At 38.4% G+C, this 72,089-nt stretch overlaps 1 protein-coding gene and 1 pseudogene across 2 annotated transcripts; one reads left to right on the forward strand and one right to left on the reverse strand.

Annotated features, from left to right (window-relative positions):
- Nucleotides 1-12,279: 12,279 nt before the first annotated feature.
- LOC308414211 (SAP domain-containing ribonucleoprotein-like) lies at nt 12,280-12,901 on the reverse strand (annotated as a pseudogene). Its single transcript has one exon. The product of its transcript is annotated as an SAP domain-containing ribonucleoprotein-like (transcript).
- Nucleotides 12,902-16,288: 3,387 nt separating this feature from the next.
- Nucleotides 16,289-50,015, forward strand: EMC2 (ER membrane protein complex subunit 2). The gene is made up of 11 exons (XM_080909353.1): nt 16,289-16,350; nt 23,880-23,993; nt 26,398-26,462; nt 26,804-26,889; nt 28,589-28,646; nt 36,665-36,750; nt 36,879-36,938; nt 39,912-39,993; nt 41,057-41,167; nt 43,368-43,472; nt 49,515-50,015. The coding sequence occupies exons 1-11, from the start codon at nt 16,311-16,313 to the stop codon at nt 49,599-49,601; spliced, it is 894 nt and encodes a 297-aa protein (XP_080765479.1). The 5' UTR covers nt 16,289-16,310; the 3' UTR covers nt 49,602-50,015.
- The last annotated feature ends 22,074 nt before the right edge of the window (nt 50,016-72,089 follow it).

The raw sequence follows: 72,089 nt of genomic DNA on the forward strand, positions 1-72,089 counted from the left end.
TTACAAACTTGATTATACATGTCATTCATGTCGAGACAGAGTTAAACATATTTTCAAATTGGGATAAAGTAACATCTACCCCATTATGTAATAAAGACACAAATAACTCTGTGAGATCATAGTATTGAGAGATTTGAAATTCACATTATGTCCAATTTTTCTCCTTATACAAAGATATTCCTAGATTTACTACTTTATTTGAAGTTACACGCTCAGTTGGGAAAAATACACACAGAATGGTTTTATAACAGAAAGTAACATGATTTCTTTTTAACAGTATTGTGAAATGAGTATACAAAGAATAGTAAGGCATGTTTTCGCCCCATAAAAATAGCAAAGGAGTTACAACAGCAAGTAGAGTAGAAAGAAGGAGAGAGTATAGATCTGCAATTATAGGACCACTCATGTTGGATTTATTACAACAGGCACTACATGCGGGCCGGATTTACAAGGGAGTTTCCTGTACCATCAAGTGCCTAGCTTAGCTCACATCACTGATTTAATCTTTTCCATCTCCTAATTTTAATGACTCTGCTTTCCCAAAGACTGTTGTAATTTATCCCACAGTTTCTTTTTAAAATGCAGAATTTAAAATAGAAACACTGCTGCTGAATTTTATTGTCTTTTCCATTTGTTAAAACACACACACACACACACACACACACACACACACACCCATAGACATAACAGCACTGCCTGTTCTTATTCTAATGAAAATGTTTTTATATATTCACTATTTGATACTGCAGCCATTTTTATGTTCATGAATAATGCGTTACCACTTTCTCTGTTCCAGTGTAAAATTTGTGAAATTCAATTTTGTTGCATTTATGAGACAAGATGTATATTCAAATCAAATTTGTCACAGACTTGTGCCATGAGATACTTAAAGTGTAATTTTATTTTTCTTCTTAGCTCAGCCTGGAGCAACCCTTCTCCAAACATGGTTTTAAAATAAACAAAGATACAGTAGCTCTTACTCTCTAACATGCTCACGGCATGTTAAGAGATTTGCTTAGAAAAGAGAGAAAAAATTTAAATAAGTCACAGCTGGAAACAATGTGCCAACAACTCAGAGTCTTTTTTTCCCCCTGAAGATACAGAAAATCAGAGTAAGAATCAAGTCTATTTATTTGGAAGAGTTATCCAGAAAATATTGCTCTATAATAGGTGAATGCTGTTTCCTATTGTCCCAATTTATCTATGAAATATCCTTTAGAAACTCTACCAGTATTACTGCAAGTGGGCTGTGAGGTCATCCGAGATGGAGGTTGACACTGTGTTCTGGTAAACTTAGATATACTCCTTTTCCAGGAATTGACTAGCGAATCCTTTTAATTCCCCTGGTGTCACAAAGAACAATTTTAGGACAACGTGAGGGTAAATAGTGGCTATTACTTAAGAAGAAAGTTGACAAAATTTTCACTTTTCCCCTACACCCTATTCCTTATAAATGTACCAGTGTAAAAAGCTCCAAAACTAGTAAGATAAAATAAAATGAAATAAATGTTTTGTACTCAACAACTGGCATCTAACATTTAAAACATGGCTGTTGAGGTCAGTGTGATTGTGTGTGCCTGTGCCCTCAGCATCTCACTAAAGGTAGGAGGAGGGCGACTCCAAGGCTAGCCTGGGCTACACAATTAGACTTTGTCTCAGAAAACATCTACAAGTACAAATAAAAAGAATGCTGCCATGAAGAATGAAAAATTGTATGCTTGCTACTTATAATTCTTGTCCCAATTAACCAGTGTCACCATGGCTAGGTTACATTTCAGGAAACTAGGGCTCGGCAAAAACATTGCTCTGTTTGTTAAGTTTGCGTGGCTAGAATGTGTGAACTAAGATTAAAATGCGCAAGCTCTGTAGAAGAGGCTGACAAGATACTCCTAGTATCCAGAATCTGTGGAAGCCATACGCATCCGGCATGCTGTGTAGAGTTGGGGGTGTGTTCGTATAAACCAGTTCATGAGTGTAGGTCTGCAACTGAGCTCACCAAATATATCACTTTAGAACCTGTCAACGTGCTTAAGACCAACTCTTTAACTAAAAGCTTCAAGAACAAAATGCAAGTCAAGTGCCGCTCATGATCTTGACTGAGTTCCTTGCATGCTCTCTCGGGATTGGATCCAACTTATCGTTCAAATTTCAAAATATTGTCATTACTAGAAAAGTAGAGAAATGGACGCCCTCACTATCTAAGCTTCTCTTCCTTGCTGGACAGATGGCCTAGTCTATTATTTTAAGGCTCAAAGTAAACATTTCAAAAAATATACAGAACAAAAGGAAACTCTAAGATTTTCAGTGCAAACTGATTCCCACTGACATGGTAACAATATGAATTAAGCGGTAGCATGGAAAGTCCATTAAAGTTGGTCCTTATTTCATTATTTTATTAAAAAGGAATTTTAAGTGAAAATCACATTGCGTAAACATGTCTAAAACTTGAGCACTTTTGTTTTTTTCAGGAGAGAAGGTGGTAGAGTATTATGGGGTTGACAAAATGGACTTACGGACTTGGAAGGTGGGTACATTTTCTGGAAACATTCTGCCGAGAATTTGGCCTTTTACCTAAATAAATCTATGAAGTTGACTAAGTATTGCTCTTTATGAGCCAAACGGCCTGTGATTTATGAGCTGAAAGATGAGACTTTATGCTTAATGTGGCTATTGGCCTTGAAGCTAATTCTAGGCCAAAGTGTGATCAGTAAAAGAAAAAGAGGAGCAGTAAAGGAAGTGGTTTGTGGCTGGTGGCCAGGGTGGACAGCTCACAATTATAGGTCTTAGAGAGTGATTTAGTCACTTGGAAGTAGAACGTTACTACCAACCCACTTATGAGAGGGATTACCCCCAGGATGAAAATTACATCTGCAACAGAGTAGCACATAATTATTAGCATATGCATAAACTAATATTTAGTATTTACTGAAATAAGTACTTTTTATAAGCATTTTTTTGGTCAAGTTTTGAATCTATGGTTTTGTGCCAAGTAGAGTCAGGTTTCTCCAGGGGCCACTGGGTCATGGTACTAGTATTGAGGGACTTGTGCAAACTGAGTATTTGCAATGGGTATTTTTGAATTCATATTTTACATAAGGACTGTTACATTTACAGATGTACGCATGCCTCTGAATAGAATATGCGCAATGGGAAAATTAAACAAAAATTGTTAGAAAAAGTGGAATCTTAAGTATGGTTACAAATCTCAAAGAGAAGAAACAGTTCTAATTTATGAGCCACACGGGAGGAATTTCTGGGTGTATTCTTTCTGGATGTACTTTCTCCTCTCTCTCACAACTGTGGCACAGAGGAGTAATCACCAATATGAACTCTACTGTGAAGGGGCTGAAATGACCTCACTGAAAACGATTCCCAGAGACTCTTCTTTGCTTTCTGAAGTAATTGGAGATGAAATCTAGGGCTAGTGCCTTTAAATCTATACACATTGCAAATGACAGAAAACACAAAATGTTAAAAGTGCCCAAAATATTACATAGTTCAGCCAGAAAAAGGAGTTGAGCTTTTGTGTTTTAAAGGACCCTATTGGATTACATACAATTCTTTAGAAATGTATTAAAGACAATGTTTTGTATAACCTCCAACAATTCTATGCCCACCTGACTTTTGGTAAATAGAGCTCTAAGTTTCCTTCCCAATATTTTGTGTTAGAGTAAAAAATTGAAATGAAGATTAAAGAGTAATTGTTCTTTTAGATACAAAATGGATTATGATTTTAATTAAGTATCAATGGTTATGATCCACTAATCAAATTTTATATAATGATTTATAAAATCCATGATAAATCTGTAGATGGCTGTTTAAGTAGGAGCAGTTTACTTTGATTGATAATTGTCCTGGCAAATATATTGTGCTATGTTACATGAGGCACTTTAATTCACTATAACTAAGAACAAATCAATACATTAATTCTACATAAATAATTTGGAGAGAAGATGAGCATTACAAAATCAATTAACACAGAATGGTACTCTGCACTATTAAATAACGGACACTGAATATATATGCATAAAGACTATTAAATTCAAGAAATTGTTTTAGTCTTCCATAATATCTACAGAGAGCAAATTGATTAAATAAACCACAAAATTGGTGCACTCTAAAACTTTTTCGATCCAGTTTTATAAATAATCAATAGTTTATCTCGTTTCAAAGAACATGAGCTCCTTTAGAGTTATCTTTGTCTTATCCCGGGTTGGATCTGATTCATTATCTCATTATCATTATAACACTTAAAAAATAGTTACAACTATAAATACAGCTTTCCCTGAAATGAATAATGTAGATTCTAATCACTTGCTGGTTTCCATTGTGTTGAGATAATTAAATGAGCTAGTGCCTCACAGCAGACATGACACATTGATTCATAATGCGGATGGTATGATAAACCAGTGTTCAGATGTTTATGTATCTTATTCATATTTATCACAATTAGGTGCCAATGTCCAGTCAGATAAAATAAAAATTCTTCATTTAAATCAACACAAACACATTTTCAAGTAACGAGAAAGTAGGAAGCAAATTTTTGAGAATATTATATATAGGTAGAACTGTTGAAGATGAAAAAAAAAAAGAATTGTTGAAGATAAGACATGTCTATACTTTAAGGGTTACACTCTAATATAAAAAACAGTGAATTTATGATAGTTTAGTTATGTTTATGGAATATTGAGGAATAAAGAATTATTGTTACTGACGTGACAGAGTTTTCCTGATCATGCCTAAGTAGAGCAAATTTTAATAGAAATGTAAAATGTTAGATTATAAACACTTTTATTTCTCCAAGAAATATTACTTGTAATAAAATTTCCCTTGATATTGTACTTTCTGTGCTTACTATTAATTATTTTATGCATAATAACAGGTTGTATTTTTATATTTTCATATATACATAGCAGTATATTTGTTCATAGTCATTCCAGAACTACTTTCCCTGTGTCTCCTACTGTTGTCTTTCTAGGCATAATGTACTTTTCTATTTCCATGTCATATATCTATGATGATATGTATCTATACATGCTTATGTAGAGATATAAATCTGTATTCTAAATACTATAGAAAACTTTTAACATCTGTTTTTCCATTCTTTATCTTGTTGTTCCTGCTCTGCCTTTCATGTTAAACATATCCACCCTTGATATATATAGTCCGTCTACTTTCCTCTCTGTCTCTCTGTCTCTCTGTCTCTCTGTCTCTCTGTCTCTCTGTCTCTCTCTCTCTCTCTCTCTCTCTCTCTCTCTCTCTCTCTCTCTCTCACACACACACACACACACACACACACCATCACGGGAGTGCACACATGCATGTACATACTCTATTTCTCAGATATTTCAGTTCGTATCTGTCATCCAGCAAAACATCTCTATAATCTCGATATGAATGATCCAACTTTGTTACTCTTAGGAGTGAGAATTTGGGCATATCATTTTATTTAGGGCCGCAGACAAGGGAAATACATAAATGCTCATTGGAATATTTTGAAGTATGAGCCATGACCTCACTGGAGTGGAAAATACAGAAAGTAAATAAGAAGAGAAAAATGTTTAACAGTATGTGTATTATCATGATAGCTATTAAGTCATCAACAAGAAACCATTTTCCCCCATAGGGTGGTCAAAAAAGACATCTACATAGGTAGATGCACTTAAAAATATATCTATTGACAAAAGATAGTTAGGACCCTAGAAAGGGCCATCTTAGGAAAAGATTTTAAAATGCCAGGTTCAAAGCACATGGGGACATGACATATTTAAGGAATTAGAAACAGGTAAGAATATCTGGGTTCTATCTCCAATAGATAAAACAGAAAGTAAGAAAGATATATGTGTATCACATTAAACAAAGCCCCTTATACCCACCCGAATCCTTTGGAGCATATTTTCAGTGTTACAACAAACTATTTGTTAAGGGCTTCAAGCAAAGAACATCTGAGGTCTGATGTATATAACATATCTTTCTTTAAACACCCGAATGGAACAAAGCTAGTTATGAGATGGCAGTTAGTCAGGCATGAGATGGTGATGGCTTAGACTGAGGAAGAAGCATTTAAGAAGTCAACTGGGAAGTGTTTTGGATGAGAAATGTAGAACTTGCTGGCAGAGTAGATGTGGGGGAGGTATTAAAAGAGGAATTCAGCATACTTCCTCTTTCTGGCTATCATTAAGCTTCTGCAAGCAAAGGAGTGGTTTAGGCAACTGTGAATTGGGTCTTCAATGTGCATAAGGGAGCTGGCATCAAGAATCCTGGGTTCTGATTGGGATACATATGGTGATTACATGTTAGCTAACATTCTAAGTGAGTATGAGAAGTGAGCACAGCAAGGTACTGGAAGGTTTATGAATTTAGGAGACAAGCGAACATATCTTGTAGCAGTATTCTTAGTAACTACAGAAGTCGTAGAGAGTTTCTGGAAAGGTACTGGTTCTCAGTCCATGTGGGAAAGCCATTGGGAGCAGAGGATGCCCAACTCAGTGTCAGGACACAAGTATTCATAAGTAACAAGTGAAGTAGACACTTTTCCCCTTGGACCCCCTTTGTGCTTGTGTTGCTCTGAGAAGGTGCTACTCACACCAGAGAAGGGTCTTTCCCATAAACATACTCATATTTTTCCAGAGCCCTGTCTCTCATTTGATTCCACATCCCACCAATGTTACAATCATTAAACCCCCAAAGTGTTTTTCTTTAGCTTACATAATATTAGCTTTTTACATATGAACATCTTTGATGTTTAAAGTCATCCAGCTATTAAATGGCGATGCTTTGAATAAGATGTAAGTGTTCTTTTTAAAAATAAATTTCTTCAACAAAATGCGAAAGGGGGTAAGAGAAAGATTTTTCCTGGTTAGAAGAGCTGGGAGGAATTGGGGGAGAGATGCATGTGATCAAAACACACTTCACACTCGTACAAACATCTCAAAGAAATAACCAAAGAAATATCATATCTACCCCCCTTTCCTCCCATATCCCCCTCCAAGTCCCCTTTTATTCACTTATATGAACCTTCTCATTTCATAGTTTTTGTTTCCAGATTTTATTTTTATCTTATGTGTATGGGTTTTTCTGTATGCACATGTCTGCACACTGATCATGGGTAGTGACAAAGAGGACAGTTGATCCTCTGGAACTGTAGTCACACGGAGTTATGAGAGTCCATGTGAGACCTGAAGACACAGCTCTTCCACCCCAGAGAAGCTCCAATATACAACAAAGACACATGCACCACAATGTTCATAGAAGCTCTATTTATAATAGCCAGAAGCTGGAAAGAACCCAGATGTCCTTCAGTAGATGAATGGATACAAAAATTGTGGTACATTTACACTCAGCCTTCAGAAACAATGACTTAACCAAATTCTTAAGAAAATGGATGCATCTAGAGAATATCATCCTGAGTGAGATAACCCAGACACAAAAGAACAGACATAATATGCAGTCACTGATAATTGGATACTAACCCCAGAAAGCTCTGAACACCCCAGAAACAAGTCACAGACTATATGAAGTTCAAGAAAAAAAAAAAAAAAAAAAAAAAAACAGAAAAGAAAAAAAGCCATTATGCTCAATCCTTACACACCAAGAAAACTTTGTCTAATTCCAGGTTACATCTTATTTTACATGTACTTTATGCTCATTGTAACTAGTAAGACCTTAATGCACACTATCAAAACTTTGGAAAAAAAATAGTCAAGCACTGACAAAAATGTATTCGTATACTTTAACGCAAAAATGCTTAAAATTTGTTCATTTATCTTTGTTTTTTAACATAAAGTTGTTCAAAAAAAAAAAAAAAGAGAGTCCATATGTGCTGGACAGAACCTAGGTACTCTGGGCAAGTGTTCATGCTCTTAACCCTTAAACCACCTCTCCAAGCCCCCTTCTAAGTGTTCAAGTTCTCCCTGTTGTATTATCTCCCATCCCTTACTTCTCTTCAGAGTGAATATTGGTTTGTCACAAATAATGTTCATGATGTTCAAATACCTTGAATGAACGCTGGGGTTGTCATAGGGCTATTTCTGAATCAACCAAAGTGATCATATGATTTTGGTACTTGAGTCCTTTTATACAGTCAATTATATTTGTTGATTTATGTATGTGAACCTTGCCTGGTTCACTGGAATGAAGCCAACTTCACCAAATAGAATGATATTTGGATAGATACTTGAATATAGTTTGCAAGTACTTTGTTGAGAATTTTTTTATGTCAACGTTTACCAGTGAGACTAGTCTATAATTCTATTTTCCTTTGGACTTTTATTTGGCTTCTCTGTCAGGATAGTGGTTTTAAATAAAGAGTTTGGAAATTTTTTTTTCTATTTTACAGAATAATTTTAGTAGTATTAGTGTTACTTTAAGATCTTCCTTTAAGATCTAACGTAATTGTAATTTGAATCTATTTGGCTCTGAATTTTAAGTTGGAAACCTTTTGATTACTGTTTTTCATTGGTTGTTCAGTTGTGTTTATGTTATTCACTTTATATTGGTTTAATTTTGGTAGTATATGAAATTCATCCATATATTTTAGATTTTTCAATTTGGTAAAAAATATTTTTAATGTAAATCCACGTGATTCTTGGAATTTTTTTAGTATCTTTTATAATTTTTCTTAATTCCTTCAGATTTTATCTTTATTTTTATTAATTTAGATCTTCTCTCTTTTGCGCTCATATTGGGTACAATTTTGTGAATTTTGTTTATCTTTTAAAAACCCAACTGTTTCATTGACTCCTTTAATTACATTATTAATTCTTATTTTATTAAATTTTATCTTGATCTTCATTATTTCTCTTCAACTACAACTTTGCTGATTGGGTTGTTGTCTCTTTTTTTGGATTTTATAAATTAATTATTTTGTTTATTTTATCCCATCTGTTACCCCTTTCTTATCCCCCCCAGCAAAGCTCTTTCCCCCATCTTCCCCCTTGTCTCTAAGAGTGTGCTCCCATTTTTCCTCCTTCTCATCCTCCCTGCTGCCCTGGGACATCAAGTCTCTAAGATTAGGCTCATCCTCTTTCTCTGTCTTACTCAGGGTTTCTATTCCTTCACAAAACATCATGACCAAGAAGCAAGTTGGGGAGGAAAAGGTTTATTCAGCTTACACTTTCCATATTGTTATTATCAACAAAGGAAGTCAGGACTGAAACCCACGCAGGTCAGGAAGCAGGAGCTGATGCAGAGGCCATGGAGGGATGTCACTTACTGGCTTGCTTCCCCAGGCTTGCTCAGCCTGCTTTCTTATAGAACCCAGGTCTACCAGCCCAGGGATGGCTCCACCCACAATGGGCTGGGCCAGGGATGACTCCACCCACAATGGGCTGGGTCAGGGATGACTCCACCCACAATGGGCTGGGCCAGGGATGGCTCCACCCACAATGGGCTGGGCCCTCCCCCCTTGATCACTAGTTGAGAAAATGCCTTACAGCTGGATCTCATGGAGGCATTTCCTCAACTGAGGCTCGTTTCCCTGTGATAACTCCAGCTTGTGTCAAGTTGACATACAAAACCAGCCAGTACACTGAGGCCAGAACAAGGCAGTCTTCTACATACAGGCTGAGGACCTTGAACCAGCCCAATTTTGCTTCTTGGTTCCTGTCTCAGTCACTGGGAGCTCTTAGGGGTCCAGTTTTTTTTTTTTTTTTTTTTTTTTTTTGACATTGTTGGCCTTCCTTTGGGGTTGCTGTCACCTTTAATTTTTTCAGTCCTTCCACTAATTCTTTCATAGTGATTCTGATCTCCATCCAATCCTTGGCTGTGAGTATCTGCATCTGTATCAATCAACTAACTGATGAAAAGGCCTCTCAGAGGACAGCTATGTTAGCCTCATGTCATGAATGTACATTTAGGTCTGGGCTACCTCACTCCGGATATTTTCTAGTTCCATCCATTTGCCTGCAAAATTCGTATGTCTTTGTTATTAATAGATGAATAGTATCCATTGTGTAAATGAACTACATTTTCTGTTTATCCATTCTTCATTTGAGAGACATCTGATTGCTTCCAGTTTCTGAATATTAAGAATAAGCCTGCTATGAATATTGTGGAGGGTGTGTCCTTGTGATATGGTGGAAATCTTTAGAGTTATACTAAGATAGTTTATATTATTTGTTACTATTATAAAGGGTGGTGTTTCTCTAATTTCTTCCTCAGCCGATTATTATTATTTGTATAGATGAGGACTATTGATTTCTTTGAGTTAATTTTGTATCCAGCCACTTTACTTAAGTTGTTTATTAGCTCTGTGTGTGTGTGTGTATTTATGTATACTGTCATATCATCTGCAAATAGTGTTACTTTGATTTCTCCCTTTCTAATTTGTATCTCCCTTGATCTTCTTTTGTTGTTTTATTGCTTCGGCTAGAACTACAAGTACTTACATTGAGTAGATAGGGAGAGATTGGGCAGCCTTGTCTTGTAGCTGATTTTAATGGGATTGCTTTACATTTCTCTCCATGTAATTTGATTTACCAATGCATCTAGGTTCATCATTTGATGTTTATTTACAACTTCTCTTACTTTTTATTGTATAGGTACTTAAAGCTATAAACTTTCTTCTCTGAACTGCCCTCAATTTATACCATTGGATTGGGTATTTTTTTTTTCATTTTCATTTACTTCTAGGACATTTTTAATTTTTTTTTCTTGATTTCTAAATTGCTTTATTCTTCATCCAATAGGGTGTTTTTCAATCTCCATGGGTTTGGAAATTGTCTGTAGTTTTGTCTGCTGTTGATTTACATTGTGGTCAGATGTCATACAGAATGTTGTTTCAATTTTCCTATATTTGTTGATACATACCTTGTGTCATAATGTATGATCTATTTTAGAGAAAGTTTTCAAGGCTACTGAGAAGAATGTGTATTGTTTGGTGTGTGAGTGGTATGTTCTGCACATTTCTATTAGTTCCGTGGTTTATATGATGCTATTTAATTGCATTGTTTCTTACTCAATTTTTATACAGTTATCTGTCCAAGAGTGAAAGCAATTTAATGAAATCACATATTATTTCTGTGCTTTAGTAAATTTATGATATTTAGTCAGTATTTTCTTTACAAAATTGATTTAGCTTATATTTGGTGCTTATATATTAGAATTATAATTTTCTCATGGAAATTTGTTCCCTTTATCTATATGAAGCAACTCTCTGTGGTGGTTAGTAAGAATGGCCCTACAATGATCCATATATTTAAATGCTTAGTCATCATGGAGTGGCACTGCTTGACAGGGATTAAGAGGTGTGGCATCATTGGGGTGTCACTTAGAGTGGGCCCTGAGGTTTTATCAGCCCAAGCCATGCCCTCTGGCTATCTTCCGGCTTCCTCCGGATCTCAATATAAACCTTTCAGCAATTTCCAGCATCATATCTGCCTGTATACAACCATACTCTCTGACCATGATGATAATGGACATAAAACTCTGAAACTGTAAGCAATATCCAGATGCATGCTCATATTTTATGAGTTGCCATGGTCATGGTGTCTTTGCACAGCAATGAAACACTAAGACACCCTCTTTATGCCTTTTGACAGTATTTGGTTTCAAAGACATTAGAATAGGAACGATTGTTTCTTCATTTTATTTGTTTTCAGTTTTTATATTGAGTTTTTTTCACCCTAAGATAGTGTTTATATTTAGTGATAAACATGTTTCTCGAAGCAGCAAAAAGAAAGACTCTGTCTTCTATAGTCAGCTAATTTTTTTTGATGTGTGAATTAAGACACTGAATTTTAGAGTTTTATTGAAAGGTGTGTATATTTTATTCATATTTTGTGTTTGAAAATTTGTCATCTATTTAATGAGTGATACAGCATTTTTTTTCCCACCCGTAATCTCTTAATTGTGCTCATCGTTTTCCTCAGACTGAAGTATTCATTCCAATATTCTCTGTTGGGCTATGTTAGTGGTAATTAATTCCATTAGCTTGATTTTTATCACAGTAAGTTTTCTTTAACCATGAATTATGGCCGACATTGGCTGGGTATATTAAAGAGAGTTTTCAGTTATAATCTTTCAACGTTTGCGAGATTTATGCCCCCTTTTATTCTTTTCTTCTTTTTTTATTAGTAAGGAAACATAATTAAAACAAAAACCAAAAACCACAACAATCTTAAATGTAGAAGAGCAGTTAAATAAAACTGCTACTGAATTCAAGGATGTACCCAACGTACATGCTTCCTCCCTGTGAGGCATGTGACTGTGTATGTAGGCAGACAGGTAGGTAGGGTGTGTGTGTGTGTGTGTGTGTGTGTGTGTGTCACGAACTTTTCATTAAACAATCTCTTTTCCTCTTTTCTTTGCCTCTGTATCCTCTGTGGTTCCAGTGCCAGCTGAACTTGTCCCAATCCCAAATCTCTCCTTCCATTTCTTCAGCTTCTCATCATCCTCAGACTTTCTAGAGATGGAAGAGACATTCAAACCCAAATCTCTCTGCTCTTTCCTTTAGTTTATCCAGGTTAACCAGAGGCTTGGTGTCAGATGATAAACCTTTCGTTGGAACTGAAGAAATTCCAAACCTTGCTGCCTGAGCAGCCTTCTTCCTCTCCAAACTTACAGGTACATTGAATCGTTCAGCCCTCTTCTGCATCCTCTCTGTGTGAGGTACTCCAGGTGTCATTTTCACCACCTTCTTTTCTGATGCCACATTAGCAGCTTTCTCAGGAGGCTCTTCCTCTTTAACAGGAAGTTCTACCAGATTTGGTTCTTCTTTCTCAGTTTCATCTCCCAGTACATCTTCTTCATTTGCTTTTTCTTCAGCATGTTCTTCAAGATATGCCTGGAGCCTATTGATAAGATCTTGTTTTATTCCCTTGGTCTCTAAATCACAACCCAGACACTCTTGCTTTAGTTCGGCAAGCTTCAGTTTGTGGAACTCCACCGTCTCGGTCGCCATCTTGCTGCGCCTTACTCTGCCCGCAGCCCTTCTTTAGTTGATGGATTGAAACGTAATGGTCAGCAGCTTTTCTGCCGGGCCTGCCTCTCTATGGGACTTGCCTCTTTTCTTTTGCATTTTCAGTACTCTCTCTCTGTTCCGTTGATTTAGGGTTTTAGATATAGTGTTAACGAAGAGTTTCTCTTCTGGTCCTCCTGCTCCACTCTTGTACTTGGATGGGCTTCCTTTCACTATATTTGAGAAAACATCTTCCATGATTTCATTAAAAAAATTATGGCATTATTCTTGGATACTTAGTATATGTAAGTATTGCCATAATTTTTGACATCTTCTGTCCATACATTCATAAATTATCGTAGACCTTGACTGACTCTTCCAATACTTCATTTTTCTTTTCATATCTTCATACACAGTATTTTATTTTTTATTAGCTACTCTGTATTTACATTTGAGATGTTGTCTCTTTACCCTGCCCTGCCTCCATCCCTGTTTCCCCTCCAGTTGCCTTCACAAAGGTGCACTCTCTCCTGAGCCCCCTCCCCACCCCATTGCCTTGGCATTCCCCTACATTGGGAAAAATGTGCCTTCCCCGGAACAAAAGCCTCTTCTCACAATGATGCCAGACACTACCATCTTCAGCGATATATGTGACTGGATCAATAGATCTCTCAAAGTGAGCAAAAAAGTTGGTGTTTTACTCCATGGGAGTTTTGAAGTGTTTGGTTGATAATGTTGTTCTTCCCATGAGGTTGCAACCCCTTTCAGCTCCTTAGGTCCTTTCTTTAGCACCCTCATTGGGATCCCTGAGTACAGACCGATGGTTAGCTGCAAACATGCTCGGCTGTATCAATATGACTCTAGCATAGTCCCTGAGGGGGCATCTCTGTCTGGTTCCTGCCAATAAGTATTTTAGGGATCAGCTATAGTGTTTGGATTTGATGACTGCATATCATACATGGTATTTTCTTTCCAGTAACATCCATACAGTCAGTGAGGATATATCCACTTAAGTTTTTATTTGTCCTATTTTATTTTTCACTTCCATTATCACTGTGGTTTTATTTTTCCCGTATTTTATCTCCTTATTAAATTCTGTTTTGACAACATGGATGAACTTTCTTATTTCATTTTGCTGTCTGTACTCTTCTGGGATAATTCTGGAGTTCATTGTGAGCTGTTGTATCATATTTAAAATCATTTTTGAAAATTCTGACTACGAACTTCTATGTCAGTAATTTTCACTGGAGGACAACTGAATGGGGTTGGTAATTTTCGGTGGCATCAAGTTGTCTTAAATTTTCATGTTTCTTAGGTTCATCTTCTGCGATACGACTAACTAGAGCCAGGTTGTTGGTTGAGACTGGAGATCAGCTGTGGGGCTGTGCTGTGTTAGGTTGGTGTCCCAGGCACCAGACTCTATCTTTCGGCTGTCACTATCCAGTCGTTATCCAATTTTGATAACATATAAAGCAGATGCTTTTTTAAATATTAGTTCTTGAAGGGGAGAGCCAATGGCACTGTGTATACAGCTGGGTTAGTATGGGAGGAATGGAGGCAAAGGGAGCAATTGCTGTGTGACTGGCAATAAGTATTGGGCTGTTAGATGGGAAGTAGAGGAGAGGGGCCCAAATAGGACTTAGAATAACTCAGTAAAAACAAAAATGGGGGGGGGGGTCGTGGGACATTTGGTTAATGGCAGATTAGAGTGATAACGTAAGTTGTAAAGTAGGTCTGCCTTTGAACTTTGGGGGAAGGAAAAGTAACAGGAATGGGTATAGGAAAAGAGACAAAAAGGGGGGAAAGGAGAGATAGAGATAGTCATAGATAGTTAGCGATATATAAATAAGGAGAAGGAGGGAGGAAAAGCAAGGAAGAGTGAAAACTGTACAGGACAACATTCTACACTGCGCTGAGCATGGGTATGAATTTGACCGAAGCATATACATATTTTTTAAATGAAATAATTATTTTTTAAAGGCTGCTTAGTCTGAGGAGAAACCCACTCAGAACCAAACACACGTTTATAAGCTTCCTATCCTTTTCTGTCCGTTCAAGCCTCGTTGCTGGCAGATGGTAACAAGTTCCTCCCTTCCCCCACCTCACTTAGAAATTGCCAAGGGCCAGTAATGGAAAGATGTTGGTCAAAGGCACACAGTTTTGTTTATATGGTGACTTTAGACAACAATAGTATCAGATATACTTGATATTTTGGTAAAAGCTATTAGGCGTTTTCTGCCTTCCAACTTGGTAACTATTAGAGGAGGTGGATAAGTTAATTAATTGGGGTAATAAAATCAAATCATTAACACTGTAAATATATACACTTTTGTTAATACCTCATTAAGGCTGAGGAAAACAAAGATACACAAACCCTTCACCAGCGAGGCTGTGGGCTACAGGCCTGTCAGCGTCAACTCTATTACCTCTTCTTCACTAAGTCCTAACCCTGGGCGATCTGTAATATATTTTCATACATCACCAGCTTAATACATGGTTGGGGATGTGTAATTCAGCCATGTCACCTTTGCTAAGGGAGAGGTGATTCAGTCTTTCCTCAAAGTAAGTTTTTGGAGGGAAGTTCTCCTCAGACAAGTGAACAGAAGCAACGTTTAGTTGTTGAAGGATCTTTATTATCTTTATCCATTCTTTATATGTACGTACACATTGGCTGCTCTTATGGAGATTCCAATCTATACATGTTCCTGAAAGGATAATGAAATTAAATACAATATGGATATTAACTATGGATGCAGGTCAGCAGGGCCCTCTTGTGAACATAAAATTCCTTGGCTCTGGGGCGTAATAATGGAAATGGAGAACAGCAGTTGATCCTTCAAATCATTCACAAAACTCTGCTGTTCTGTTTAGCTGGACATTAAAAGGCAATAGAAACCCACCCCCTTGATGTGTAGAGGAAACTTGGGAGTGGGAAGTATTTGACTAAAATGTTGAGTGTCAGGGGTCTCTGAAGATAAAGTACAGACAGAGGACCGAGAAAGAATTAATACATCTATGTAAAAGAAATAAAAAAAAAAAACATGGGGCGGCAGACACTGAAGACACTACATTTGATAAAATCTCAGGAAAAATAGAAAGTTACCTCAGCCCAAGACCAGCTGTCCGTCACAGACTCCTTCCTCAGCAGCTCCCCAGTGGCCCCGCCCCGGCCCCGCCCTCCGGCCCCGCCCTCCGGCCCCGCCCCTCCACCTCCGCTCCGCTAGTCCAGCTACTCTGGCCTCGCTGGCTCCGCCTCTTCTCCCCGTGAGTGCTGTACAAATAAGCGGGAGATCCCGCCCACTCCCTGCCTTCGACCAATAAAACACGGCTTCGTCATTTGCCACTGCCCGGTAGCTGGTGACGTACTGCGTCTCCCCGCCCTCTCTCCCCGCCGCCTCCGGGTTCTAGGAAGATGGCGAAGGTCACTGAACGTTACGACGTGACTTGGGAAGGTAATTGTGGGCGGGGAGGGTGCAGGAAGACCCAGAGTCTTGGGAAATGGTTCAGAAGCACCCAGAGTTCCCGGAGAGATTCGGACCCCGTCGTGTCCTCCTCCGGGCAGCTCTCCCTCGGCGGAACCGAGGAGACACTGGGGCTGGTTGCTTTCCTGGGCCCGGCCACGGTCTGCGGCGTACCCTGCTGCGTTTGCTGGTCGGTACACCGATCCGGCTGCCTCCCTGCGCACCGGGTCTGTCTTATCCTGTTTAAGAGGCAGGGGGAACCCGTGGTCGCGACTGTCACACAGCATGTGGTTTCTGGGAGGCGTGGAGGAGGCGGGATCTATGTTTTGAAGCTTGCTTGGAACCAAGAGATAGGTCCAGTGAGGCCTGTGCTAAGTGTTTGGAAGGGTTGAAGTGTATAGAAAAGCTGTGTGGGAGATCCATAAAGAAATGTGCTTCTTCAACATGCACTTTCTGTTCGGTTCTCTTTTCAGGACTGGGTTTCGAATGTCTTCCCCTTTTAACTTCATTGGCCAAACCTACTTAAAGCACACAAAATAGCTTTTCCTTCTTACTTTCTCCCAATTAATTCGTTGACTGAAGAAGAATGTAACTGGTTAATTTGGAGGCATGTGTTCACATTTGGTAGTCTTTTCCTGTCTAGTTGACCAAGAGTGGAGAATCTTTAAATAAAACATTCAAACAAATATTAAATTTTATATTAAATTAAAATTTAAATATTAAAATAAAAAATCTTTGGATCACTTCTGTATGAACTGTTATCTCTTTCAGAAACGTTGGTGGGAGTCATGCTTAAGAAAATAAATGAGTTTTTTTAAGAAACGTGGAATTTCTGTCCATGGGTCGTTCATATTTTCAGCAGTTGGCACAGTACAGTGTATTTCAGTAGCCAGTTTGCCCATTGAATGCTTTTGTGGGATCTTTAACCTGTAGAGTGAAGTTTACTTGCATTTTTTGATTGTGAATAAATTTCAGATCTTATAAGGATCAAAAGATTGTATATTGATAGAAAAATGTAAATTCTAGTTCTTTTGTCTGTCAAGTAATACAGAGCCCCAACCTTCAAAGAGTTTACAGTTTAATGGAACAACAAATCTCTCAATTCATTTTTAAAAGGTACGTGTCAGCACGGACCCTTCAACTGTCAAGTAGATAGGTTAGTGGGTGTTCCTTTCATTGCTTTTAAAATCTTATAAATACTTCATGATTGTTGAAAAATGATATTGTGAAGAATATCTTTAAAAAAATCTGTGAGTGTGTACAATCAAGGAACAAGGATTATATCACTGCTGGCAAGAAAAATGATTCTGTATAGCTTCATACTGTCCTCTGGGCATTCTAAAGTATAGTGTTGTAACTAGACTTGGAATAGTTACTGTGTAAATTTGTTGAGCAGTGAAAGAAGAAATTATTTTAAAGTGGTAAGTAAGCTCTTAACCTGAGAGAAAAGATTTTGTTGTTGGGCGCTGTAGTATTATGTCACTCTGCTGAAAGATCTGGCTCTTGGTGGCATCTAGCTAGCTCTGAGACCTGGCTCAACTTGTGTTTCCTAGATTGCCTAAGTTGTCATGTGCTTGTCTTAGGGGCCGGCGCAAGCAATGCCTTCTTCCACCAACAGTGGTCTGCCCTCACACTCCTCACTCTTAAATGCTAGTCTCAGAATAGTGCTCGACCCTGAAGCATGTACCTTCTTACTCCTGCCACCAGATTTACAAAAGAAGGAAAGAGGAAAACCAAAATGGAAACCCCAAGCAACTGAATGGAACAAAGCCTGCTCCTGGATTGTATGTTTTCTTGCTATTAACGCAGATGCTTGCTTGCGTTACCTCAGATTTTTTTCTGTTAGAGTGAAAGGAAGTAACCCTCCTGCGTTCACTCTTATTTAACTAGTGCTTGACTCAGGGAAGAAACATGGCTTATTGATTATCGAACTATTGAAAGTGTTAACAGCCAACACTAGTAATTTGTCTATTTTTTTTTTCCTTTCTAGCTTTCTGTTCATTATTTTATGGGACGCTACGTACCTCAGTGGCTAGAACACAGTTTTTAATATTGTAGAGAATTTTGCTTGTATTCCTTGTTTTTCCTTATTCCCTTATGAAACCCCAGTTTTGACATTCCATGGATGTAACTTCTCTCTCATACCTAGCAGACAGTCTCACAGCTGACATTACGGTCTGCTGACTCTCAACTTTTCTGCTTCCTTTTCTGGATGTTCTCTGAGCCTAAGGAACAGTGACTGTGTTGTGTGTATCAAGAGTTTGGGTTCTATGTCTTACTCTTTCTTTAAGGTGCTAGAAAGACCTTGTTGCAATTCAGATGTTTATATATCTCTGCCATGCTTGCCATTACAGATAACGCCCTCTATGCAAGATTTTGATTTTGTATCTTTTTGTATGTATATATGTGTGTGATATATGTGTGTATGCATGTAGATGCCACAAGTTCCTGTTGGGTGTTTGTCTATTGATTTCTACCTAATTTTTCAAAACAGTTTGTCTCACTGCATCTTGGACTCACTGATTGGCTGGATGATTAGCCTGTGGGTCTCCAGGATCCACCTGCCTGTGTTCCTGTAACTAAGGGAGGGTGTTGCCATGACCAGGTCTTTGCAAGGGTTCTAGGGATTGGGGGCGAGGCCTTTCTCCATTCTTCTGCAGCAAGCACTGTCTTTCTCCCCAGCCCCTTGCTTTTGTTTCCTAATAATACTCTTCTGAGTTCACTTCATTCGTTTCACACCGTTCTTTTGATAGGCACTCTGCATCCGTTTGCTCCCAAGAGCTGGAACACACTAGAATGGCTTCACATCTCACTGACCCACTGCCATACATAATTGGAAGAACACATCCACTGAAGTTTCTATGCATTGAAATAACTTCCTTTTTGCCTTCAAATTCCGTACCTACCCCATCCATTGAGAGCTGAGACAATTTCATTATCCTGTAACTGATTTGGTGATCCAAATTTGTGACCCTGAACAGTTGTTAAAAGGTATATCCTGATTCCTATAACAGAATCTGTAAGTGGTCTTTAAGAATTCGTATTTGAATGGAGGAAATAGACGGAGCAAAGAAGCAGAGTAGGAAGCGGGCTAGTTTCTTATCTCTGGAGGTCCAGGAATCGTAGTCCTTAGGGAAAGGTGAGCAGGACCCTTGTGACCTGTCTTATTGGGAATGGTTCCCAAATTTTATTTCTAGCCAGAGGTTTACTTCCTTAAGGTGACCAAACTTGTTGTAGTGCTTTATGTTTACTAGAAGGTTTTCTGTACATACTTGGTAGTAGGAGTCCTAAGTGCAGACTACGTACATGGGGAGCGTGTGTGAATGAAGTTGGATGAAAGATGTAGCAATACCTCTGAGGAGTTCAAAGTGCATGACTTTTAATAGTAACCTGATGCTGCCGGGTTGTCTTGGTCTCTGTTGCTTAGATCCTTGCGCTTGCCTCTTGCCATCTTCTTATCTTTGATGTTAGTTGATGTTGTTGTCTCTGGATGCAGTTGTCTTTCCTGTGTGTCTGTGGGCCGTGGGCTCCAGAGGGGGGTTGGTCCTGGGTGTTCAGGTCACTCTGGGCAGGCTCTGAGTTCTGATGGAGGTGGGCCGGCTCTAGTGCTGGGTGCAGATGGAGGCCCATGGGCTGGCTCAGTGGGGAGAGCGCTCCCGCATCTCTGAGTGCTCAGTTCTCTGCGGGCAGGTCACTAAACCTGATAGCAGTGTGCCTGCTCTGCCTGTGGCTCTGGACAGAGATGGAGGCCGGCTAATAGTAATCAAAACTGGCTTAGAAGCAAAGCAAAAGTCCAAACCACAGCACCATCCAAACACGGGCTCTCAGTTTTGCTGTATTTAAGTTCCATGAGAGACCTATAAAGCTGTAATCCTGTGCATTTAATAACCAAAGTGGTAGAAATGTTCATTGATAAGTCCCAATCACTATCTTCAAGTTGATGAGGCAATTGATTTGTACTAGATCCCTTGCTCTTTCTGATTCCTTTGTTTTCCTGTTTTAATTGGATATTCTCTGTATTTACATTTCTAATGTTAACCCCTTTCTCTCACTCCCATCTCCCTCCCCCTCCCTTTGCTTCCATGAAGGTGCTCCCTCTCCAAACCACCCTCTTCACCTAAGCACCTTAACTTTCCCCTACACTGAGAAAACAAGCCTTCACTGGACCGAAGGTCTCTTCTCCAAGTGATGCCAGACCATTCTATCCTCTGCTACATATGGAACTGGAGCCATGAGTCTCTCTATGTGTGCTCATTGGTTGGTGTTTTAGTCCCTAGGAGCTCTGGAGGGTTTGGTTGGTTGATAATGTCTTCCCATGGGGTTGCAGACCCTTTCAGCTTCTTCAGTCCTTTCTCTAGATCCTCCATGGGGTCCCCATGTTCAATCTGATGGTTAGCTGCAAGCATCCTCCTCTGTATCAGTATGACTCTGGCAGAGCTTCAGCGGGGCCATCTATATCTGGCTTCTGCCAGTAAGCACTTCTTGGAATCAGCAATAGTGCTTGGAGTTTGGTGGCTGCATATGGGGTGGATCCCCAGGTGAGGCAGTCTCTGGATGATCTTTTCTTCAATCCCCGCTCCTCTATTTGTCCCTGTATTTCCTTCAGTGGGTGCTTTATTATCCCTTCTAAGAAGGACTGAGGCATCCACCTCTGGCCTTCCTTCCTTTTGAGTTTCATAAGGTCTGTGAATTGTTTCTTGGGTATTCCAAGCTTTTTCAGCTAGTATCCACTTATCAGTGAGTACATACCATGTGTGTTCTTTTGTAACTGGGTTACCTCACTCAGGATGATAGCTTCTAGTTCCATCCATTTGCCTAGGAATTTCACGAAGTCATTGTTTATAATAGCTGAGTAGTACTCCATTGTGTAAATATACCACAATTTCTGTATCCATTCTTTTGTTGAAGGACATCTGTGTTTTTTCCAGCTTCTGGCTATTATAAATAAGGCTGCTATGAACATGGTAGAGCATGTGTCCTTGTTATATGTTGGAGTGTCTTTTGGGTATATGCCCAAGAGTGGTATAGCTTGGTCCTCAGGTAGTACTGTGTTCAGTTTTCTGAGGCACCGCCAGACTGATTTCCAGACTGGTTGTACCAGCCTTCAATCGCACCAACAATGGAGGAATGTCATGTTCCTCTTTCTCCACATCGTTGCCAGCATCTGCTGTCACCTGAGGTTTTGATCTTAGTTTTGATTCTGACAGGTGTGATGTGGAATCTCAGGGTTGTTTTGATTTGCATTTCTCTGATGGCTAGGGATATTGAACATTTCTTTAGGTGCTTCTTGGCCATTCAGTTTTCCTCAGTTGAGAGTTGAGAATTCTTCTAGCTCTTTACACTTTTTTTTTTTTTTTTTTTTTTTTTTTTTGGATAGGGTTATTTAATTGTCTGGAGTCTAACTTCTTGAGTTCCTTGCATATATTGGATATTAGCTCTCTATCAGATGTGGGATTGGTAAAGAGCCTTTCCCAATCTGTTGGTTGCCATTTTGTCCTCTTGACAGTGTTTTTTGTCTTACAGAAACATTGCAATTTCATTTGTTGATGCTCGATCTTAGAGCATAAGCCATTGGTGTTCTGTTCAGGACTTTTTCCACTGTGCCTATGTGATTCTTAGTACTTGGAGCCAAGCATCAGCATATTCTTTTTTTTTTTTTAATAAAGAATAACCAGATAGTACTTCTATCTAAATGTTGTAAATGTCAGCAGCTTTTGTGTATTATTTGGCTTGTACTAGCTATTTCTGAAACATTGCAACACAGAAAAACAAACCCTCCCCATAAGGTAGGGTCTAATAAAAGTTTAATTGGCTACAACATTGGCCATAAGGTGGTAGTTTCTTGGCTCAAGTTTAAATTTTCTGATATAAATGCAGAGTGCAGAGCAAGCGTTAGATACTGTAGTTAGAACAAGATAAATAGTCTATGCAGTTATAATTGAATAGAGGCTGACTGGGGCGAATTATCAAAATAGCAGTATGCATAAAGCTGAACAAAAATTCAGTATTCAGCACATACAATTAATAATGCTGTTTTTAACACACACAATCAATAATGCCCAGCATATTTATTTTACCAGATTCCACAAGTATTATTTCTTGTCTTCACGTGGTAGATGAGAACATTGAAATGCCAAGTGTTTAACTCAGCAAATGTCCAGGTGGAAAGTGTCCGTGCTGAGATCTGAAGTGCGGCAGTTTGAGTGTCACATTTGCACCCCTGATCTGTGTGCACAGATAAAAGTAGGAAAGACGCACCCCAGCTGTATGTCTTCCTTCAGGCCCATACCACAACTCCATCAGCATCCTTTCCGTGCAGTTCTGGAGGGCAGGAAGTGGAGAAGGCAGAGCCGCTTACGTCCTTCGAGGGTACTGATTGCCTTCCATAGGCCCGTCACACTTAAGGTCTTAGGATTTTTAGTTAAGTTTTTAATTTACTTGGAAAAATCACAAACATTTAGCCTGTAATACTATGTAAAAGGAACCAGATTAAGCATGCTTTAAAAAAAAAAAAAAACGTGGTTTTTGGTTTTTATTATACTCAGATCTTAGTTCTTCAGACTGGGATTTTTATTTTATTGTTATTTGTTTCCTTACCTGTTTTTGGCCAGTGGTTCTAGGGAAGGCATTGTGATTCTCAGCTCTTGGGGAAGGACAAAAGTTTGTATACAGGCAGGATATAGGGGTTGCATAACCCACCTGTGAGAACTATAGTCCTCTCGGATCACCCCGTGATAAGAATATTGTTCCATTCAGTAGGACGGAAGCCATAAAGATCTAAGAACACCTTAAAGGTTCTGCCGCAGTCTGACTGTGTTCAGAATCAGATTTCCAGTCCCAACCTTGGGAGAGGCATTTGCTCCACTGGAGACTTCTTTAGTCCAGAATTTCCTCTTGAAATGTAATTTGCAGAGTTGCTTTCCAGTCTTATCGATGCAGCTGACATTACTGAGGTTGTTCGCCTTGTCTCCTGAGTCCCATCAAACATTTCCCTTGTTGTGATTGTGTTTGTGTTTGCTTCTGGGTGAGGCAGTGTAGCACTAGGGAGATGTGAGGTGAGTACCCCTTTGTTGTTGCTAGCTTAGTTTATGAAAATTATTGAAAAATTTTCATACCCATAAGTAAATTGTCAGGATACTTTGAATATATTGAGATATATAATATGTAATAGTGTGCTTGTTTTTATTATTTAGAAAATGATCTGTGGCTTTCACAAAACCCTAGCAAATAGTCTGTATTTCCCTTCACCACTCCAGTCAAGACCTGCAGTTGCCCAAACTGATACAGGGCCTTACAGCAAACCCATGGCATGATGTTCTTCACATTTAAAGATGGTTGCGGTATCACAGATTTGCCTACAAGTTGAAGTTGATTTCCTTATGTAACTAATTGATTTCATTCAGTTAATATTTTGACATCTATCATGTTTATATATGTTTATGTACAAAGAACTTGAATATTAAATATCTACATATATAGATATTATATAGATATTATTATTATTAATTTTTTTTTTTTAGAAATGAGAGATAAAATGAGAAAATGGCGAGAAGAGAACTCAAGAAATAGTGAACAAATCATGGAAGTGGGAGAAGAGTTAATCAACGATTATGCGTCTAAGCTGGGGGATGACAGTAAGTGTCCAGGCATTTGCAGGCTCGGCATGTCGGCGTCATGACTGTTCACCTCAGTGTGTCTTTACTCACGTTTACCTACCAGCTAGTTTTAGAGGCACCGCTCTTTCAGGAGACACGAAGGATGGTTCGTTAGTTTAAGGAGGATTTGCAGGCATTGGTTGCTTTCTGTTGCTGTGACACAGCACCATGACCGTGACAGCCAGTAGAAAAGTCTGAGCTGGCTGGTCTTATGACACGCTAGAGTTTTTATGAAATACGGACCTCAGCTGAGAAATGTCCCCTCCGGATTGTCCTGTGGCCAGGCCCCTGGTGCCTTTTCCTGACTGACAATGTGTATGGGAGGATCCAGTTCACTGTGGGCAGGGCTCCCGCTGGGCTGGTGGTCCTGGGTATGAAAGAAGTCAGGCTGAGCAAGCCACTAAGCAGCCCTCCTCCATTGCCTCTGCCCTTCTCGGATGATAAATTTAAAGCTGTAAAAGGACGTATACCCTTCCTGCCCAGACTGCTGCTAGCCATGGTCTTTACCACAGCAACAGAAACTCTAGCTACCACAGTATTTTTGGATTAACAGTTCTACCTTAGAGACCGTAATGGTGACAGGAGCTGAATCATGAATTCAGGCTTTGAAACCTCAAATCCTGCCCCCAGAGATGGACTTCTCTAGCAAGACCGTGTCTCTTAGATCGCCCCAGACAACTGGGAACCAAGTCTTCAAGTGCCAGAAATTGAAGGACAGTTTTACTAAAATCACTGCAGTAGGAAAGCTATTAAACATGCACTTTGTTTGAAAGGCTCACAGAGCTGGTACGTTTGGCCCAGTGAGTGTAGATTTCAGAATGGTATTCAAATGTGGTCAAAATGTATTTTTTAGAGAATTTTATAATTTAGTATGCATTAAATATTTATTATTATTTCAGAAGATTTTATGTTGTTGAATATGATGCATTCTTAAGTCTAAATTTATTTATTTTTTTTTTTTGGTGTGTTGAATATGCACATTATCTTTTTTTTCTGATTTTACTTTATTTAATTTTTTTTTTTTTTTTTTTTTTTTTTTTTTACACTCAAGATTTTATCCCCCTTCTGGTCCACCCTCTGTCTGTTCCACATTCCTCCCTACCCCACCAGACCTCTAAACTCCCTGGGGCCTCCAGTCTCTTGAGGGTTAGGTGCATCTTCTCTGACTGAACCCAGACCCGAGAGTTCTCCACTGTGTATGTGTTGTAAGCCTCCTGTCAGCTGGTGTATGCTGCCTGGTTGGTGGTCCAGTGTCTGAGAGATCTCGGGGTCCAGGTTAATTGAGACTGCTGGTCCTCCTACAGGGACACTTCCTCCTCAGCTTCTTCCAGCTTTTCCCTAATTCAACCACAGGGGTCATCAGCTTCTGTCCATTTGTTGGGTATAAATATCTGCATCTGACTCTGTCAGCTGCTTGTTGGGTCTTTCAGAGGGCAGCCATGATAGGTCCATAGCCTCAGTAATAGTGTCAGGCCTTGGGGCCTCCCCTGGACCTCAATCCCACTTTGGGCCTGTCTGTCACTGGACTGCCTTTTCCTCAGGCTCTTCTCTATTTTTTTCCTGCAATTCTTTCAGACAGGAACCATTATGGGTCAGAGAGTTGACTGTGGGATAGCAACCCCATCCCTCACTTGATGCCCCGTCTTTTTGCTGGAGGTGGGTTCTATAAGCTCCCTCTCCCCACTGTAGGGCATGTCATCTAAAGCTCCTCCTCTGAGTCCCTAGAGTCTTCCTCCTGCCTCCTGAGGTTGCCTGTTTCCATTCTTTCTGCTGGCCCTCAGGGCTTCAGTCTTTTTCCCCTACTTAACACCTGACCATGTTTTCTTCTTCCCCACGCTGTAGTCTGTCCCACACAGGATATTTCCTTCCTCCTCTTGTGATTGCTTTCTTCTCCCTCCCAAGACCCTTAGGCTTGTTAACCTTTTTGAGTTCTGTGGACTATATCCTGGGTATTTTGTACTTTTTTTGGCTAATATCCACTTATTACTGATTGTATATCATGTGTGTCCTTTTGGGTCTGAGTTACCTCTCTCAGGATGATATTTTCTAGTTCCATCTATTTGCCTGAAAAACTTAAGAATTTTTATTTCTAAAAATAATTTAAAAATAAATAAAATAAGTAATAATTAATAAATAAAAATAATGTTAAAATAAATGTAAACAAAATAAATAAAAACAAAGATAAAATAATTTAAAAAATAAATAAAATAAAAATAATTAAAAATAAATTCTAGAAGTATTTATTTCTAAAAATGTTAAAATTAATAATTTTCAGTAATAAATAATGTTTCTGAAATATTTGACAGTAGAAGAATTTATTGTTTCTGTTTGGGAAATTCCTACATTTTTTACATTCAGGTTTTTTTCCATCTTATGCATCTAGTTTGGATCATATATGAACAAGTGATGATTGCAGCCCTAGACTATGGTCGGGATGACTTGGCATTGGTAAGTATTTAAACTAATTATATTTACCCTGTATTTGTTTTATGAGTTATAAATTAGTAAGTAGTAGAGTTTACTGAGTGCTTCTTTAAGTACAAGGCTAGGGCTGTAACTCAGTGGTAGGATGTTTGCATGGCTTCTAGAAGGTTTTGGGTTCACTCTCTAGCATCGTGCACACAGAAAATGAATAAAACACCCATACCAGCAAAACAGTAAATGAAACTACATCTACATACTTTGGGACACAGTAGAAGCTCGTTAGACCATTTTTTTCAGTGGATTATTTATGAGATGTCATTGCAGTTGCTCAAGTCGTTATTTTGTTTAACCCGTTTTGTTTTCAGTTTTGTCTTCAGGAGTTAAGAAGACAGTTCCCGGGTAGTCACAGAGTTAAGCGGTTAACAGGCATGCGATTTGAAGCTATGGAAAGGTAAACGTTTGCAGTGAACAATGTAATTCCACCTGCAGATGTGGAAGCCACATCTATAGTTCATCACAAGCAGAAGGGCTTGTGTTCTGAGCTGTTTGACATCACAGTGCTTCTCAGTACAAACCCATTCTAGGAAGCAGCATTTGGCATAAAGTATAATTCATTTCCCACATTTTCTAGTTTGACTTGACAAACAAATATTAGGTCTTCTCAACGCTATTCCTCTGAAATAAGGATGTTGTTAACTTGATTGGCCTAGAGGGACACACACGCACACTCATGCACACACTCTCAAAGTACACAAAATACATGAGCATCATTTAGATCACAGGTGTTTAACTCTTAGAAAAAGAAATCTGTTTTGAAAACTACATTTAGCCTAGAAATCTAGAGAAGAGCTGGTGTGTTTCACTTGAAGCGCAGGTGGGGACCCATGTGGACCTGAGTTGGAGCATTAGAAACACATCTATGGAGAAGTCCAGGAGGGGTTGAGAGTTTGTGTGACTACAGTGTAAGGTGAGCTGTAGCTTTTGGCTCGGACTGAAGCTAGAGATACCAGGCAATTAAAGGCTCTGGGCCACTAATGTGCCCTGTAAATGGCTCTCTACTGAAAACATGAAGAAAGCGTTTAGGTTATTAAAACAACAGCAACCCTTCGACTTATCTGTAAAAGTATTCTATTATATTTGACTGTAGCCTAACGAAGAACAGTTTTTGAGCCTCCTATACTATTGTTATGAACAACAGCAGAACATGGAGGATGTAATTAAAAAAATAGAAAGTAGACTATCAGTAACATTTTAGATGTAAAGGGAAAAGATAACTGTGAGTTGGTTTTCTGTCTTTTATGGTGAGTTGTTTTCAAACTAAGAAAACAAAAAACAAAGACAAAAGAAAAGAAATAGTAGGTTTTGGTATTATGGCTATCAAACTGAATAGGAGCAATTTGAATATATGTTCTTGAGAGAGGTGCCCATGGCGGTCAAACTGGAGACTACAATTAGCCTTTCACTTGTTGCCTGTATGGGTAGGAAGGTCGGAAGCGTCATTACTATAATGGACAGTGAGAAATACCAACCAGCGCTCCCTGTGCCTGGGTGGTTAGGGGTTTTGAATGTATATTGGCATTTTAAAGAACCTATCCTAGGGCTTTCCTGATCATCAGACACACAGAAATGAGTTGGTCCATGTTTCTAACTCTCATCTGTTTTGCGCCTTGAATATGTGTGCGCACGGCACTCATGGATATTCAGTCTGCTGAGTCCAGTGCACGCAGTACCGAAGTGTGCTGCTGCTCTGAAATCTTTCCTCTTTATTTCCCAGGTCTTTCTACCTTCAGTTTCTCTCATGCATTGCGTTTCTGCTTTCTCTGCTGCAGTTTATGACTTTAATGCCACAGGTTCAAAACTAAGAAAACAAAACAACCACTCCCCACACACATACAAATAACTATCTTTTAGCCTTTGTGTCTAGTTTTAATCATTACATATACATGAAATTGATGGTTTTTGTGGAAGGTTTTTCTGTACATACTTTATGATTTTTGTTTTCTTAAATATAGACCAAATATACTTTTATCATTAAATGAAAATAGGAAGACTTGCATAGCAGTTGTAAGTGAGTTAGAGCCCTACTAAATATTTTTCTGTATTAAGGCATTTAAGGTAATGATTCCTGATCTATCTTTCTTTTTAAATAGATATGATGATGCTATACAACTGTATGATCGAATTTTGCAAGAAGATCCAACTAACACTGTAAGTTTTTTTGTTTTTTTTTTTTGTTCGTTGTTTATTGTTATTGCGGTTATTTGAGTAGAAAGGTTGCATTACTCCATGATGGTTCTCAGAATCTAGGAAGTGGGGGTAAAAGTGGAGATCATGACAAGCCCACCTGTTTCATAAAAACAAAGCGAGAGTAAACACTGTTAGTTTGTGCAGATGAATACAAAGAGAGCAAAACTTGATTTTTAAATTTCTAATCTCAACCGTCTGAATAGCTTGTCATCTGCCTTAGAAAAAAATTATTTAAAAAGTACCTCTTTGGATTGGAGAGACTCTCAGCCGCTCTTCCGGAGAACCTAGGTTCAGTTCCCAGTGCCATGTAGTGACTCACAACAGGCTGTAGTTCCAGTTCTAGGGGATCTGATGCCTTCTTCTGGCTTCTGCAGACACCAGACATACAGATGATACACAGACGTGCATTGCGTGCAGAAAAAACACTCACATACATAAAACAGCATAAATCATAAAGTACCATTTTCTGTTGCTAAAGTACTGTATGAGTACTTAACTCTTTTAAGAACATACTGGCTTCCTCTGCCATTTAGCCATATATTAAAAAAAAAGTAAAATCAAGTTTCTGAGTTTCCTATGCTTTTCATATATAAGCTAGTATGACTGGTGAGTAATTTGTTTTGTGGAATCAAATATGGTACCTCTGCTTTAGTTTAAGTGGGGAGTTTTCTTTTTTGAGAGGAGTAGCTTCTTCTTTAAACAACAACAACAACTGTCGTGCGCCCCACTTCCCGCTGGCAGGAACAGGATTCTTCTGTGAATAGCCGTTATTGTACAACACTCTGAGCAGGGGATCCCACGTGGAAGGAAAATGCACTGCTTATATATGCCCAGGAGACTCGTGTTGCTACCTGATTGGTGCGCCCTCCAGTAACTCATTAGCATGCCCCAAGAGCGGGCTGTGACGTCTGTGGCACATGCGCACTATGTCTCTTGGGCTCTGTTTGCTGAGTCATGGGCGGGAAGCCGGCGCCATGTTTGGGTGCTGCACAAACGGCTCTCAACAAACAACAACAACAACAAAACATTTATTTATTTCATGTATGTGAGTACACTGTCGCTGTCTTCAGACACAGCAGAAGAGGGCATCGGATCCCATTACAGATGGTTGGGAGCCACCATATGGTTGCTGGGAATTGAACTCAGGACCGCTGGAAGAGTAGTCGGTGCTCTTAACCACTGAGCCATCTTTCCAGCCTCAAGTGGGGATATTTTTCATAAATTACTCCACTTAAAGGTAAAATCTGAGGATATAGCTTAGTGATAAATGTCTGTGTAGACATCATTTTCATCTCTAAGACCACATACAAGAAAGAATTGGTGGTTTATCATTTCATATGACTTTATCTTTGTCTTGCTTTTGATATTGTATGGATTTGTTTTTGTGTGTTTTTAAAGGCTGATTAAAGGAGAAGTCCACCTTTTTTTCTTTCAGAGTATGGGTGAGGTGACATTAAATATCCCAGTAGTTAGACATATTGAACAAGGTGAATGCTTTAAGGTTTCTCGAAATATTATCATATCTTCCCAAGCTCCTCTTTTCTTTCCCAGATATCTCTTGAGTATTTCCCATGACATGGCAATAAAACCCAGCTCTGCGCTTTCACTCTTGGGAATTAGTAGACTAGGCATTGACGGGGAGGACAGAAAGCCATTCAGGATTTAAAATGAGCTTATCTATGAGAAGACTTGACCTTAGGATTGGACGGTTGAGTTGCTGTTGAAGGCATCACTGCATCTTATAAGGCACATTTGATGCATGACCTCAAAGGCAAACGTTCCTCATTGTGTAGTACTTATTTGACCCTTTTGTTTTGTGCTTCTGTGTTCAATGAAGAAACGGATCTGCAATCTAGTTTTAAAGACTCACCTCATTCCCACACATTCATTGTTCCTTCAAAAACATGGAATGTTTGCATTTGGTGCCAGACAGAGGGCACATTAGATACAGTGTTGCCTTGTCTCTGCCTCTCCAGGGCTTCATTACATGACAGACATCTTTGAACCTTGAAATGGATTGATTAAATTTGATTCTTTTGTGAAGTTCTATATGAGTTTTGACTCTGAGAGGCTGTAAAGAAGGAATGTCGCTTAAATGAAAGAGTGGATTGGGGAAAGATATTAAACCCCAAGTGGATGGCATAAGGTTTCACATTATTAAGTACAAGGCTTCCTTCCGTAGGGAAGGGAAGGATATAATTACAATTAAGTTTCAGACTTTTGAGGAGTGGTGAAAGGGATATTACCTAATTTTTATTTATTTATTTTTTAAGTTTTGGATACTCACATTGAAAACTATAAATAGTAAAAAATGATACATGAGGGAAAAGTAAAATCCATGCCCCTGATGAGCTCATGTCCTCCTCCCCTTAGGTGTACCCCTTGATTTACTCTAGTTTGCTTTCAGGAAGCTTTCTTTCTTTCTTTTTTTTTAAAGCACAGACAAGATGCATACACGTGAATGTCTCTGCGTGCACCTGTGCATGTGTATGCACACGTGTTTATCATTGGTCAAGTACTTAAGTTTTATATTGGATCTGCTGCCTCCAAGCCTTTAAAATCTAGAGTTTGGGGAGTGGCAAATTGTGTTTTACTGGGTATATGGTAATCCTTTCTTCTGTTTCTAGAGGTTATTTCTCTGCAAGCAATTTATTTTTAAAAGACGTGTCATGTCTTCCACAAAACTTGCTACTGCTTAGCCCAATCATGTATAAGCTTTCAAATGATATGTAACTAGGTTGATGAAGATTTACTTATGATCTTAAAATGTAAAGCTCTCTCTCTCTCTCTCTCTCTCTCTCTCTCTCTCTCTCTCTGTGTGTGTGTGTGTGTGTGTGGTTTGTGTTAGACAGGTTCTTTAGTGTTTTATCATTGCTGTAATGAAACACCATGACCAAAAGCACCTTGGGGAGGCAAGAGCTTATTTTATTTATACGTCTATATTTCTGCTATCATTGAAAGGAGTCAGGATAGGACTCACATAAGTTGGGAACATGGAGGCAGGAGCTGGTGCAGAGGCCGTGAAGGAGTGCTACTCACTGTCTTGACCCTCATGACTCCTTCAGCCATCTTTCTCATAGAACTCAGAACCACTAGCCCTGGGGTGACCCCATCCACAGTAGTCTGGGACCTCCCCAACAATCAGTGCTCTTCTAGGCTTCCCTGCAACCTGATCTTATGGGGGCATTTTCTATTTTTTTAAAATAACTTTATTAAAAAAAACAGAGATAAATGTACAGATTTTTAAAGCATTTTTGCATAAAACTATATGAATATATTTTTGTCAGTACTTGATTTTTTTTAAAGGTTTGATAGTATGCATAGAAATCTTACTAGTTACAATGAGCATAAAGTACATGTAAAATAAAATGTAACATGGAAATAGTCAAAGTTTTCTTGGTGTGTAAAGATTAAACATATAAGGCCAAAAGTGGCAGCCTCAGTCCTTCTTAGAAATAAATAAATAAATGTATAGCACCCTCTCAGAGCATGGTACACCTAGATCTTAAGTCATTAATAATTCAAGAGCTAAGAATATAGCCTTGTGGCAATTCTTGTTACTTAAAAATCATATTTAGTGGGGGCATTTTGTCAATTGAGGCTCGCTCCTTTCTGATGACTGACTTGCTTATGTCAACTTGACATAAAACTCGTAAGCACAGTAAAAGGCTGAACTGGAGGTCCCTTTGGCTCTGGGCAGCCTTGGACCTTTAGTCCTCCTGTGTCAACTTTCCAGGTTTGGGGATATACATGGATTCCATGTCCTCTGAATCAAAAACAGCTTGCAGGAACATTTCTGTTCACATCCTGTTTACCCTATGCTGGCTTTCCAGTGTTTTCTTCCCTTTTTATTATTTGAAAACTGGTATGAGAATATCCCATATGCCCTAGTGAGGATACAAAAGTATGTGTATTATATTTTCTAAACAGATTTTGCCTAGAAGAGTGAATTCTCTGAAGCCAGGTAATGAACCTTATTTATTCGGTTCCTGAAAAGAAAATACATAATCAGATACAGGATGTATTATTGGCCAGTTTATTCATTTTTGAACAGTAGAGTGAATTGTTTGTGGTCTGTTGTATTTCTAGTAGAATCATTTCCGCTGTGTACATAGCTTCTTCAGAACTATTATTATATTTAATAATGTATCACGATTGTTAATTTGGAATATTGGTTTAGGGTGAGGGATACATTATTGGAGTTAAAACAGGCTAAAATTCTTAAAGGTGTGTGTGTGCGAGTGTGTGTGTGTGTGCATGTGTGTGTGTGTGTATGTGTGTCTGTGTGTGTGTGTGTCTGTGTGTGTGTATGTGTGTGTGTATCTGTGTGTGTGTGTATGTGTGTGTGTCTCTGTGTGTGTGTGTCTGTGTGAGTGTATGTGTGTGTGTATCTGTGTGTGTGTGTGTCTGTGTGTGTATGTGTGTGTGTGTATCTGTGTGTATCTGTGTGTGTGTGTGTGTGTCTGTGTGTGTGTGTCTGTGTGAGTGTATGTGTGTGTGTGTATCTGTGTGTGTGTGTCTGTGTGTGTATGTGTGTGTGTGTGTGTGTGTGTGTGTGTGTGTGTGTGAGAATACACTTAAGTACCTGTAGAGTTCAGATGCATCAGATCACTGTAGCTGGAGTGACAGATATGGGTGCTGGGAACTGAACTCAAGTCTTCTTGAAAAGCGACAATTACACTTAAGTACTGAGCCATTTTTTCAGCCCCTGAAATTCTACTTTTTATGAGGATAAACATTTAGGTGCTACAGTTGATTGAAAGATGACATTACTTATTTAATGTGTTCTGGTTTTATTAATTCTGTTGTAGGTAAGGCGTATGTATTTAGAATATTAATGTTATATTTTCTACCCTACCACCTTAGAGTAATGTTTAACTGTCTTCCACACAAACGTGTGCTAAGCGCCTACAGATGGCTGGAGGTAAATTGAGGAGAGTGAGGTGAAGTGTGGTGTTTCTTGAATATTTGCTGAGTCCTCTTGGTGCTGAGCATTTATGTGTCTTCTGATCATTATTACTGTAACCCTGTGGTTTCTGTCAGATGCACAGCTCACTGCTGCACACCCTCCTTCCGAGTCTCTCTGCAGTTCTGAGTCTCATGCACTTGACTCCGATCTTCCTGGGAAGCACTTCTTCCCTTAGCTCATGCATCCCCTGGTCTCACACTCTTTCTCTATTCCCAACAGGCTGAAAACTCCCGACACTTAGCCAGGACAGGAGTCAGGTCTTTATTACCTGGTATCGTTCTGCACATTAAAAATTCTTAAATATTTGTTTGATACATTTAGTCCAGTTCTTTGGCTGTTTTCAGTCAGGAAAATAAATCTTGTATTGTATTTTTGTATTTTCAATCAATTTTGACCAGAAATGAAGATGTGTGTGTGTGTGTGTGTCTGTGTGTGTGTGCGCATGAATAGTGTATATGTTTGTTTTCCAATTATAATCCCAGCAAACAAATAATTAGAAGTATAAAATAAAGTTTTTCTGGGATCACTGTAGCTTTACAAACTACTGTGCACTTGGTGAGAGACATCAGTGTTGTTCACGGTGGAGACGTTCTTCTTGTCAGATAACTGAGAAAACCAGTTGCAGCATCCCGAGGCGTTTTCAGGACACCTCACCTGAGCCTCTGCACAGAACATCTTCACCATAATTCCAGCTGTATCATTTGCTGTTCCTACTTGTTCTTTCGCCATGTAATTTGTAGTTTTTTTTTGATTTCTATATTTTCAACAAGTTTTCCCTGTATTTGCACATTAGGATTGTGCTTACTTTATCCCTGTCCTGTGTTGGATCAAGGTCTAAGGGAGCGAAGAAAGACTGTGGAGTTCTGAGTCTCACGGGAAGCTGTGGTACAGCGTGGCTGTCACTCACAGTGGGGCCTGCGCAGTTACTCCTTATGTGCTCACACTCCGAGCAGTGCCTCTGTTGGCAGGCGGACGATCGTGGAGGGAGCCAGACTCGGGGCAGGGAGGAAAGGTGATAAGTTACAGGGGAGAATCAACGTGACATTTAAACTTAGAACCTAGACTCATTGCTCTATCGTACTGCATATGGAAAAATAGCTGAATTTTAATTCAAATTTAACTTTCAAATAGTGCTGGATTATTTAACTTAAAGTCATTTTATCTCCTCAAAGAAATCCGTGTCGTATCCAGGGTAGGTAATATTCCTGTGATGCTAGGACTTAGACTGAGACAGGAGGATGAATTCAGTGCTAACCTGAGCACTCTTGTCTCAGTAAGTAAGTAAGTAAATGAGAGATTGGGTTGGGGGTGGATAGAGGGCGGAAACGAGAGTGAATGAATTTGGTTATGCCTCCTTTGTAGTAGTTGAGATAAGGTTCCTACTGTGTAATACTCTCATAATATCATTTTTTTATTCATTCATTTATTTATTTACTTTTTTGCACTCCAGATTTTATCCCCCTTCTGGTCCTAGTGGCCTTAGGACTTGACTCACTTTCAAAGCTTTAACGTGAAGTTTTTGAGATTTTCTAAATTTTATATTTATTTTGATGCTTTTGTTTTATGCAATAAAGCAAATCTTCCTAGTCCCCCACTGAGGGAAAAAAAAAAAACCTAAATAATTGAATGTACCTAGTGTGTGGCTTTGTGTGATTGGCTTTGAGCGTTCGCTGAATAATCAGGATTCAGTTTTTAAATACGTCATTACTAAAGTATCATTGGCTTCGCTCTATTTCTTAGGCTTGATAGTGACTCTTTTCTCATTTTTCACCTTTGTTCAGGACCAAAGCAATGAGCTTCCATCCCACTGTGTGTAACTCTTTTAGTTTAAAGACACGTTCATCCATTTTTCCTTTCCTGTCTGTATCTTGTAGACAGTGTACCCCATAAAGCAATAAATCATGTCCATGACATAAGGTCAGTTGCCCAAGTCATATTTTATTTCGTATATCCTTTATTTGAATTCCACAGAGTTAGAGCTGGTGCACGTGTAATTCTTTACACACAGAGCTGTCAGGTCCTGGCAGCTCACTGTGGTCTTGAACAAGAGTCACAAGGTGCTGGATGCATCCTCGACTTGTGCTGATTAGTCTGTGCTGTGGGGCAGTGTGCCCCCCCCCCCCCCCCCCCCCCCCCGAGCTCCTGAGCCGAGGCTGCCTGCGTTTGCCTTTGCTCTTCAGTGTGGGCATCTTTATCTTCATCTGCATCCTCACCGCTGCTTTTCCTTTCGCTCCTCCCACAGTGCCATCGCTTATTGGGATGTCTTCTGCTGTGACACCCTAGATGCATCTCTCATTGCTCTTACTGCTTTAAAATTGTACTAAGTGCATATTCCTCATGAGATAGCTCCTAGAAGAAATCATTCATTTACTTTTTTATCTTTATTATTTCATTATCTGGCATAGTACCTGATAAACAACAGTTATCTAATAGTTATCCGAAGAATGCATAAATTAATAATGTTATTTTCTATATTTATCATTTTTATAATTGAAAGTGTAAGTTTTAAACAATTCTACGTATTTTTATTAACACCTATTTTATTTTTTAAAGGTTCATAAGCAATTTGTTTTTCTCTTAAAATTGTGAAAAAGTTGTCAGAGGCCAGATATGTATAATGACATTCAAGTGTCAATTGTGTGATTTTCCTTTTCCCCTAATCTCCACTGCCTCTTAAGATACTGATCCTGCGAATGGGGCAGAGTAAAGAACATTAGGGTGGATAGAGATTAAGATTCCCTGCTGGCTTGTAATTACGACTTTGGAGGGTTATTTATTTGGATGAAATGATGCATACGTTTTTGCATGCATCAGAAGTAAAGCATGTGTGATTGTTGGAGGAGTGTCTGAATTCCCCAGTGGGATGTCGGGGGTATGTTTATAAACTCTCACTCAAGCAGTTCTTCTACAACGGAATTTCATTGGCATTGAGATAATCATTTGCACAGTCAAATTACTTTCTTTACAAAAAATTGTGAGAACCTAATCCTTTATTAATGTCAACCCACAGGCTGCCAGAAAGCGTAAGATTGCCATTCGAAAAGCCCAGGGGAAAAATGTGGAGGCCATTCGAGAACTGAATGAGTATCTGGAACAGTGAGTGTTTTACAAGAGGATTGTGTCTCGTTATTCTGAGAAATCTTTTTTTAATTAAAATGGAATTTGCATTTGATTTTCTAGTGTCCATTTATCTAACATTTACACATACTTTTTCCTCCTGTCAGGTTTGTTGGAGACCAAGAAGCCTGGCATGAACTTGCAGAACTTTATATCAATGAACATGAGTAAGTTGTTAAAAAACACCGAATTTTAAGAATGAAATTGTAAAGTTCAGTAGACTAATTTCCAGAAGATTGGAAGGAAGTCAATCAAGTGTCATTTTAGATGAAGAACTAATTAAATGAGCAAATAAATAAAAATAAATCAAAATTGCTAGTTAAAATATGAGTATCTTTTAAGTAAATTATTTTTGTTTAGGAAATAACGTTTTTGTTCAAATAGAAATGGGATCCTTTGGAATCTGAAAGGCCTTTTCCTAAGGTATTACTTCGGGGGAATCAAAATTGTGAATTTTGGAGTTTAAATTGTTCTCGTACACAAAGAGTATTCTGCTCCCTGCTGTTTAAAGATTCGGTCAATTGTGCACATTTATTAGCCTCCGTACAGGAGATCAGCTCTTCCAGAGTAGACGCCTTCTGTTGCCTGGGTTAGAAACGAAGCGTAATCAGGAATGTTGACTGTTGTAGGAACTTGGTTATTGGACATTTAATGTTCTGTTAGCTTTCTTACTGCTGTAGTGACAAGAGGAGATCCCAGTGTGAAAGGATTCGCGCAGAGCCCTAGTGGAGGTTTGCAGAAATCAGTTCCATAGGGTGTGACAGCTTCCTTCTTCCCTCTCAGCTCCCAGCCTGGTCTATAGCACATTGTCTTTCCTTCACTGGGAAAGGATAGAATTGGATTCCCATGCACTTCCTTATTTGTGTTAATAGTTACCTTGGGTTTCATACTACACACAGGTGACGCCAGAAATAAAACAGAACGATGACATTTGTATGTTGCCTTTGCAAAAATCTATACGTGCCAAGTCCAGACAAAAAGACTGCGGAGATCACATTCATGATTTTAGTGGAAATGGTATCTAGAATAAAAGCCATAACTGATATACGGTGAAATACATTTTACATTTGAGAGCCATTCTTCCTTTCTCTCAGATTCTGCCAGAATCCCTTCCTACAGTAAGGGATCTGTTTACTGAATTATATTAAAGAATACACACACACACACACACACACATATACATACATACACACACATATATACATACACACACATATACACACATATACATACCTACACACATATATGTACATATACACACATGTATGTATACATGCACACATATATATACATACACACATATATACATACATACACACACACTTATATATGTTCAGGTTTCTCTCAGGCATGACAGACTACATATAAATCAATAGAAAACTGGATTTTCAGCATGTATTACAATACTAACATTGGATTTATTTTTTAAGAAACTCAGGGCAATCACTTAAAATTTCTTTGTACATTTCAAAGATTTCTGTGACTAAAAGCATTTTAAATTTTGAGTAACCAAGGAAACCTTTTTATTCAATGAAAAGAAATACATAATACAGAAAACTTAGAAACTCCAATAAAACAAAGATGTGGCAAAATTTGCTCTGAATTCCACCCATGTACTTTGGTATTCCCTCCTTACCTTGTTAAACGCTTCATCAAAACCAGCATGCAGTTAAACCCATTTCAATCTCTAATGACATTTCATCTTAATTTGAATTTTTGCTGGTATTGTAGGCAAAGGAAGACTATTGAATGTTTAAGATAAAGACTGTTTTCTCCTCCTCTTTTAGATGAGTAGATATTAAGTGTGTCATTCATGTGTTTGTGTTAGATTTGTATGTATTCATGTATTCATTCATTCAGTTACTTATTGAATGCAAACCTTTTCAAGAACAAGTGCTAAGTTTTAGGTATAAAAATAAGAACTAGAAAGCTGCAGGTGTTGGATGGGGATCTGTATGTAAGATCCTCCAGAAATCTGAACTATGATTTTAGAGAGTTTCCAGGATGCATTTGGTTCCGTGATGTCTTTGTGGGTTTTTTGTTGTACCTACTGACAATTTTGTTACTGTATCAATGTAGATTTTGTTGTGTGTGGAGCTATGAAGGCAAGACAGGAAGTGGCTATGTAGCATTTCTCTGCAGTGGGACAGCCTGGGTCACAGTTGACTTCTCTGTGCCTCTGTTCTCTTCTCAGGAATTAACAAATTAATTTTCTACTTGTAGGGTCTTGGTAAGATAAAATGGGTTAATACACTTAAAAATATTTGAGTAGTGCAGGACGCATAATGAGTACTTTATAGAATTGTATACTATTCTGTCCGTAGGTGTGGATTTATACTCTGTGTTTCAGAAAAGATACCAAGGGTTCATAGTCACATATTGATAACAAATACTAAAAATGACCTTTTTTAGCTTTGTTCTGTTGAGGAGGGTCACCACTTCACTCAGAATAAATCTTGCAATGTCTAAGTGTTCTTTAGGATTTTCTGTGAATAATGAGGGTGGGTACATAGATCTAAGCATAGAAAATATATTAATGTGAATTATAATCACTTGTTTAAAAAGCTAATTTACCAAAATCCTTCTGGCAGATCTCCATATGTTCTCAGCACCACTTGATTTATTAAGAGAGGAGGGCACACCAGACTAACTTCATCTATTATTAGCTTAAGAAACACTTAGTTTATGTTGATTTGATATTTGAATATAAGCTTAATGAGAAGTCTTTACAATGGGACATATTGATGAGAGCTGTGTAGCAGTTAGACACTATTTCACTGGATACGGTACTTCTCTCTGCTGCTCTGTTTACATTAATATTGAGTGACCAGTGGATTTATAGACGTGGGACTCTCAGGGTGGAAGCCTGTGTGACTAATGTATGTGTAGGTGCCTTGGTGGTAACACACTTTTAGCAAAGCAATATCCATTGAGTATTCACAGATTACTTTGGTATTTAGACATAGATTTGTTTATTTCAACAAAAGTTTTGATGGTATTAATCTTTTGAATCAACAAATGCTTTAAATCTGTTTAGTTTTAGAAAGAAAATATCGAATGTACTAAGGTTTTAAATCGATTTTAAGGCATGTTTATGAAAACATGATGTAAAATAAATATATCACGTTAATATTTTGCAGCTATGCCAAGGCAGCCTTTTGCTTAGAGGAGCTGATGATGACAAATCCGCATAACCACCTGTACTGTCAGCAGTACGCAGAGGTGAGTGTGGGAGAGCAGTACGCAGAGGTGAGTGTGGGAGAGCAGTACGCAGAGGTGAGTGTGGGAGAGCAGTACGCAGAGGTGAGTGTGGGAGAGCAGTACGCAGAGGTGAGTGTGGGAGAGCAGTACGCAGAGGTGAGTGTGGGAGAGCAGTACGCAGAGGTGAGTGTGGGAGAGCAGTACGCAGAGGTGAGTGTGGGAGAGCAGTACGCAGAGGTGAGTGTGGGAGAGCAGTACGCAGAGGTGAGTGTGGGAGAGCAGTACGCAGAGGTGAGTGTGGGAGCATTGGCACTGCTGAGTCCAACGCTGCCTTTGTCTCTCGTACGTCCCAGCAGACGAGTGATTTAGTGAGTGCTGGGGGGGTACGAGCTAAAACGTGTAACGACTGAAATGAAGTACCTTTCAATTAAAAGTTTAGATAAATTGAAATTTTTTGAAATTTATTACAGTATTTGTGGGTTTCGTGTCTCGTTCCTAATTTTTAATCAATTGCGTATAATTGTCAATATTTAATTGTTTATGAGACATCTATAAAGATGATGGTTTTTAAATATATAATTCTAGGAAACAATAATGACTTGTTGGAAATATGTGTTTAATTTGCACACTATTAAGAATCACAGTATAACTGAATGCCATAAGGTTATAAATATGTCGATATAAAAGAATATAAAAAACCCTATTGCTCCCTTTTTTAAAGTACACATGTAAACTAGGGAGTGTCTTTCAAGGTTTAGATCTGTAGTACATGTAATAGAAAGTACAGTATTGTGTAACAACAAGGCTATTGATACGAAGATTGTGTTGTGTTCTGCTTTTTAGTGTGACAACATTTTGGTTATAGCAGCTACTCAGAGATCTTAGTGCTCATAGGAGCGAATAGTTGAGCAAGAGCGAGGCTGTGTTGTACATTTCAGGTTAACTACCTCCGTGTGAATTCTTGTAGCATGTTGCATTTGTTTAGAGACTTTCCGTTCTCATTACATAATGCCTATGTATGATGAACACGCTCATTTCAACGTAGTAAAATAAACAGGTTTCAGCGATCTGCAACTTTTAACAGGTCAAATACACCCAAGGTGGACTTGAAAACCTCGAGCTTTCAAGAAAGTATTTTGCACAGGCCCTGAAACTGAACAACAGAAACATGAGAGCTCTGTTTGGGCTTTACATGGTGAGTTGCGTGTGTGTTCAGTGTCACTTTACAGAGTCTGTCATTTAAAATGCATTTAACTGTTCTTCCAATCTCTCCCTGCTTGCCTTTGTATATACTGATGAGCATAGTTAATTATGACAAGAAGGTAAAAAATGCTGTAATTGTGATTTTCAGTACATTCTTGCTGTTTGGCATTTCGATTGAGAAACATTTGACATATCAGAATTAAACAGTATTAAATAATAAAGCATAATGAATACTGTCCATTTGTTTTAATATTCTTGGGGTTTGTGCCCGTTTTTATTGTACTTCTTTCCAAATTAGGAATAAATATAAAAGGTATTTTAAGCTATGTCAATAAAAAGTATTAAAAAATAAAATCTCTAGTATATCAAATTTTAAACACTTCTAAACCTGTAGGAAAGCAGCTTGGAAATTATTTGTGAGATTAAATAGTTGTCAGTTATGCATGCCTCACAAAGAGGTTAGAAAAATCAATTAACCAAAGCTATCAGAAGCAGGACAATTTGCAGAGCTTTAGAATATTTCTAAAACGAGCACCTGTTTGCAATCAGAAAGCCTAGGGAAATAAACTTCAGTGGGTCCCTAGTTCTTTGAAATTGTGGTTTACCTTTTCTTCTTGCTTACTTTCGAGTATTTTATTTCATTTGATATCACTTGAGAATTTCAAACATGGACATAATGATCTGATAAAATTCACTTTCTACGTCTACCTTTTGCTGTGTCCTGCTGCCCCCGCCTTCCTCTCTCATTCATATGCTCTTTACAAATCTCCTGAGTCTAATTAGGGTTGACAGTATTTCACTGTCTTTTTTTTTATGGACTGATGGGTGTCTTCTTGTTTACGCTATCGACAGAGAATTGTTTGAAAGTGCAGCAATAGGAAGAAACAAATGAGAAAATTAAGAAAGAAGTAAGATTAAAACATGCCTCCAAAAATTGTGAAGGAAGTTTTCTTTGATTCTACCAGAAACAGTTCCAGTGGCTTGGAGATGTACCATTGTTAGCAGTATCTAATAAGTGAAACAACCATCTTACAAACTCCATGACAGTGATTACTGACAACTCTCCCTCTACAGAGCACCTGCTGTGCTGCGTATTGCTCTGAGTCCTAGTTCTCATTTCAAATCAGTAGTTACTCACATCAGCCACTTAAGTAAATTCTCCAGTTGCTACTTGAAATTCACAGATAGTGCATCCGAGATACAAACATAAGGCACTTCCTCAAGGCTGAGCATGGTACTGCTGTGCTTAGCTGGAGTCCCAGAAGTTCACTAGTTTTACAGCCACTGTATTTACCTAAGTTCATACCAAAAATGGGATAGTATCTCAAAGACTAACAGAAATGTACGAATACAGATAACCCACTGAGTGGAGAGGAGAGAGCAGAAAGACTGAAGGAGACCAGGCAGAAAAGAAAAACGTAGCCTTTTCTGTCTCCTAGACAGACCCTTGCAAGGAAAAGGTATGTTTAGGAATACAACCAATACCAACCTTCCTTCTCTTCAGAAATATAAGCATATATTTCAAAATCAGCCCCTTATTTTGGAGGTTTATAGGTTGTTCAATAGATCTTGGACTGAGGATTTCTCATTAAACTACATTGTTTTTAAAGGCAGATGAAATTTTTGTGACTGTCTGGTTTTTAGAATATAATTGGAAACCTCTTGGGATAGTGTAAAGACAAGTCAGGTAGAGAGAAATGTCCTCTTTATTTCGGAGATCTACATTAACTTGTTTTGTTCAAGTTAGATCATTTTTATCAGCCCGAATATTTTTTCACCTGTTAATATTGGAATTTGTGCTAAAATGTTTTTGAGATCTCTCTGTTAATAGTTTATAATATCAGAGATTTGCTATTCTTCAGTAGCACGAAATAACAATAACCTAAGTAAAATGCTTTCTTGTGTATGAAGGACTTTCTGTAGTAATAGTGATTTTAGCTTTCAGAGCTGATATTGATACAGAAGTAATTTTAGATACACTTTAAAAACTATTCTTTGACTTGGTATTTTGGACTATGGTGCATTTTAACTTATATTTTAAGTTTAGAGTATTGACTTCATTTAGCATTTTTATTTAAAATTGTTTTGCTTTAGTGTTAAAACTTACCACCTCCCTACAGCTGTGACTCATGTTTTGATTATCTTAACCAGAAAATAGCTTTACTTTTGATGTTTCTCTTTTGCTGTTTTAGTCTGCAAGTCATATTGCTTCTAATCCAAAAGCAAGTGCGAAAATGAAGAAAGACAACATCAAATATGCCAGTTGGGCTGCTAACCAAATAAACAGGGCTTATCAGGTTAGTATTGGCAAGTTTGCTATGTATATTACTGGACGTGTTTCTTTGTCAATTTGGTCTTTGTAAAGTACAAAGCTAAATATTATTGGGCATTTTTTCTAATGCCTTGGGCTTTAACAAATGTTTCTTTTATGACCTTTCTTCACAAAGCCATCTAATAGTTTTATGATATAATTAATCTTGAACTTATAAATCTCATTTGTTACATAGGAAAGAATTATAAAACCCAGACATTAAACTAGAAGATGCAGCTTAGAAGAACATTGTAACTGAGGGTGCATTTTGATCAGATTTACCTCAGGAAATAAAGAGAAAGGCCTCATAGCTCACTAGGCCGACCTTGTCCTGAAGCCTGCTCTGTGTTTGCGCCACAGAGCTTCCATTACCCTCTCGAACCTCTCTGTTTGCTAGTGTTCTGGAGTTCCTTTCTAGGAGAATTGTTTTTTCAGGGGACGTTTTTCATGGGAAATTTGTTCATGAGAAAAATACCTGCTTGTATATTTTTGACAGCATTAATATTTCTAGAACCCTTTGGCACATTGCTTGGCTAAAATTTACTTATGTATTTTAATCATATCTTCCCAATGGTTTTTCAGAATGTTGTACAGAAACCTAATGCTGCCCAGATTTTCACAAGTGATTTAGACATTTGCTTGGTGTCCAAAGGAACTTTATCTTTAAGTCAATATGTAACATATTTTGTTTGTTTTAGGATCATCATTTCTAAACACATGGAACAGTTGTTTCTAGGATTTAGTCCTATAGAGAATATAATTTTAGGAATACAGTTTCTTCTTTCAAGACTCCAGTTATTAAAAAAAAAAAAATGCATTCCTTCTCCTTTCTTGCCTCTTACTCTTTTTCTTTCTCCTTTTGCCTGTGGCTCTACCATTTTAACATAATCCGATGCTATGGTGTTTTCTTCTTTTGCACACTGAGTGAGGTTCTGGACTGTTGGAAACTGTGGATGGCCTTGGGGATGTGGTAAGGGAGCTTTCCTGGCCGTACTGTGTCCTCCTCTTCTTGTAGCTGAGAACTCCTTTCTAACCGCTTCCCCTCAGTGCCCTTTGTCCCAGTTAGGCCTGCCTTGGAATTTCTGATGCTGGTCTTCAGCCTCTGGTGTGGCTCTGAGCCTGTGGTGTCCACTGCTGCATTTCCTGTGCCTTAAGCTCCTCCTTAGCTTGGACCATTTCTTCCTCCTGTTCCACGTTTCTGCCCTATGCACTTTGGTTTGGGGTGTTTGTATTGTCTTCAAGAGACAGAAGTATTGGCTGCTAGTTTGAGGTCTTCTATGTAGTTCAATTTGCTTAATTCCGTTTATATACAGTTTTCAGATGTACCTATGGTTTGAAGGCTGGGAAGATACTTTGCAAGGTTTTTGTTTGTTTGTTTTTGGCCATTTGTAGAGTCATCACTTCAGATCTTCCTCTTTGGGGGGTTAATGTCCGTTGGTAATTTTCAGCGTTGATTTAATGTATGGAGCCGCCTACCCTCCTCTGCTCCAGACTGCAGCCAGGAGTCCGCTGCAGTCCTGATCACATGATCACACGGGATGTTTAGGAAAGTGCTTAGGAATGAGTTTCTGAAAGATGTCATTAGAGGGCTGGTGTTCTCTTCTGTTCATTTGGTTTTCGTGTTGTTTTAGCATTCCCTGGTTGGAGAAAATTGGGGCCATTAAAAATGCTGTGCCCCCTAATTATATCATGAAAATAACCTTTATTTATGTATATTATATATTATAGAAAAATCTTAGTTCTGTTAGCATATTACAACTCAAAATGCTTATAAATAACTACTCTGCGTTTCTTCAAATGCAGTTTGGCATGGTCTGTATCTGTAGTTGTGTGTGTGTGTGTGTGTGTTAAAGATAGAACCAATATAATAACATAAGCTAATGTCATGTACAGTATATGAGTATGTTTAGGTTTTTATTAGAAACAAACTACTGAGAAATTTATCTTTTTTAAAATCAGCTATTATTAAATTGCTCCATACGTGGAAACAGGAACCTCAGTTATGAACAGGCATTTTAATAAACAACCCAGAGTGCGCGTATTAGGCTAGTGTCAGGTCTCAGTGTTGGTGTTAGGGCCCCCGCTGAGCATTCCTCTGTCCTGTTCAGGAGGCCTTGCTGACTCCTCCTAGGTTACGGAACCATAGTATTTGCTTTGCCTTTTCTGTTTGACTCACTGCTCGGTTTGGGTCACTCTTACACATGTCTGCAGTTAGTTCTGGTTCAGAGTCTCTTGTTCAGTGACTGCTAGCATGCAGCCTGTTTCCTGCTTAAGGCTATTAGGAAGGATTCTGCACTTAATTTCTGTACACATTTTTTTTGGTCTCAGCACATGCGTAGTCTGGAGTATGTATAATACACTTGGTAACACTGATTTAGAATATGTGTGTATTTATTAGGGAGGACAGTTCTCTAATCAGTATTTGTTTCCTTTTGTATTTTTAAGAATTGTTTTTTTACGAACAGATGTTCTAGTGCGGGCCTAATGTTACTTCATGTTGTTATATTGTATTTCCCTAGTGTGCAGTGAAGTAGAATATTTTCATATGTTTTTTGTCTACTTAGATATCTTCTTTCATAACCCTGTCTATCTGTTCATATAACTTAATTTTTGATTCACATTTTGACTGTATATATGGCAAATATTTCTAAGTGTCTATTTTTTCTTTGAAATAAGTTTTAGATCTTATGAAGTTAAATGTGGTAAATTTATTAGTCATTTCCTTTATGATTTTTAGTTTGTATATTTTGTATGAGAAATATGTGGAGGCTATAAGTCAAGAGTGACACTTTTTTTTTGTTTCCTATTTAAGATTTCTACTCATTTGAAAAAACTTAATCATAAAGTGAAGTAGGATAAGTTTTTAGTTATATTGATATGTAGTGTTTTTATTTTTTATCACAAATGGTAGATCTATATTTTCTGGGTTCTAAATTTGACCATGACATAGACCGCATATATAGCATTGATAAATTACATGCCATTGACCTGTATCTCCTGTTTTCATATGTGGAATTTAAAGTGCAGAAAGATCACTCTTCTTAGGTGGCACACTGGTTAAGTGACATCTTTTGTCAACTCAGGAACTCTGATATCTCAGGGTTGCTGTTCTGAAATCTCAAAGACAGGTGTCATAATTCTAACACCTTCAGTTATAATCTCTTGTAAGTAATTGACATATCTGGCCCTATTTGTTTCTTCATTATAGATAATACTCTGTGATAATTAAACTAAAGAATCTGATTTCTTTGGTCTTCCTGCACCATCTTTTCAGTTATAAAATGCCCATACCTTTCTATACAAACATTTTTTCCCTACTCTGTGAGACCCACTTTACCAATTGACATCATTTTGGTATTTTAAGCCATTGTTTGTAGACCGACATGTAATGTAATGGTGACATTAGCTCTTGCTTCAGTACTCACCTCCCTTCCTCCTCTGCCCTCCCTCCAACCCTCTCCATTTCGTTCCGTATCTCCCTCCCTCACTTACTTTGTTCCTAGAGTCCTTTTGTTTTTTATTAAGTGTTTTGAATCTCTCTGTTCCGTACCAAGAGCTATGAGAGCGTTGCTTGTGTGCCTGAGGTGGAGTTCCGTGCTGGATCACAGGTCTCCACGTAGACGTCTCCATATCAGGCTCAGTTTCTTCCTCGTCCTGAGTAACGAACAGTCCAGTACACTGGAGAATGATGTTTCTTACTGTTCTTCCTCGTGAGTTTTGCTGTTATATTTTTAAGATCCACAATACGGGCATAATTTGTTTGTTCAAGCAAGTATAACTGATGAATACAAAATTTGTGAATGCTATCAGAAGTATAGCTTTGACTCACGTTTTTGTAGCTAGATAAATATTTAAGCTGCATTTGAAAATTTAGGAGTGTGAACTAATGTAAAGCATAAAACAAATACATGTTCTTTACTACTGTTTTTTCTAAATATTTATACATTTGATAAAATGAGGTTTTATCATCAGATTTTCTTTGTTTCCACTTAATGAAACAAAATGTGTCCCCTGCCTGCTCCAATGAGGAAGCTGGCCTAGCATGTTGACTAAAACAGTCATGGATTTAGTGCTCAGGAAGAGTTTATTGTGAGCTTACTGACAGTTCTCCAGATAGCACTTCTTCCTTCCACTGTTAAATTCCCTGTCAGCGATCCGTATGCTGTGTCGTAACTGTAGATGTGAGGCTCTTACTGTTCTCTTGTAAAATGGAAGACTAAATTATGATTTGAGGAAAATAAATGAGATCCTGGCTTAATCAGTTCATTTGCCATATAATTCCGGAATGGACAGGGATAATTGCATGTCAGGAAGAATTTGAAATGATAGGTTTATATTTGCACCTTTTTCAGTGTATTCTGACATGAATGATCAAGATTGGCTTATCCTAAATTGCAGTGGTTGTCAGTAGCCTCTGTGGGTATTTTATGGCTAATTATGAAAAATCATGTTTTTACTTCTAAAAGGATATTTCATATAATTTTTAAAAATCCTATATTTAAAACTAGATCTTAATCACAAATTTTTATTTTTACTTTGTGCTTAAATTAGAATAATTATTCCTGTGTGGTAGCCTATTGTATAACCTTGCTTCAAACCCATCAAAGCTTTTCCTCAAAATTAATCCATAAATTATTTGACTAGACCCATTCCTGCTTATACTGAATAAGCAGTGGTAAGGAAGAGTCTTTCTGTTCGGGTAAATCCCACGAAGGCAAATTTATCAACTGGATAATTGCATGCGAAATGTGCCTTTTCTGTCATCTTTAATTGCTAGCAGAAAATTAAAAGGTTTAAATGTGATATTGTTACCGTCATTCATGAACAGCACTGGCATTTTTAACATTGCTGTCCTCCAGGCTGCGATTCCTTGTGACAGGCTGGTACCTTGCACTTCCTCACTGTGTCTAGGATGCTCCTGTATTGTCTCCTCTGTCACAGAGACTCTGAGCCGCAGACCTAATGCTGTGGGTTCACTGGGCGGTATAGGCAGGCCAGAGGTGGTTACCCGTCCTGAGGCCCGTGCTCCTGTGATTTGTGCTCCATCCCGACTGACATTCAGTTCATTACAAAAGAAAAGAAACGCATGGCTAATCCAGTGTTAAGTACTTACTGTCATAGACAGTTGCTGGAAAATGTGTTAACTAGGAATACGAGATGTTGCTAATACCACATTTTAATCAATACTTAAACCATGGGAAAATAAGAAGTACAGATTAATAGAGTTCTCCCACCCTCACAGGGAACATTCACTTATTTGGGTAAGTCTGTTGTGTTAAATCAGACCCGATGCAGATGACGGTGATTGTCAGCACAGCTAGAAAGCTCATTTTGAAATCAGCATGGGGTAATCAGCACTGATCCCCAGTGTATGAGTTTTGAGTTTAATATGCTATGAATTTGCTTTTGTATACACAAACCTAGGACTTGATATACTCCTTTTTGTTTTCATTATAAAATTTAATCCCAATTAGTTTTATAAAGTAAATTAGAACTTAGTAGGCAAGAAGTGTGTCGTCCAGCTAACTAACAAATCTGAAATCTTAAATATGTGACGTATTCTAGACAGTGTCAAAGGATGTACATTTTTACTTTTAAATGTTTAATTAAGATCCTTTCATGTATATTGCACCTTGTTTGAAATTTCAGACATCCATGTACAGGATAGACAAGTAGACATCACCCTATTCCTCTGTATGTGTTTAAGCCTCATCTGAGTTGTTCAGTGCTTCATAAATGGTTTGGAGTCTGGGGTAGTCTCAGAATCCCCTCTTAGCTTCTGCAGGTTGTCATGCTAATTAAAATCAGCTTAAACTGCCCAAGTATGTAGTGAAATATTTGTACACTTCGCTGAAGATGAAACCCTCACGTAAATATCCATAAGACTCAGAGTTTGCTCGTTCTGTAAAGAACATGTGCTTTCACACGGATGATGAACACTGTTCTCAGCAGCAGTGTGCAGTTGAGGTGTGATGTTTAAACTGTGCAATGACACAGAGCCTAATTGAACTGTTTTCTTTTTAATTAGTTTGCAGGTCGAAGTAAGAAGGAAACCAAATACTCTCTCAAGGCAGTTGAAGACATGTTGGAGACATTGCAGATCACTCAGTCTTAAGGTTTCAGGAACTCTTTGACATTAGATTTCAAAACTGCACAGTTGAACTTCTTGGCCTGTGACTTAATTTAATAGCTGCCTAGTGCTATTTGTATTCTGATTTTACCTGAAGAGGTCGTTATGAAGAATGTTTAAATAAACCTCAGCCTGCCTTGTACTGCTCGTGAGCAGAAAGATGGCGGTAGTCCATGGGACAGAGATTTAAGACCTACTGATTGTATTTCCATCCTCATATGTCACCCCTCTTACTAAATAAACCACGGTTTGTTAAACTCATGTATGAAAGTTTCAGTTTCTCTAGTCATATTGTAACTCGTGTGCTGTGGCATTTGTCAACTAAGTTCTCATTGGTGAGGAGAAACACAAAATATTTAGTTTGCAGACACAGGTTATTTTGAGTGTTTTACAATGTCGGGCTGGGTTTCGTTGTACATTTCAGGTGGCTGTTTGGGTTTTTATTCTTTCAAATTGTTCTAATAATAAATTTTGCTTAAATTGTATCCTTCTTTAAAATTGATATCACTGTGAAATGTTTGCTATAGGGTAGACATTTTTATCCATAAAATGCTTCAAAGGTAATAATGGGCTGAACACTTAGAATTAACCCTTTACATACCATGTTTTGTAAAACTTTTAACTGTGAATTACATATATGTAGAAATGTAGAAATGTCAAGGACACTGTTTTCACAGAAATCTCCCTAGTTTTTTTTTTTTTTTTTTTTGGGTGGGGTCTAAACCGTTTAGACATAAATCTTACTGTTCTTATGCATAGCCGCCTCCTTACAGTTTCTTGTCCTTGTCTTTGGGTACTGTGTAACCCGTACTCCGCCTTCAGCAGCATTCGCTTGTCTCATGGGTTAGAAACGATTAAACACTAAGCTCCTGGCAGCTGCCTATACAGGGCTGTTTATTCCCCATCTGTGAGTAGGGCTTAGGGAAAACGTCCACAGTTATCTTCATTATCAGCTACTTTTAACTGTTTAAATAATATCGTTGTACCAGGAAATTGTTTTTGGTGTTTTATCTAGTCTTTCATGTTACAGGTATTTTTCATTGTGTAAGTTCATGAGCCATGAACAGAAATCTGCAGTCTTCTGTGACCCAACTCTGTCCCTATGAAGATAATCTCTTTTATCACCAATCCGCTACATAAAGATACACTTTTTGTGTATACAAACCTACTAACTGCACTTGCAGCATTATGAAACATTTATGTTCGCCAAAAACCAAAAAGCACCTCGTGCCTCTGATCTCCTCTCCAGTCGCTAGATACAGATGTGCTTCTGAAGTTGTATTTGTGTAAGAAGTAATTTAGTTCTTCCTGTAGCTGCTATCCATGGTCTTCTTTTATCTTCTTAGGGCATTTTTAAAGTAACTTCCTGCCAACAACTTTAAGTATGTTGTTAATAGTAGCAATTTATAAATTTCAGCTTAACACAGATAACTTGTTTCTTTATTTACAGTGAGCTGTTTTGTTCAGACAGTGACAGACTTTCTTTTCTGTGACAGACACAGGACAAGAGGACAAGCTGTATTAGAAATCTGAGGCTGATTCAGTATTTGAAAACCAGTACATTTTTCCATAATAGAAGAATACTAGATCAATATAGAAAAAGCATTTGGCAAACTTCAGTTTTTATTTATGATTCAGAATAAAGCCTAAGAAACAAAACCTCTCCTACCTGATGAGCAGAATCAATAGCAGCTTAATGGCAAAAAACTAAGATGCGGAGCAAAGACAGAGTTTCTTCATTTATGCCACATAATAACATAGAAGAAGGAAATAAAAGGCCTATAAATTGAAAAGAAAGAAAGAATTGAATCTCCTTCCCATTAAAAAGATTATCCACAGAAAAATTTTAGGTAGCCTCCAAAATGTACTGAACTCATACATTAATCCAGTCAAGTTAGTACCCAAATCAGTTTTTTTTTAAGCGAAGCAAAAGAGGAATTTTTGATGAATATGACTCATGATAATAAAATGTAGGTGAAAAAAATATTTTTTTTATTTTTTTGTGGATTGAAGGCCTTAGCATATTAAGTCGTCTTCTCATGGTGGTTCTGTAGACTTAATGTAATTTCTGTCAAGATTCTACATTTATTCTACAAGATTGTGCAGTATATGAAAAGGCATGCCTGTAGAGGTATGTTTACACCTGAAGGCAAAGGAAATTGAGGGCTGGTCATGCAAGATGTCAAGATCTAAGGCTACGGTGAGCAGGGCTCTTGGGATGTCAGTGTGAAGATCAGAGGGAAAGGATAACCAAGAAATAGACCCATAGCTAGATGGACATTTGACTTTTGACAGTGCTGTTGAAAACAGTGGAGGAATTGTGTTGGAACAACTTTTGAAAGTATGCTGGAACAGTTATGGACAGTTAACAAAAGCAACAGCAAGAGCGTCTGTCCTCAAACCTACTTTATGGAAAAATTTGTCTCAAAATATAAATTATGAGACTGAATGTTAATAGAAGTAGTCCCAGCATGTGTCTCTGTGTAGAATATGTTAGTGAATTAGGAAAATCACATTCTGGAAGTTGAAGTGGGAGGGGTTTGTGTTTATAACCAGCCTGAGCAACCTAGTAAGACCTCTCACAGAGTGGGGTCTGAGGGTGGCACGGTTGTGTAGCTCCGCTCTGCTGCATGTCTAGCATGGGTGTCTCTGCATTCAGTACCCAGCACACACAGTCACATGCATTATTCACAGGTATAAAAGTAAAACAGAGACAGAACCGGAGTAACCTCACATCTACTTTGTTGCCCAGCGGAAGAAACTGTAAGGTAAGTCTAATCTGCTTTAGCAGAGTAGATGAGTCTTAACAGTTGGTGATTCTTAGGTGTGTATGTAGTTACTGCAGAACTGGTTAGAATACGGAAGGGACCCTGCTACCATAATCCACTAGATGAGAAGTCCAGTCCAGTGGTTTACGTGTGGTTTTATTTGGAGGAGTTAGGGGGGTATAAATCCAGGGCCATGACCTTGAACACAGACTTAGGGAAATGCTTTCTCAAGTGAGCTACATCCTACTAATTGCAGCAATTATGTTTTAGTGTATCTGGAAGATACTCCTGAGAGCCACTAAAATTGGAAAACCATTGTGACACTAAGCTGTTGTTACACAATGGAGACATTGCTGTGGAGATCTGTATGCTACATTCTTTGCTGCTTAAACTTTTTTATGTTAGTGTTCATTGTATTATATTTTTCTCTTTTTGATTTGTATCTCATTTTTCTTCTTTTTTTTTTTAACTCAAACTTTTTTCACCACAAACCTTTCTCCCTAGGTAGTATCATAAAGAAGTAAAACATATGTATTATATATTTGAGATCATTTTAAAAATTCTAATAGTTTATCACTTTTAAGCAACTCTATCACTATTTAATTTCTCAGAAGTTGAGGTTAATTATTTCAATTTATGTTAATTGCCCTCAATAGCATAAGAAAACGTAGACATTTATAAAGCAGCCTAGTGATGTTCATATATAAATATTAGCCTGTATATCTGTAGGTATACATCAGTATAGTTCATATTTGTAGTCTTTTTCAACAAACTATGATGATCACCATACTGTAGGGAAGATACATGCTTTGTATTACAGTATGTAATACCCCCCCCTCCCACACACAATAGCACAGCAGGAAACAAAAGTAGCCAGTTCATTAGCCATCGTTCTTTACGGTTTATAACAGATTTGGATACCTCTCAAAAAGTAAATTAGAAGTCACCTTTGTTAAAAAGAGTGAATTCCAGTATGATACTTGTATCTCTATTACTCACAAGAATTTAAAAACTGTAAGGATTTAAAATTCATTTTAAAATTCATTTAGAAAAGTCTGATGTATGTGGGTGTTTTGTCTGTGCACTGTGTACATATCTGGGGTCCATGGAAGGCTAAAGAAGGCATCAGATTCCCTGGACCCAGAGTGACAGTTACGCGCTTGGGTGCTGGGTATCAAACCCAGGTCCTCTGAGAGAACCACCAGTATTCTTAACTGCACACATTCTCTCCGGTTTATAAAATTCATTTTTACGATTTTTAGATATGTGAAAAGTTCTCTCCTTCTACAAATTACTTCCATATAACTTTGGAGACAATCTTCTTGCAAGAAAGTCACTATTAGGGAAACTTACACATATAACAGTCAAATAAAATGTATAACAGAATGAATTAGAAATTTGAACTGTTCATCTAATATGAGAAACAGTATTGAGTGACCTTTGTGATTTACATTTATTTGCAAGTACCTCTTAGGCGAAAGGTGAGCAAGTCATGTCTTGTGACACCGCTAGTAACACTGTCAACTGCCCACATCAATTGGAAATCAAAGTGAAGGTCTCCAGAGGGCTAAGAAGGAACCACTGGTTTCAAATGTTCGGCTCAAATGACAACTGACTTGGATCTAATTTCAGTTTCCTGGCTTACCTGCCACTCTTAGTAGGTCAGAGAGGATCAGAGACAGTACAGCCCCATTGTTTGGTAACTCCTCAGTGACTTAAAGCAAGCTTCTGGGATACAGATGCCTATCCTTTTCTAATTAAGATTTTAATGAGGGGAATCAGGGTAGTGACAAAACGTTGATGATACATATATATTATTATATGTGTATGTGTATGTGTATATATAAGTATATATATATCTATATATATATATATATCTATATATATATATATATATATAGATATAGATATATATATATATATCTTACTAAAAAGACCTCCAAATAGTACCTTCTACATAGTAACAAATAATTGGTCACCGGTGACAATCAAGATTGTGGGTAGCAAACATGCCCTCCAGTGTCGGGAGCTCTGGCTAGTGTGCCTGACAAGTCACCTGCGAGCTGTAATATTGTCTTGTGAATATGTAGAATCATTTTAAAGTAAAGCAAGTGGTGAGGTATATTCCACAGGACTCCAGTTGTTTTAAGATAGGACAGTTAAAGGTGTTGAACGGAATACTTGTTTTCATTTTGAGGTGGGAATTGCTACAGACTTTACGTTCTTGATCTTTAGCCTCCCACAAGGAAATATTGACTATTCTGTAGCATATTTTATAACGTTAACTCTATAGGTTAATAGCATTATATCTATAATTGATCTATTAAAAGTATCAATTCTAGTTGATTAGTTAAAATTTGTAATTTAGCAGTCATTAATTTGAAATAGCAATAAAGCTTTCGTGTTAAGTTCAGTATTTTTCCATTTACAAGCCTGTAGAAGTCCGCCACCTAGTGTTTACAACTTTTAAATTACAGACCCCGCAGGCTAGGTTGGTATTATTTTTAGTATTATTATTAAAGTCATTTATTCACGTTAAGACCCTATATCAGCCCTTGCTTTCCTCCCAGTGGACCCTCGCACACCCTGACACCCATTTCACCTTCCCCTCTGAAGGGGAAGCCCCCTCTGTGTGTTCCCCTACACCCCTGCACGTCAAGCCACTGCAGGACTTGGCCCATCTTCCTTTTCACTAAGGATAGACGAGGCAGTTCATTTGGGGGCAGGTGGAGTTATTTTATACTACAAAATGTGGTTGTTTTTTTATTCAAATCACGCCAGATGTTAAGATAATTATGGAACATTGTTGTATACGTGCTCTAGCTTTTTGACATCACACCTTCAAGAGTTCAAGAGTTACAAATTTTAAAGCCTGGCTCAACAAATTTAGGGTTCATTTTAACGCATGATTATTAGTTAAATAATGCACATAAAACAATACATATGTATATATCTAACAAGTGCAGCATCTTCGATCCTTGGTAGGTTCAATGGATTTACAAGTGTAATTGTATTAAATAAGGTTTGATGATGGAAATTTGCATTTTCGATGCACATTAGCCTGTAATGCAGTAGCAAACGTTTTCAGATGCTTGCACAAATGTAAATGAAAACACCCTTTGATTTGATCCCCGTGGCTTTCCAAGTAGTATTGTGGTTTAACTTTAGAATGGGGCCAGCTAGTGCTCTAGAAGTCGCTGGAACCTGAAGTCGGGCCTCCTGAGGTTCCATAGACAGGACCCACTTCCTCACCATCCCCTGCTTCCTGTTTAGGTGGTGTCACCTCAAGTTCCTGCTGGCAGGCCTTGGCTGTGACGGACTATATTTCTAAAGCATGGACATACAAAAATAAACAAAACAACCCTCCTTTGAATTTTCTCTTGTCACAGTGATAAAAGTAACCAGTAGACGTAATATACATGTAACCTAAAAAAACAAAACAAAACAAAAAAAAAAACCTCAAAAACTAAGGAGGACTGTATTAAATATTTACTCATAGGTATGAAGTATTGGGGGATTGGTTCTAATGCTCTGTGTAAATTCGGCTCCCCGAATCACACAGGAATCTGCATCTGCAGACGACAAGGGTCCCCATTCCCAGTTGGTTTTTGATTAATCAATAAAGGGCCAACAGCCAAAGGCTGGGCAGAGCGAAAGCAGCCGAAGTTTTAGGATTCCCAGGCAAGAAAAGCAGAAGAGAGGAGGAAGAGAAACGCCATGACACAGAAACAGATCAAATTTAACAGCTGCGGGAGAGAAATCACCCAGCAATGTAGGTGCAAAGGGAGAAAACGGGGTCGCAAAGATAAAATACAGATTTAGAAAGTCTTAACTCAGGAGTACCAGAGGGGAGTGTGTGCTGGCCATAGGGAAGCGCTCAGTCATTGAGCTAGGCGTGGCATATCAAATATAAAGGTTGTGTGTGTGCTTCTTTCGCTTGTGAATCCAGAGAACCCTGGCCCGTGGTTCGTGGTGTGATCACGGCCACCGCCATCACCCGCCGGGAGCACCGAGTCCTTTAGGTTGTTCGGCTGGGCAGTGCTAAAGAAGGAGAAAGCCGTGATATAGAATAGATTGTGATAAAGATTTCGTCAACATCGATACGAAGAATGAACTTTAAAGTTTACAGCTTAAGCTACTGTGACTATCAAAATCCTCACTCCGATCTTTGAAAAAAAAAAAGTGCCTATTCCTCATGGTTCTTAGAAATTGCACTGTGACCGCTGAAGGTTTTTACTTCGAGGTTGCAATGTCTTGCTTACAAGACGGGCCATACCGAGTTCAGGTTGCTTGCTGTGCTCTGAACCTGTTTTCTACCAACTAGAGCAAGAGCTCCCAGTAAGACTGTCTCCTTTCATTTCCCTCCCCCTCTGCCGTGTACCCGTCCTAAAGAGAAGGCTTAGGGAAGTGTGCTGACTTCATATTCTGTCTCCATGCCAACTGATGTCCTCGAGAAGTATGGAAGAAGTGCTAAGCTGCTCAGCATTCCAACCGAGGTTATCAGACTGTGAATTTAATTAGCAGCATTTGAAAGTTGTATGCTGGGTTTATTTTTAATTGATTATGACAAATCTTGCTTAAAGCCCGGCAGAAACTTCTTGACAGCAGCTACTTTTTTTTTTTCTTCTTCAGAAATTCAGAGTGAAAGATTTATGAAATTTCCCAATCTGCTATGAATATGAACCAGACAGAAAATTACACCGACTTACAGTAAATGTCAGTGGCTTTAATAAAAAAAAAAAAGCCAAACTTACTTTTCAGTTCTAAAGGATATACGCATTTTATTTATCATATTGCCTTATGGCTTTGTGCTGCCCAGAGTATCTAGCAGTTGCCATGGGGAGCTCTGTTGTTTGTCAGTGTCGGTTTCTCTGCCTGGCACAGTGGATATTTATGATGGCATCCGTGTTTGCTGGTCGTTGGATTCGCACTGCAACTTGTGTTTCAGCCAGTTGAAGAGAAGGGAAAAGAAAGCAAATTAAACTTGACTTCTTGGCAGGGGCGCTGAGGCTTCTTGTTACTTACATCTACTGATTCCAAGAACGCAGAATGTGGCTGCCGCCGTGCTCCCTTGTTCTATACATGTGGCAGGCTTTCATAATCATATACAAATCCAGAAAGTCAGGAACGCTGCGCTCTGTTAGTTGACGGGGGCACTTGCTTTCAACTGGAATTTTAGTATGGGGAATTAGCCCATGTAGATAGTCTGGGTTTTGATTGTTTTTATTGAAGAGGAATCATCAATATCATATAATGTATCATTAACTTAAAACAAGTGGGAACGTTCTTCAGATTTTTTGAGACAGAGTTTCCCCAAAACTGAACTCTGAATACTTGATTCTTTTCCCCCCATCTCCCAAGGGCTGAGATTACAGGCTTGTTACTTTATATCCCAACTGCAACTAAAAATCTAAATGAACTAATTTAAAAATTAGGAAGTACCAAGATAGGAAATGGCAGTTAATTTATTAGTCTGTTATTTTTTTTCTTAAAAGTAAATTCTAGTTTTTGTTTTGATTTGTCATACATTGTGGTTCAACCCAGTTCTACAAGTCTGCCTGTGTGTACTTCATAGTCCTGTATCATCGGACTATCATCAGGCATTCCAAAGAGCTATCAAGAATATAGAAACACTTTAATATGGGTTCTTAATATAAAGAATTAATGTTTAGATATATAAATTATGTTTGTTGTAACTTTGTATTTTTTTTTTAATTTTAATGTTTGCAATATTGAAGATAGTGTTTGACTCAACATGTACTTACAATGTTTCACGATTGGTAATATGGTGATACATGTGTGTAAAAAGGGTAATGGATCATTGTTGCACCTCGATACTGAGGTTGTAGTCTACCATGCCCGTCAGCTTCCCTGAGCTCGGCAGAAAATGGAGCATTCCCTTTTCTTAGCAGGTCTTCCTCTTCTCTGCCTGACCTGTGGAGTCCAACCCCCCAATCTTCTGCCTGAGGAATGTCACATAATCTTTGGCTCAATTTCCTGGAATCTCTCTCCATGCAAAATGAGATATCACTAGAATCTTCAGCCTCAGCCAATGAAACTTTACCCTAAGAAGAGCCCCTCCCACTTCGACTTTCAACCTGAATAAAGTGTATGTGCAGAAGGCTGTTTCACTGAATCTCGTCTAAAAGAGCTGTGTCGTGAATCAGAGTATCAGAGAGTTGCGCCACTAAAATCCTCGGAGAAGGCTTCTCCTTGCTGCATTCATTGTCAGATCTGGACCTGCAAACCCACCAGTTCCGGAATCCCCCATGCTTCCCTACCTGGTAAGCAGCAGTGTCTGGACACCCCGAGAGGAGACGTGGAAAAGGGAAGCACCGATAATGATCTCATTCTTAATTCCTGCCCTCAAGGAGCCGCCTTTTAGTTCGAACGAAAATCAATATGAAAGAAAATTCTTTTTTATTACTAACCAATCTTCCAGCATGTTAGTGTTAAGAGGCGTGGTCCCGTGTCTCATAAATGAATGTTTATGAGATGCAGCCCCTTCAAATGAAGAGGAAACTAAGGGTTGGGAAGTCTTGTGGTTATCTGCATCCCATGTGTGAAGAGTTATGCCCGTTTTACTTTTATTTTTTTAAGGAAAGGGTTTCCCTATGTAGCCTTTGCCTGTCCTGGAGCTTTCTATGTGTACCAGGCTGGTCTTAAACTTCTGCCTCCCAAGTGCCAGGGTTAAAAGTATATGTCACTTTCCCAGCATGCCACACCGTTGTACAGCATGCCCCAGTCATAAGGAGGAGAAGGCAAAACATTTTAGTGATAGAATTTATGTCTTTCTTGCTAGGATAAAACATTTGTAAACCAGTGGGAAAGTAAGGATAAGGCACAGCATTTGTACCGTAGAACAGATATTTCCAATACACTTTAAAACGTGTAAGGAGTATTGTGTAATTTTCATCTACTATAAAGCACCTGTGGGACAGTATCTTTATTACTACTATTTTTGAAATATGCAACTAAAAGCACCGGGGATCATTGTCATGCACTAGAACAGCTAAAGAGAATCCAAGTACATCATAAGCTTTCTTTTAACCATAAAATACATGATTTCAAAAATGATATCACTTCTTACATGTTTCCCCTTATCCTACAAAAACGTTTTACTTACCATGGTTTTATGGAGAAGACTTGGTAGGTTTAAATTTTAATATTGTTTTCTATTTCTATTTCTTTTATTGTAAATAATCATGCTTATTCATTAAAGTATTCATCTCTGCATGTTTGAAGTACACGTAAAATTTCATGACAGTGCTCAGTAAAATCTGGTAGTAGTTATCTTGGGTGGTAGATGCATCATTTTCTGAACCAATAAAAGAATCTGTTGCATAAAATTGCTTTTATATGCTATTGATTCAATGGATATTTCTGAACTTTAAATGAATAACCTCTTTTATAGCATTGCATGATTTTGACACCCCAAGTATTTAAGCTTATTTTCTGGTCTTCCTTGGCCTGTTATAAAGATATCTTAGCAAAAACAAACTTTCAGAATTGCTGTACTTTAGCCTCAAATTTTGCTGTAATTGTTAGTGTTGTCAATGTAATGTGATTTGAAATATACTAAGGTATTTCTATGGGTAGATCTCTGGGGGAAATTCCCATGAAAGTTTATCGAGGAAGAAGATACTCTACAAGATCATCCACATTTGTTTTTATCAACTCCGTGTCTTAGCTTTGTAGTCTTCTCTCGTATGTCACCAGGGCTGTCCCCATTCCTCTCACGCCTCTGTCCCTCAGCCTCTTCTCTCCCCCAGATGCTTTGCTCCTTCATTTCCCTTCAGAAAAGAACAGGCCTCCCAGTGAAGTCAATCAAACATGACATAACCAGAAACAATAAGACTCGGCATAAACCGTTAATATCAAGGCTGGATGAGGGAAACCAGTAGGAGGAAAAGGGTCCTACAAGAGTTAAAAAAAAAAGAAGTCTGAGAGATAGTAAAGTTCACATCAGTTTCCAGAGAGTATTGTCTGAGGTGGGGGAGGGGAGCACCTTGAATGTGAGTGACATTATCTAATAGAGTGGGAATCCAGATGAAATGAAATGGATACAAGGAACTCATTGGTTCCTAGGCTGCTAAGGGTTGAGAAGTTTTCTCGCACTGTGCCCTCTACCATAATGTACTTTCTCAGAAAAGTGACAGAGAAATGTGTCAGGGACTCGGAATAGCGAGACCTCTGAACTGGGAGCCAAAATAATTCCTTCCCTTTGAGTTGTTTGTGCTGGGCATTATGTCATGGTGAGGAAAAGTAAGCCTGAATATGTTTGTGTTTTGAAAGTCCTTTGAATGCACAGAGACGGTAGCCTCTCTGTCGTGTCTGCCTTGGAAAACTTCAGTTCCTCAGTTTACTTTCCAGTCAGCAAATGTGAAGAGATCCTAATACCGAGGGATCAGCACTTGTTGGCAAGGGACTCAGTGACAAAAACTGATAACCGAAGGCCGGTTTGGATTTTTCGGGTATTGTTAGTTTGGTTCTGAGGATGGACAATTCATGATAGTGATTTTTGCAGCTCTGAACTAAGCCGGTGTTTTTTCTGCACAGAGTTCTTCTAGGGGTCGTATTGTAGGGGAACATCCGAAAGCCTGTTTGTAGATGATAGTACCCACTGTGATTCAGATCAAATGTAGTCCCATATAGTGAATAGCTTATATGTGTGAGACCAAAGGTCTTTCCACAATTATTCAACTCTGCCATTATGGTAAGAAAATCACCATAAATGCTACCCTAATGTGGGATACAATCCCAAGAAGGTCTTTTTTTAAACATATGCTAAAACATAATTTATTAAACTATGTTCTAGACTTTTCACAGTCATGACCTACTTTCCTTCTTACCATGATCTTCCATCAAATGAAACTTTGTATTCAATTTTCAGATCTTATGATACCCCACCATTATAAAAATTTTTAATTGTACATTGTTTATGAAATTTGAAAATTCTCAATATATAGGAAGACTTGAACAACAACAAAATATATTCATATTAATTTTTGTGCATAGATTATAAAGCAGAGAGTTATACTTTATTATTTTTCATCTTTGATTAATAGATTCTGATAAAGATGCTCGTCTCAAACCTACAAATGTTTTCCTATGCTAAATTCCCGGGCATTGGGATTTTATGGCATCTGGAAATGTTCTTTCAGAAAGGTCTGTGAAACATTTTGAAAAATCCACTTAGTGCCGTGAATATACATGTTGAAGATGACATTTATTATTTTTTTTTGTGAGACTAGCCCCTTGTCATTATTCAACAGGAAACTAACTCTTAGAATTTCTATTTGTGAACATTCAAAAATCTTCAGATTTGCCTTGATTCATAACACTGACAAATAGCTGAGCTTGAAAGCAAGGAAACAAAGAGCTTTTTTATTTATTTATTTATTTATTTGGCACATCTGTGAATGATGAGGTGACCTTATCCACTCAGCACACAGTTGTAAGACGTAAAACACTACTGAGGCTCATCGAGATTGCTAAACCTTTTTAGCGACGAAATGAACAAGAAGAGCGGCACCGCGGTGGAACCCTGGATGAAAATATCCTTTGGAAAAAAGACAAGAGACCGGCCCATGTTCAAGAGGTGGGAAGAAGAAGTAGCCACAAATGTTCCCCCAAGAAGCTTGCAGCTGGAAATGAGGCCCAGAGTCTCTTCATGGCCACCCTAAATGTTGCCTTCTGCTTATCAGACCTTTATTTTCTTAAGAGCAAGCGATAAAATAAGATCTGGATTACATTTGTGGATTGAGAATGTAAGCGAGGGTCTCCATTTTATTTGTTTTTATCATACTGTGTATGTGGGGGTATACTGGCATGCAGACACGTGTGGGCACATATATCTTCCATGGTTTGCTCCATTACTCTTCACCTCTGTTATTAAACTGGGGTCTCTAACTGAACCTACTCACTCCCCAGTCCAGCTGGACCCATAGGCCAGCAAGCTGTAGGGATGCCTCTGTTTGCTTCTCTGGTGGCAGTACAAGTCAAATACTGCACTCAGCTTTAAATTTTACTTCTGCGTATCCGAACATATGCTCCAGGAGTTAGTTCATGTAAGCAGCTCTTCATGCTGACATGGCAAACCGTCTCCTCAGTAAATTTTTTTTTTTAATTACTACTAATGGTTTACAATCTATTCATAGGCCCCCTCCTGGTCCAACCTCTCACAGTTCCTCATCCTATCCTTTCTTCCCCTGTCTCCATGATGAACTTCTCTAGCCCCAAGCCCCTGCCAGACGTCCCTACTCCCTAGCACCTCAAGTCTCTCAAGGGTTAGTCACCTCTTCGCCTTCTGAGACCAGACTAGGCAGTTCTTTGCTGTATATGTGTCTGGGGGCATTGGATCAGCTCCTCTAAGTTGCCTGGTTGGTGGCTCAGTGTCTGAGAGATCTCCGGGATCCGGGTTATTTGAGACTGCTGCTCTTCCTATGGGGTTGCCTTCCTCCTCAGCTGCTTCCAACCTTTCCCTATTTTAACCACAGGCGCTACAGATATCAGTCCAATGTTTGGGTGTTAAGTATCTGCATCTGTCTCAGTCAGCTGCTTGTTGGGCCTCTCGTAGGGCAGCCATGCCAGGCTCCTAACTGTTAGCACACCATAGCACATTAATAGTGTCAAACCTTGGAGCCTCCCCTTTGAAATGGATCCCAATTTGGGCCAGTCACTGGACTCTCATTCCCTCAGTCTCTTCTGCGTTTCTGTCCCTGCAGTTCTTTCAGACAGGAACAATTCTGGACCAGAGTTTCTGAATCTGGGGTGGCAGCCCCATCCCTCCACTTGATTGATGCCCTGTCTTTCTCCGGGAGGTGGGCTCTAGGAGTTCCCTCTCCCGACTACTGGGGATTTCATCTAAGTTCCCTCACTTTGAGTCCTGAGGGTCTCTCACCTCCCAGGTCTCTGGTACATTCTAGAGGACACTCCTACTTTCCACCCTTGAGGTTGCATGTTTCCATTCATTCTGCTGGCTCTCAGGCCTTCTCTCCTGTCTCCCCTTCCCCATGCCATACCTGATTATGTTCCCCTCCTCCCCTCCCACACCCTTCTTCTACCCAAGTTCCTCCCTCCCTCTGCCTTCTATGATTGTCTTCTTCTCCCTCCCAAGTAGGGTTGGAACATCCTCACTTGGTCCCTTTGGCTTACTAACCTTCTTGAGTTCTCTTGATTATATCCTGGGTATTCTGTTCTTTTTTTGGGTAATAGCCACCTATTAGTGAGTATATATCATGCGTGTTCTTTTGGGTCTGAGTTACCTCACTCAGGATATTTTCTAGTTCCATCCATTTGCCTGCAAAACTCAGGATGTCCTCATTCTTAATAGCTGAAAAGTATTCCATTATGTAAATGAACTACATTTTCTGTATCCATTCTTTCATTGGGGGCTATCTGGGTTGTTTCCAGTTTCTGGCTATCACAGATAAGGTCACTATGAGCATAGTGGAACACGTGCCCCTGTGGTATGGTGGTGCATATTTTGGGTATATAACCAAAAGTGATATAGCTGGGTCTTCAGGTAGATCTCCAGTTTTCTGAGGAACCTGCAGATTGATTTCCAGAGTGGCTGTATCAGCTTGGATTCCCGCCAGGAATAGAGGAGTGTTCGTTTTTTTCCACATCCCCCCCAATATGTGTTGTCACCTGAGTTCTTTATCTTAGTCATTCTGATTGGTGTGAGGTGGAATCTCAGGATTGTTTTGATTTGCATTTCTCTGGTGAATAAGGACTTTGAACATTTCTTTAAGTGCTTCTCGGCCATTTGATATTCCTGTTGTTAGTTCTCAGTTTATCTCTGTACCTCATTTTTTTGATTGAGTTGTTTGGTTTTCTTGGAGGTTAGCTTCTTGAGTTCTTTATATATTTCGGATATTACTCCTGTATCATATGTGGTGTTAGTTAAATTTCTTTTTCCCAATCTGTAGGTTGCCAATTTGTCCTATGGACTTTGACCTTTGCCTTACAGAAACTTTTCAGTTTCATGAGGTCCCATTTATCAATTCTTGATTTGAGAGCCTGAGCCATTGGAGTTCTGTTTAGAAATTCCTCCTTCCCCCACCCTCATGCAAAGAAGTTCAAGGCTCCTTCCCACTTTCTCTTCTATTAGGTTCAGTGTTTCTGATTTTATGTTGAGGTCCTTGATCCACTTGCATTTAAGTTTTGTGCCTCAACATAATATAGATCTATTTTTATTTTTCTGCATACAGGCTGCCATTTAGATCAGCACTATTTAATGAAGGTGCTTTCTTTTTTCCATTGTACATTTTTGATTCCTTTGTCAAAGATCAAATGTTTAAAAGAGTGTAGCTTTATTTCTCAGTCTTTAATTCGATTCCATTGATCTACCTGTCTGTCTCTGTACCAGTACCGTGCAGGTTTGATCACTATTGCTCTGTGGTATAGCTTGAGGTCAGAGACTATGATTTCCCGGAGGAATTCTTTCATTGTTAAAAATTGTTTTCACTATTGTGTGAGTCAAGGGTCTCTGGAGTCACAGAACTTATCATAGTCTCTATATAGAAAGGAATTTGTTGGTGACTTACAGTCTGTAGTCCAATTCCCTAACAATGGTCAGCAGCAGCTGTGAGACCCAAGGATCTAGCAGATGCTCAGTCCCACAAGGCAAGCAGGCAGAGATAGCCAGCCTTCCTTCTTCCAATGTCCTTATGTAGGTCTCCAACTGAAGGTGTGTCCCAGATTAAAGGTTTATACCACCATGCATGGATCTGGAACTTGCCTTGTCCCAGATGACTCTGAGCTCAGTGATCTCCTTCCTTGCCTTAGTGTCCTAAGATTCATAGCCTCTATGCCTCAACATCAGTATCAAAGATTGGCCTCCCAGTTCTGGATTGTGGGTCATTCCAGATATAGTCAAGATGACAACTAGAAATAACCACTACAACTTTCCTGGGTTTTTTTTTTTTTTTTTTTTTTTTTTTTTTGATTTTCCATATGAAATTAAGAATCACTCTATGTCTGTGAAGAGTTATTTTGGAATTGTGATGGGGATTGCATTGAATTTGTAGTTTAATTTTGGAAGAATGGGTATTTATACTATGTTAATCCTACTAATTTACAAGAATGAGGGATCTCTATTTTCTGAGCTCAGCTTTGATTTCTTTGGAGACTTGAAGTTTTTATATAGATCTTTCACTTGTTTGGTTAGAGTTACACTAAGATATTTTATATTATTTGTGACTATTGTGAAAGGTGTTGTTTCCCTTTCATTTTAAAGAATAGATATATGTATTTATGGAACTTTAGACTAGGCAATTTTTTTAAATTAGAAATTCAAGAGGAAGAATCTGAAGGAATAAATTATATTAAAGGAGGGCTGGAACTGATGAATTTTATCTCCTCTTAACATATGTTTTAAAATGCCAAGGTTATATGTTTGTATAGAGCAAAAGCCACATACTTCCTTTCAAAAGTTAATAAGGCAAAACATTTTCAAAGGTTAGGATGATTGAGTAGCCTGAGTATAGGAAAGAATTCAAATCCCAGACAAACATTCTACCATCTACCATTTCAGCCTTGCTCTGTAGTAAATAACTGCAGGTTGTAGAGAAAGTACTCTGGATAATAGAGAACTACATTAACAACTTGAATTATACCTACAGAGTTTACAAGAAAACAGTTCAACAGAATCAAAGTCATTATAATCTAAGGTAAGAAGTGAAATCTTGTTTGTGTCCATGGGAAACTCTGTTTTCTTAGCTTATTGGTAATTGGTTTATTTTTCTCTTCACAATGCATTAAGCACCATTTATTTACTTATAGAATTCTGAGGATAATTTAGCTGACCTGCCCCCCACCCCTCATTTTCTACCTTGTGATCAAACCCAGGACTTCTCAGCTTCTTTTTCGTCAAATCCACATTTGCATCCTTGATTCAGGTTCTTGATTCTGTAAAGATGAGGAGAGCTCTGTCCTTCTGCCATTCTCTTCTTGACATGTTTTGTTGGTTTTGTCGTTGTTACTGTTTGCTTGTTTTTCACAGTACGACTCAGCTAGAAGGGTGTCAGGCTTTATGAAGGATTTAGATTTTATAAAATAAAGATAGTCACCTGACACACACACACACACACTTTTAAAGATTCAACTGTTATACCTATGCTTGTATTCTTTTTCTTTTTTTTTTTTTTTTTGAGTTCTAGAAGGCAATTTAGTGAGTTGTTATAACTTGGCTTCAAGAAGAACATTCTACTTGAGCTGGGGAGTCCTGAGGGAAAGGGTGTGTTTGGCGAAGATGAGTATGTTGTCAGTAGCATTTGAGACTAGAGCAGAAAAAGGGCAGAGGTATTTCCAACATTACAGTACACATACTTAACTTTCAAGTGCAGTGATATCACCTCTCATTTTCATTTGTTCATTTCCAAACACTACAGACAAGTAGATGTTTATCATGAATTTTATTTTAGAGTCTTTAAAAGATCTGTCTTGAGATTTGGGGCACAGTGAGAGTTTTGAATGTGTAGAACATTCTTGAATCCCTGTTGACTTTCTACCATGCTGTTCTGAACAAGTGAGGTCAGCATGATAGGGGTGGGGGGAGACGAGAAAACCTATCCTGTTGAGTGTCTCTTTCTTCTTTCCAAGCATTAAGCAGACCCAACTCTGTTTCACTTCTAAAAGTGCAGAGCTGTCAGAAGAAAAGAAAAACAAAGTCCATGAAGTTTCTCTTAAGGTGTAGCTGTGGAGTAGGGTTTCCATTCTTGGCTCTTAGAAGGTGCCTTCATCACAGTACAAAAGAATTTTCCTAATACCATGGGGATTTATTGGCACAAGATATAATATGCTACAGAGGTACCATATTCCCATCATCAGAGGTATGTCTAATAAATTACAAAGCAAATGCACAACAGGCTCCTGACACATTATGTGTAGAGTCTGAAAAGGGGGGGGGGGGTATATGAAGTTTGAAAAGAAAAGCAAGAAAACAGAACAGAGAAAGAAGTTTCCTGCTTGACCTCAACCTTGCTTAATTATAGAAATCAGAAAAATCATATAGTTAAAAGGAAACAGACATCACAGATGTTAGATTTTAGGCCAGCAGATGAGAGGTACTCTTTTGAACAGAGAGATTAGCTAGAAGGCATAGAAGAAAAATGAAATTCAAGAACTGCCCAACCTCAGAGCATTCTGGGAAGATCATTTGTTGGATGGCCTTAAAATATCAAACCAGTGGGCCTTTAGTGATAGATTTATGCCACTCTTAGTACCTGTGAACATGGATCTTCCTGAAAATAAAGGCAGAAACCCGTGTTTGACGATTAAAAGTTCAGCCTTGCAAATTCAGCCTTACATTCAGACCTTTTAATCCATGAAGAACACAGTCCTCCCTACAGATAATAATCATGGAGCCGTAAAATGATTCCTACTGACATGCTGCTCTGCCTTTAGATCAATGCCCTTGCTCCGCTATCATCAGTTTAGCTTTCTTTTGCAGTAGATGGGAACAAACGCGGAGACCCAAAACCAGAAACCACGCAGGGAACGAGAGACCATGGAATGCTCAGCCCTAAATCAAATTCTTCCCCTCAAGAGTCAGGGAAGAGTGTGGAAGAGAAGAGTGTATACTCGGCGTCTGCATCATGACCTTGGCATATGTATTATGGCTTCTAGTTTAGTGTTTTTATGGGATTTGCGAGTATATAAACAAACTTCCCTTTATTTCTTGTGCCTTCTCTTGGGCTCTTTTCTTTTGGACATGGAAGTACCTACACAAATCTTGTTTTCTTGCAGCAATGGGAGAATCTTGAGATATTTGTACACATGTCAACATACAGCAAAATGTGCATGCGAAGGAGGGCTGTCTCCTCTATTTGTGCCTTTGTTTGGGGATAGAATGCATACTTAAATAATCCAGTAATTGATCTGCAGAAAATAAGCTTAATCTGGCAGCGTATATGTTATACTTGTAAAGGCAAGGCTGTCCATGCTTATAAAAACTTTATATTCTCCAATTAACTTTAAAAATGTCCCTGGCTAAGGAGCAGAACTTTCAAGAGAATAGAAAAGTGTTGTCCAAGGCCTTGCTAATTTCCATATAGGCCTCTGGGGCTTCATTCATTTAGGACATGGTTACTGTTTGCCAGACATAATTCAAAGTATTGGCAAGACAATGAGAATGCAATGGACATAGATATTATTATTAAATATCCATTGTCTGTGCTCCCAAACTCTTCGACAAGCTTGAATCTGGTTATAATTTAATATAATTAGAAGAAAGATTCCTTTGTATAAGTCTAGATTGTTGCTGAAATTATTTGTAATTGAAAAGGACTCGAGATACACTTCTAGCCTGGACCAACAACCCATTTGAAACTCACTAGTAGTTCTAGATAAATCAGATTTTCTAATTTATGCATGATGTGGTGCAATTGAACATATTTTCATAGATCTACAACAGCAGCATTGGGAAGAGAGGCATTCAAGGAAAGCACAATTCTAAATTTTGCTTTTTATTTCTAAACTGGGTTTCTGTCCCAGCTCTGAAAAGGCATCACCATGCAGATTATCATTAAATAGCTCTGGCATAATTTATGTTAAGAGGTTTTGGCCTGTTTATGTGCCCTAGAATTTGCTAAAATTAGTAATATGATATTCCATATTTAGCAAAGCTACGGAGCAATGAATAAAGACTTGTGTGTATTGGGCAACACAGTTTGTTTAAATTCTTTCCGTGGCATTCATGAAATGCAGGGGACTTACAACTCAAATTCTGCACTATTAGGCTGAAAGTCCTACTCTGAACCAAACCAGATGGTACTCAGCTCTGTATCTATTATCAGCACAGCGCAGGGACGGTTACCAGGCCTTACTTGCATTGTTAACATTTGGAACAGATTAGCAGCAGTTAGGCTGAAATCAGAACCTTCATTTCGCTAAAAGGTTCAGAGCATATCATATTATAAAATCTGAAAGACTAGTAAGAAAAATTATGAGGGGGAGAGTCCACTGTCTTCCTTGCTTTCTTCCTGAAGGATGTGTCATTTCCCTTTCTAAAATATGTTCATGTGGAGTATTGTGGGGCCAAGGTCTGTCGGACCATCAACCCCCTAAGTGTCCGTTGCACAACTTGTTGAATTTATCTCTATAGCCACGATCAATACAGGATGAGTAACAAGAGGACTGCTTACACTTTAGAAGGGATTATCTTTCCAAGAAGTCTAGGCATAACACAGACACACACCTGCAGCACATAAAGCACACATACATACATGTGCACACACATACACATATCTGCACATACCATACACATCTGCCACATGCATACATACCACATACATTATTCACATATAGACACACACACATACACACCACACACACATTGACATACACCCATATGTCACACATACATTCACATACCACATACATGTACACACACACATACCACACATACATAGAATACATAACACACACATAAATACCTCAAATACATACCATACACACCACATAAATAAATACACATATACAGACAGCCACACACATAGACCATATACCATATACATACAGCATACACAAATATACACTGAACACACAAAACACACAATGCACAAAATATAAATACCACATGCATGCACACACACACACACACACACACACACACACACACACACATACACTAAAATCCATGTATAAGTTTAGAATTTCTCTTAGTCACTGAGAGGCAGAAGACATTTCAGCTGCTAGAATTTAGATATGGATTTGAATATTTGGCTAAATGCTTTGATTTGTGTGTGGGGGGGCGTGTCTTCAGTTCACCTTTAACACTATTATTTATATATTAGGTAATATAAATGAACTGCAAATATTAAAGGGAGTTAGTGTTAATTTTCAGCACATGCATCAAGTATACACAGATCCAATGAAGGCAATTGCAATTTAATTTTTACAATGTCCCTGTGTTTGTCATTTTTGTGTTTTTTTTTTTTTTTTTTTTTTTTTTTTTAAGATCTTCAGAATAAACTACAGTTATCCCACAGTGTTGTAGTTTTTGCTTTTACCATCAGTTCTGGCTTCTATCTAAATAGGGTATTATACAGAATAGCTAAGTATAGAGTCAATCTAAATGTTATTGGATAATGGCACATAGAAAATGGAATATATATTATATATGCATACATATATATGAATATTATTCAGTCACACAGAACATTATAGAACAATGAGGAAATCTGGGGGAATCTCATAGACTGGAGGATATCATATTCAATAAGCCACACAGAATACAAAAATACCACATATTTCTTTCCCACATGTGGGTGCTAAAAATACCAAACCAAGGTGAAGAATGACGTAAACTAGAGGTAGAAAGCACGTGGAGAGAGATAAAAGGAATGTGTGATAGCAGTAATCATTCTGCCGCATTTATTGCTCAAACCCATTCCCGGGGTTGGTAGCATCGGGCAAGTCATTTACCTCTCATTTGTACAGAGCTAGTGTCAAAATAAGAGATACAGAATGATGTTGTCTTAGAGGTAAACTTGTCAGAATTGAAGTTTGAAATAGGCATGGAAGCTAAGTGATGCTCTGTTTCACTACAGAAACAGAACACTGAGAGGTCGCAAAGTCAAGCAGTAGGTGAGCCCAGGGTATTTGACTGCCACAGGAACAGGTAAAATACCCATTTCCTGGTACCAAATGGCAGCATAGAAAGGGCAGATCTCACCCTTGTTCAAGAGAGCCAAACAGCTAGCTAGAAAACACTACACAGGGAGGGACGAGCTGTCTTTGTGTGTTGTTTATTCTTTAGCCAACATCTTGTTTCAAGGATCATTCTGAAAAAAATGGCCTGTTTATTGGTGTGATAGGATATATAGATTTCTTTTTAGCTTTGTATATTTTGGAGCTGTTTGTACTCCAAAGGAAGAGTGAAAGCGATTCATAATTGTAGATGGTCATGAGGGTTCTGGGTTAGTTGAGACTGCTGCTCTTTCTACAGCGTCGCCCTCCTCCTGAGATTCTTCAGTCTTTCCCTGATTCAGCCACAGGGGTCCCTGGCTTCTGTCCATTGGTTGGGTGTAAGTATCCGCATCTGTCTCAGTCAGCTGCTTGTTGGACCTCTCAGAGGACAGCCATACTAGGCTCCTGTCTGTAAGCATACCATGGCATCAGTAATAGTGTCAGGACTTGGAGTCTCCACTTTGAGATGGATCCCACACTGGGCTGGTCACTGGACAGCCTTTCCCTCAGTCTCTTCTCTATCTTTGTTCCTGCAGTTCTTTCAGACAGGAACAATTCCGGGTCAGAGTTTTTTTTTTACTGTGGGATGGCAACTTTATCCCTCTACCTGATGCCCTGTAGAGATTCTACTGGAGGTAGAGATTTTTCTCTCCCCACTGTTGGGCATTTCATTTAAGGTCCCTTGCTTTGAGTCCCAAGAGTCTCTCACCTCACAGGTCATACTTCAGGTCTTTGAACTGGAGATGTAGCAGGATCTTCAGATTATACTTGTGTCTTTTCAGAGCAGAAGAAGAAATATTAGGAGCCAGAAGAAATAAAGACCAAATAGGGGGTTATTTTCAATAAGTAAGACAAATGATGATTTTTGAGTTGTATGGTTTTTTTAAACACTTTTTAGTACATATTTATGCATACTTATGTCTATAGGGTATATATATTTTAGAAAAATTACATACTATTTAAAGTAATTAACTTTAACATTATTATAAGCATCACTGAATTTTATTTT

This window comes from Micromys minutus, assembly GCF_963924665.1.
Source record: "Micromys minutus genome assembly, chromosome: 33".
Lineage (NCBI taxonomy): Eukaryota > Metazoa > Chordata > Mammalia > Rodentia > Muridae > Micromys > Micromys minutus.

What these genes read in the sequence shown, in the direction of transcription:
- EMC2 (XM_080909353.1), top strand. Translation starts at nt 16,311, where the DNA reads ATGGCGAAGGTCACTGAACGTTACGACGTGACTTGGGAAG. An exon ending in AAGAAGATCCAACTAACACT is followed by an intron (nt 28,647 to 36,664) that starts GTAAGTTTTTTT and finishes GTCAACCCACAG; the next exon opens with GCTGCCAGAAAGCGTAAGAT. An exon ending in AAATAAACAGGGCTTATCAG is followed by an intron (nt 43,473 to 49,514) that starts GTTAGTATTGGC and finishes CTTTTTAATTAG; the next exon opens with TTTGCAGGTCGAAGTAAGAA.